General features: G+C 46.0%; 2 protein-coding genes across 2 annotated transcripts; one reads left to right on the top strand and one right to left on the bottom strand.

Moving 5' to 3' along the window:
• Positions 1-31,938: 31,938 nt before the first annotated feature.
• On the top strand, positions 31,939-45,961 carry LOC146194021 (uncharacterized). The gene is given in 3 exon segments (XM_084600673.1): positions 31,939-32,141; positions 32,186-32,670; positions 45,888-45,961. Coding segments are annotated over 3 exon segments (762 nt in total).
• Positions 45,962-46,280: 319 nt separating this feature from the next.
• On the bottom strand, positions 46,281-62,362 carry LOC146194020 (uncharacterized). The gene is made up of 4 exons (XM_084600672.1): positions 61,466-62,362; positions 56,464-56,821; positions 47,709-47,874; positions 46,281-46,297 (listed from the first exon to the last, which is right to left on the bottom strand). The coding sequence occupies exons 1-4, from the start codon at positions 62,302-62,304 to the stop codon at positions 46,281-46,283; spliced, it is 1,380 nt and encodes a 459-aa protein (XP_084456798.1). The 5' UTR covers positions 62,305-62,362.
• Between the last annotated feature and the right edge of the window lie 9,727 nt (positions 62,363-72,089).

Here is a 72,089-nt window from a genome sequence, read left to right as displayed (position 1 = left end):
CTCATTGCATTTGAATCTTATGCAAGGGATGCTTTTGTACATAAACAACACTTTGTCTGTCTTTTTCGACCTTGAAAAAGCATAAAATACGCCCAGGCGCTATGGTATCATCCGTGACCTCTTCTCTCTTGGCATCACAGGGAACATGTTGAATACAATACGAAGTTACTTGTCTGAACAGAGCTTCAAAGTTCGGGTTGGCAATGCATACTTAAAGCAGTACATACAGGAAAATGTCCCTCAAGGTGGTGCTCTCAGTTGCACAATTTTCATAGTTAAAATGAACTCTTAGAAAAGCGTGCTCCCAAAAACTATTTCTTGTTCTGTATATGTTGATGACGTCCAGATAAGCTTCAAATCTTGCAACTTGGCCATCTGTGAACGCCAGATTCAGCTGGGTTTTAACAAATTGTCTAGGTGGGATGATGACAATGGGTTAATATTTAACTGCGAAAAGAGTATTTGTGTACTTTTCTCAAAGCAGGCGAACCGATGGTCACTGCAATGACGAAGATAATTTACTTGTGTAACTTATGCTATGAAGGTACTATGCCGATTGGATCATCCATGTCACCGGCTCTTGCTTGACGAAACTAGCAGAGCACTTTTCTCAAAAATATCATCTTTAGCACCATCATATCCAATCAGAGTTGCCACGCATATTAAACACCTGGGCGTCCCGATTACCAGTATTCATAACACTTCCACAAAAAGACTTAATTCCTTATTGGGAAATCAGTTAAGTTCAGTCAAGTCGTTCAGTCGTGTCCGACTCTTCGTGACCCTATTGACCATATCACGCCACTCTTTCCGGTCTCTAACTATCTTAACATCGCATAACTTCCACTGCAGTGCCTCGAGGATGCCATCTAACCACCACGTTAGCTGCCTACCCCTTCTCCGGTGACCCTCAACCTTTCCCAACATCAAATATTTCTCCAGCGACTCCTCTCGTCTCATCACATGACAAAAGTAGCTGAGCTTCAATTTTAGAATTTGACCCTCCAATGAGCAGTAAGGGTTTATGGTCGACAATATAGACTGATTTGATCTTCTGGCAGTTCAAGGAACTCTCAAGAGTCTCCGCTAGCCCACACTTCAAACGCGTCAATTTTTCGGCGGTAAGCATTCTTCACAATCCAACTCTCGCATCCATACATCTCCACTGCAAAGACCATAGCACGAGTTATTTGGATCTTGGTTGGCAGTCTAATGTCTGTGCTCTTTACTAGGCCGTCAAGGCTAACCATGGCTCTCTTTCCCAGAAGCAGGCGTCTCCTAATTTTATGGCTGCAGTCTCGTTCCGGGGTAATCTTGGAGCCCAAGGAGAGAAACATCTGTGACGGGTTCCACGTCTTGTCCCTTGATGCTCCAGCACTTGATAGGGCAATACGTCATGATCTTTGTCTTTTTATTGTTCATTTTAAGCCCAAACTTCTCACTCTTTTCTTGTACGCGCATCAGAAGTCTTGCGTTCCACTTCACTTTCTGCTATTAAAGTGGTATCATCCGCATGTCTAAGGTTATTGATACGTTTTCCAGCAATCTTCTCTCCAGCTGAAGACTCGTCCAGACCAGCCTTTGTCATGATGCACTCAGCATATAGGATAAATTGGCAGGGCGACAGTGTGCAGCCTTGTCTCACTCCTTTCTCAATCGGAAACCAATCAGTAAGACCACGCCCAGTTCTGGCTGTGGCCTCTTGCCCTTCATAGAGGTTCCTGAGGAGACAGTTGAGAAGAATTGGAACTCCCATCTGCTGGAGACCTTGCCACAATCTGCTGTGATCTAAGCAGTCAAACACTTTCGCATAATCAATAAAACAGAAGTAGATGGGTTTCTGGAACTCTCTTGCGTTTTCCATGGTCCAGCGAAGGTTGGCAATCTGGTCTCTAGTTCCTCTGCCCTTGCGAAACCCAGCTTGCAGGTCCGGAAGCTCCCAATCCACATACTGCTGCAGCCTACCTTGGAGGATTTTCAACATCACCTTGCTAGGATGCGAAATAAGCGCTGATCGTGCGGTGGTTGGAACAATCTTTGGCACTGCCTTTATTTGGAATGGGGATGTAAACTGACTTCCTCCAATCCTGTGGCCACTGCAGGGTTGTCCAAATTTGCCGACATAATGTATACTGAACGTTAACAGTGTCATGGTTGAGGTTTTGAACAACTCAGTTGGAATGCCATTAATTCTGCTGGCTTTGTTCTCCTTGGGAAAGGCATGATGTTAATTGTGACCTGTCGTTTCTTGAAGTGGAAAAGCACGCATCCCCTATTGCCATACAGCAGCACTTCATGCCACTTCAGGCGAAGTCCACTTGTGATGAATATTACACTGATGCTTCGAAGTCTGCTCAGGTATGTTGTGCAGCACATGGACCGCAATTTTCACTTTCAAAAACACTGAACAGACATACAAGTATGTTTACCGCTGAATGCTATGGAATCCTGCTAGCTGTGAGACACATTATAGAAAATACAGACATCGATCATCTATACAGACTCCCTCAGTGTTTTAGCCTCTCTACCCTTTTGGAAGTGGCATAATAAGAACCCAGTCATGAATTATCTTTATACCAACCATATGTCTGCGCATAAACTAGAACTTAAAATTACGCTGTGTTGGGTGCCAGGTCACTGCTGTATACCAGATAACGAGGGCGCTGATAGGCTTGCTGCATCAGCTGCCCTTCAAAACACTACAGACATTGACAACGTATCATATCAGGACCTCAAGCCACACATCAAAAACATGATCCGACAACAATGGCAAGAGGAGTGGGACACAGCAACTGAGAATAAACTACGCACAATAAAACCAAGGATAGCAGGTACACTAGAGAAAAACGAAACAGATTCAAAGAAGTAGCTCTGTGCTGGTTGAGAATAGGTCACACATATACAACGCATTCATACATTTCAACAAACTCTCCTGCACCACATTGTTCGCGATACGGTACCCCGCCAACAGTGCTCCATGTTTTAATTGAATGTCCGAGACTTGAACAGCATGACGTCATTTTCCCCAATTATACATAAAGCAAATACCCACACATTTGACCATCTTTCTTAGCGATCATCCAATGTTCCCTTTAGAAAGAATTTTTAAATATTTTTTAAAAGTAGGCTTTTTATATGAAATTATTTATCCAGCCCGTTTATTTTATTTAAACGGCTCTCTTTTAAAGAAATTGTTGCTGAGGCAGCTAAGCCTTTTAACACGTACTTGTCGTTTTACTCAGATCACTATATACCGCAATTGAATGTTTTTAGGCACTATACACCACTGTTTTTAGACTATACATTCCGAAATAACTTTTAGGCCTTATACACCACCGTTTTAAGTACATCATTAAACACCATACCTCGGGCATTTTATTAACTTGACACTTCACCTTGTGTTTGGCGCTCTTTGGCCAAGGATGCCCTTGCGCCATAAAAGATCAGTATATGATCATCATCAGCGTGCCCTCAGCTTCTTCAGTGGCACAGATGACTAGGGCGTGGGCGATTGGCTCTCATGACACGGACGAGTAAGCGCTTACAACCAGTTTGACGATACCACACAGTTATACAACGTCGCCTTTAACCTGACTGATGCAGCCAATTTATAGTTTCGAAACCACGAACAAGATCTGCCCACCTTGTCGGCCTTCAAGAGGAACTTTTCATTGGTGTGTTCGGGCGCCGCACGATGCGGAAACTGCGTGCCGAACAACGCCTCCGCACCCGTGCTCAGCATCCTTGGGAAGCATTCACTATCTACATAGAGAACGTCATGGACCTCTGTAACCGCATTAATCTTTTCATACCGGAAACTGACAAAATTAGCAATATCAAGAAAGGCATATCCGACGATGCCTTTAAACATTGTGAGCCAGAAATCCACAAACTGTCGTCGAAGTCGTTCAGCTGTGTCAGACTTACGCCGTCCTCAAGGGGAAACGAGCTTTTACTCGACGTTCTGGAGTGCACAATGGGTTACTCCTGCCTCTGATAGTGTGCGGTCTCGCTTCTTAACCGCCTTTTCTTCTTTCCGAGATCGAGGCCTTTATACGGTAGGACTAATTGGCTCGTCAACTATCTTTCCTCCCTACTTCTGCCGAAGCCACACTATCGCTCGTTCCTACACTTCGACGCACTATCCAGGAGCAAGTTGAAGACGTGTTGGCGACAAGCTCTCGCCTTCCACGTGTAACTGCCCCGCTAACATACGCTGTTACGGCAGCCAGACCACCGTGCGCTCACACCTATGCTGTGGCGTTGCCACCGTCACCACCACTCCCTCCTCCCCGCCCTTATCTGCTTCCTTGACACCCCTTATGCTTCCATGGAGGACCCCCGAAAACCGGCCAATCTGCAATTCATGTGGTTTTCCTGGACACATCGTCTGGGTTTGCCGCCAGCGCGCGCAGTCGTACTAAGATGGTCTCCGTCTGTACAGCTCCAACTTTGTACATTCACCGCCACTTTTCTTCTTTCTCGTTAGGTGTGGGCGAATGATGCTCCAAAAGAGCTCGGTGAGTTGGTCAGACGTGACGCACTGCTGACAGTATTAACGATTCGCACCGGAAGCTAGTACCCTGTTCTTGAAGTGACGGACTTCCCGTCCCGACTCTGAGTGTAGGACACGGTACAGACGTCTGCGGTGTCCTGAGGAGGGCTTCAAGGGGCCGAAGGATGTTAAAAGGGCCGGAGAAACATACCCGAGGTTTAATGCCAGAACGGTTTCCTGGAATGATGACACAGACGGCGATGGGCGGTGCGAGCCCCGCAGGGTTGTTGAAGAGAAGGTTAAGACAGCAAAAGAACCTGTTGGAGAAGAAAGGTTGAACGCTCAGTTTGGCGAGTTGGTGGACATCATTGTTGGGAACATTTTGTGAATAAAGCCTTAGTCATGAGATCAGCACTGGTCCTCTGTGTCTTTCTTCGCCTTCGCCCTTTCTTGGTCCCTACTTTGTGGGCTCTATCCCAACTCAACCTTGTAATATGTTCATTCAGAACATACTTTGATATCTTCCTGAATAATATTAATTTTCTGCTTCCATTTGGTTTGTTCTACTCAAGGCAGAAGATCATGAACCACAGTTACATCGTGAAAGATAGGACAAGAAAGAAGGGCGCCTTGTGTTCTGTCCTTCTCTCGCGTCCCGTTGCTCGCGTTGTAACTCTTTAAGATCGACTACAACTCAACCAATAACTTGCTTTGGTGATAATTACGGCGGGCCCGTTAAAATGAACTCATTGGTTTCCGGTCGCACTATTAACACTCAGTGCTTTGGAGATCAAATTTTAAAAACAAAGTCTTTGCTTGGAGCCCTGTACACTGCTGTTTTATTTAATTTTATCTCTTCCTTTTTTTTTCCTTTTTTGTTCGGTATAGTTTGCATCTTATGATTGTTTTAGCGTAAGGGCCCTGCACACGCCTTTCATCTTTCACCTTTTTACTTCATCTTCATTCTGTTTGGTTGCTTTATTTATTTCACTCGGGTTAACTGTTGAGGTTTGTTATTTTATGAACAATCTTTACGATCAATGGCTTTTGAAAGTCGTTTGACAAATCTTATTTCCTTTTTGTGTATGGCCCTTTAGCACTGTGAATTTATTTTTATTTATTTTTTATGAGGTGTTATCTTATTGTGCCTTCTGCGCGCACACTCACCGGCTGATGGTGGCAACGGCTCCTTTATACCCGACGTGTGTAAAGTTAAAAGTTAGTGCCTCTCCCGCCTGCGCCGTCTTTATCTGTAATTGTGCTGTTTTAAAGAAATTGTTACCAACAAACCCAAACCACTCGTCTATTGCATCAATGACATATCCGTCTCTATCTTCAGCCTGCTGGCGATTTCCAGAGTTCAGCTTCCATCACACATCAGCCAGGTTACGCGGTCCCTTATTAAATTCTACCGATTATCGGTATTTAGCATATAATTCTAACATCCAGTCATGTAAAACAAAGATTTGGGGTATAAATTACGCTTTTGCGGTGCAGTATTCCCAGTTCGAGTTTATATCTATACAGATGTGGATGGGCCCCAACAAACCTGCGTGTCTCATGCAGGGAAGCTGAATCTAAAGAGCATTTCCTCCTCTCCTGACAGAAGAGGTCCCTCTCTCCAGGTTAGGCCTGCCGCTGTCTCTACCAGTGTTAGAAACGTTTGGTGCGAGCGCAAAATGATTCGCATTGAGTTCAGTAATTATATAATTGCAATTGCTAGATTGAATTGCTAAATATTAAATTTCTTCTACATCTTTTCCAACATAAATATTCTGTTTATTTTATTTTCAATGCTCTTGTGTCACTTTCCATCAAAATATTTGTTAAAATTCTTCAGTGGCGCTATTATTTGGTCGTCATCACCTGCGCAAACTTCCATGCATATAGCACAAAACCTTGGTCAATCCCCCAAGTGCGTATGTGCCATGCTTCAAAATGTCAAAAAGAAGAAGACTTCTACACGGCAAGTAGTAAACTAGTAAACAAGTAAACAACGCCACATATGCAGCTCCGCTATGCTCCTCCCTCACATCTGACTTTGTTCATGCAGGCAGATCAATTAAGGGGAAATGAGGGTGCTCGTTATAATACATGAAGGAAAGAAGCCAACAGTCGGCGAGGCCAAGGAAAGCGTAGGGGATGGTACTTTTATGTCTTTTTTTCTAATGTTTACTTGGATAATCACAGAAATTGGTAATGTAATCTGATTAGGGGAAAGATAATTAAACACAAAGTAGAAGAAAAAACAACGTGCCGATGGTGGGAACCGAACTCACGACCTCCGAATATCGCGTCCGGTGCTCTTCCAACTGAGCTACATCGGCCGCTGTCCCCTCTGCTACTTTCTCGGGTATTTATGTTGTCTGTACACGAACATTGTTCACCAGCGCCACCCTCAACCATAGCGGCGGACGTGGAACGTCCTTTGTTACCGCCAGCGTCACGTAGAACGTGATCAAGAGCGAGGGCGAAAGCTGTGCTAGAGCCCTCTTACGCTACCTATGGCCTCAAGACTGCCAGAACCGAGACCCTCGTAAGCTACAAGCAGATCAATTAAGGGGAAATGGGGGTGCTCGTTATAATACATGAAGGAAAGAAGCCAACAGTCAACGAGGCCAAGGAAAGCGTTGGTTCCTGCAGGACCGACAAAGCACAACAGGTATTTTCATCAATTGCGAATGCTACTGTAGATTCTCAGTTAACTTTGCGGTCTGCAGTAAACAATAAGCCGCAATCCCCTTGGTAGAATGATGCGTGTGAGAAAGCCTTCCGCCGTAGTAAAGCAGCATGAAGGAGCCTTTCTAATAACCAGAGCCCAGTAAATTGGATAAAATAAAAATTTTGTTCGGTGTAATTTAAAAGAGCCAAAGCGCAGGCAAAGGACGAATACAACCAAAATTTAAATACTTATTTGTCAAACCCTAGCACAGGAAGGCTTTGTATTGTTTCATGGAACGAAATAGGAACCCACACATTTCTCAGCCATTAGTAATTGAACGGCGGCGCAACACGGAAACGGACACAAAGAAGGGGACACCACATGCGCACCTTTCACCTTTTTACTTCATCTTCATTCTGTTTGGTTGCTTTATTTATTTCACTCGGGTTAACTGTTGAGGTTTGTTATTTTATGAACAATCTTTACGATCAATGGCTTTTGAAAGTCGTTTGACAAATCTTATTTCCTTTTTGTGTATGGCCCTTTAGCACTGTGAATTTATTTTTATTTATTTTTTATGAGGTGTTATCTTATTGTGCCTTCTGCGCGCACACTCACCGGCTGATGGTGGCAACGGCTCCTTTATACCCGACGTGTGTAAAGTTAAAAGTTAGTGCCTCTCCCGCCTGCGCCGTCTTTATCTGTAATTGTGCTGTTTTAAAGAAATTGTTACCAACAAACCCAAACCACTCGTCTATTGCATCAATGACATATCCGTCTCTATCTTCAGCCTGCTGGCGATTTCCAGAGTTCAGCTTCCATCACACATCAGCCAGGTTACGCGGTCCCTTATTAAATTCTACCGATTATCGGTATTTAGCATATAATTCTAACATCCAGTCATGTAAAACAAAGATTTGGGGTATAAATTACGCTTTTGCGGTGCAGTATTCCCAGTTCGAGTTTATATCTATACAGATGTGGATGGGCCCCAACAAACCTGCGTGTCTCATGCAGGGAAGCTGAATCTAAAGAGCATTTCCTCCTCTCCTGACAGAAGAGGTCCCTCTCTCCAGGTTAGGCCTGCCGCTGTCTCTACCAGTGTTAGAAACGTTTGGTGCGAGCGCAAAATGATTCGCATTGAGTTCAGTAATTATATAATTGCAATTGCTAGATTGAATTGCTAAATATTAAATTTCTTCTACATCTTTTCCAACATAAATATTCTGTTTATTTTATTTTCAATGCTCTTGTGTCACTTTCCATCAAAATATTTGTTAAAATTCTTCAGTGGCGCTATTATTTGGTCGTCATCACCTGCGCAAACTTCCATGCATATAGCACAAAACCTTGGTCAATCCCCCAAGTGCGTATGTGCCATGCTTCAAAATGTCAAAAAGAAGAAGACTTCTACACGGCAAGTAGTAAACTAGTAAACAAGTAAACAACGCCACATATGCAGCTCCGCTATGCTCCTCCCTCACATCTGACTTTGTTCATGCAGGCAGATCAATTAAGGGGAAATGAGGGTGCTCGTTATAATACATGAAGGAAAGAAGCCAACAGTCGGCGAGGCCAAGGAAAGCGTAGGGGATGGTACTTTTATGTCTTTTTTTCTAATGTTTACTTGGATAATCACAGAAATTGGTAATGTAATCTGATTAGGGGAAAGATAATTAAACACAAAGTAGAAGAAAAAACAACGTGCCGATGGTGGGAACCGAACTCACGACCTCCGAATATCGCGTCCGGTGCTCTTCCAACTGAGCTACATCGGCCGCTGTCCCCTCTGCTACTTTCTCGGGTATTTATGTTGTCTGTACACGAACATTGTTCACCAGCGCCACCCTCAACCATAGCGGCGGACGTGGAACGTCCTTTGTTACCGCCAGCGTCACGTAGAACGTGATCAAGAGCGAGGGCGAAAGCTGTGCTAGAGCCCTCTTACGCTACCTATGGCCTCAAGACTGCCAGAACCGAGACCCTCGTAAGCTACAAGCAGATCAATTAAGGGGAAATGGGGGTGCTCGTTATAATACATGAAGGAAAGAAGCCAACAGTCAACGAGGCCAAGGAAAGCGTTGGTTCCTGCAGGACCGACAAAGCACAACAGGTATTTTCATCAATTGCGAATGCTACTGTAGATTCTCAGTTAACTTTGCGGTCTGCAGTAAACAATAAGCCGCAATCCCCTTGGTAGAATGATGCGTGTGAGAAAGCCTTCCGCCGTAGTAAAGCAGCATGAAGGAGCCTTTCTAATAACCAGAGCCCAGTAAATTGGATAAAATAAAAATTTTGTTCGGTGTAATTTAAAAGAGCCAAAGCGCAGGCAAAGGACGAATACAACCAAAATTTAAATACTTATTTGTCAAACCCTAGCACAGGAAGGCTTTGTATTGTTTCATGGAACGAAATAGGAACCCACACATTTCTCAGCCATTAGTAATTGAACGGCGGCGCAACACGGAAACGGACACAAAGAAGGGGACACCACATGCGCACCTTTCACCTTTTTACTTCATCTTCATTCTGTTTGGTTGCTTTATTTATTTCACTCGGGTTAACTGTTGAGGTTTGTTATTTTATGAACAATCTTTACGATCAATGGCTTTTGAAAGTCGTTTGACAAATCTTATTTCCTTTTTGTGTATGGCCCTTTAGCACTGTGAATTTATTTTTATTTATTTTTTATGAGGTGTTATCTTATTGTGCCTTCTGCGCGCACACTCACCGGCTGATGGTGGCAACGGCTCCTTTATACCCGACGTGTGTAAAGTTAAAAGTTAGTGCCTCTCCCGCCTGCGCCGTCTTTATCTGTAATTGTGCTGTTTTAAAGAAATTGTTACCAACAAACCCAAACCACTCGTCTATTGCATCAATGACATATCCGTCTCTATCTTCAGCCTGCTGGCGATTTCCAGAGTTCAGCTTCCATCACACATCAGCCAGGTTACGCGGTCCCTTATTAAATTCTACCGATTATCGGTATTTAGCATATAATTCTAACATCCAGTCATGTAAAACAAAGATTTGGGGTATAAATTACGCTTTTGCGGTGCAGTATTCCCAGTTCGAGTTTATATCTATACAGATGTGGATGGGCCCCAACAAACCTGCGTGTCTCATGCAGGGAAGCTGAATCTAAAGAGCATTTCCTCCTCTCCTGACAGAAGAGGTCCCTCTCTCCAGGTTAGGCCTGCCGCTGTCTCTACCAGTGTTAGAAACGTTTGGTGCGAGCGCAAAATGATTCGCATTGAGTTCAGTAATTATATAATTGCAATTGCTAGATTGAATTGCTAAATATTAAATTTCTTCTACATCTTTTCCAACATAAATATTCTGTTTATTTTATTTTCAATGCTCTTGTGTCACTTTCCATCAAAATATTTGTTAAAATTCTTCAGTGGCGCTATTATTTGGTCGTCATCACCTGCGCAAACTTCCATGCATATAGCACAAAACCTTGGTCAATCCCCCAAGTGCGTATGTGCCATGCTTCAAAATGTCAAAAAGAAGAAGACTTCTACACGGCAAGTAGTAAACTAGTAAACAAGTAAACAACGCCACATATGCAGCTCCGCTATGCTCCTCCCTCACATCTGACTTTGTTCATGCAGGCAGATCAATTAAGGGGAAATGAGGGTGCTCGTTATAATACATGAAGGAAAGAAGCCAACAGTCGGCGAGGCCAAGGAAAGCGTAGGGGATGGTACTTTTATGTCTTTTTTTCTAATGTTTACTTGGATAATCACAGAAATTGGTAATGTAATCTGATTAGGGGAAAGATAATTAAACACAAAGTAGAAGAAAAAACAACGTGCCGATGGTGGGAACCGAACTCACGACCTCCGAATATGTCCGTTTGTGTCCGTTGTCTCCGAATATGTCCTTTGTGTCCGTTTCCGTGTTGCGCCGCCGTTCAATTCCATCATGCACCAACTCGCCCCCCAGGCAGTTATTCTCAGCCATTAGGTTCAGTTGTGGTGTCTCCACAGGAGGCTAAGAATGAGTTGGAACAAATTTCATAATTTCATAATTTCATTTCATAATTTCATTTACGTTTCCACGAGCAGTGCAGAGTTCCCTTGCACGCTCCCATTTCCTGCTCAGACTATGTTGAGGTTGAAAGGTCAGAACTCCTATCTGTGATTTCTTCCATGCAAACCTCGGCTCCAGGTTGGGACGGGGTTACGGTAGGTATGCTCAAAAATTTAGCAAATGAGTTCACTCAGGATTTCCGGGATCTGGTCAACGAATCATTAGAATCTGCATGGCTGCCACACGTCTGGAAAGTGCGAAAATTATATTGCTCTTGAAAGACCCTGTTAAAGGATTTCATCTTGAAAACATTCAGCCAGTAGCTTTGACTTCGAATCTAGTAAAATTAATAGAAAGAATTGTGCATGACCGCCTTCCAAAGCACATTTCCGAGGTTAATGCTTCGAGTTCTGCTCAGATTGGGTTCCGCAATGGATGCTCAATATGGTCTGCACATGTAGATTTAGAAAGCAGGATTCGCCATGCAATGTGCAACAAGCAAGTATCAGCGTTAGTGACGCTCGATATTGCTAAGGCCTATGACACCATTGAACATTTCGTTCTACTAAACAAGTTCTCATTGTTACGTCCTCCGTTCTACATTTATGCCTGGATCTGAAAATTTTTGACAGGACGCGAATTCTTTTGCACTGATGGCTCATTAATCTCAGATACCTATGCACAGACAAGAGGGGTGCCCCAGTGCTGTGTGCTCTCACCACTCCTTTTTAATATATTAATGTGTGATATTCCGGTTTATCCGGATGTCACTGTATATGTATATGCAGATGACATAGCATTCTTTGCTTCTGCAAAGGATATTCATGACCTCTATCGTTCACTGCAGGCTTACCTGAATGCCCTTGAGGTCTGGTTGGACCAAATTATATTGGTTTTAAATGTGTGAAAAGTAGTGTGCTATTTTTTAAAACCAAAACCCCCTTATATGTTTCGTTAAACTACCGCTCAGATGTCATACCTCAAGTGGATTTTGTGCGGTATTTAGGCATTACGTATGATGCTAGTATGGATTGGAGGCCTCAGATCAAGTCTAATATTCGGAAAAGTGAGCGTGCCCTTGGTAGGCTGATAAGGATAAGTAATAGGAAATTTGGTATGCGTCGAGATACTCTTCTACGTTTGTACAAAGCCTATATCAGACCGATTTTAGAATTTCCAACAATTTTCAGTGTCAGATAACAATTGACTCTCATGAGATGCAGGATTCCCCGCCTAAATCTCTATTTATATATATGCGAGATCAGCCCCACAAATGTTTGTGAGGCAGGCGGTGAGATTGAAAATATTGAACACTTCCTTCTCGCTTGCCGAACGTTTTCACATCAGAGGAGAGTGCATTTAGAAATTCCAATTGCACGCTTGGGATTTACGTTGTCGGCCCCACTTCTACTCTCCTTCGGCGCGAGTGCGAAAGGATTTGCGTTGCCTCAAATTTGTCAGTACTTACATAACTACATCACAGCTACGGACAGATTCCCTTGCTAATTATATTTCAAATTTACAAACTGCCAAAGTTTTTGCTTCGTAATTTTTCCTTTCAGCTAATTTTGTGATTTTAAATCATATATTTTTGTTTAGTTGACAGTTACTTTAATGCACTAATTGAGTATGTGTAAGACATTTGGTAGTTCACACTGAACCCTGGCCAATCCTCCTTGGTCGGTATGGGCCATTTATCAAGGCAGAAGAAGAAGAAGACGTAGAAGGAGGTCACAGACGCAATGGATGAGGACGAGCCACGAAGTGCGGAGCCAGGCGAGAGGCGGACGTTGGGCCAAAAATGGCACCCCGACTGGGCCCGCAGAAAGAGGATGTCACTTCTTCGCATGAGCTACGCGGAAAACCCCGACATTCCACCGTCGCCTCCACACTCGCAGGTCGTCCTGGTTGGCGAGCAAGTGCGAACGCTGCCCAGGCGGAGCGCAGCGAGCACCCCGCGTCTGCCTGGAGGCGAAGGTATAGTGAGCCTTGAACTAGCTGCAAATATTTACCAGATATTTATTGCTAATGCACCTTCTCTTCATAGCTTTCAACCACGAATTCAAGGATGACGCGCGCTGTCTGTGACGGAAAAATTTATTCATTTAGTTTCAAGACTATGGCATAGCAGAAAGTAGGGGGGTTAGAACAACAAATATTACAAGAACAATTGTGGCAGTAACAAGAGTCCTATAATGTATTACTAACAACGAGCACATTATACATTGTTATCAGTGGCCGTTTTGAAAACTTTGGCATCAGTAACAGTATCAACAGAGGCGGGGAGGTGGTTATATTCGAACAAGTCTTTGCGATGCAAGATTTGAAATGTAAACTAAACCGGCAAACGGATAGGGCTACATTGTACCTTGGGTGACTACCGTATGAAATATACGATGATGGTGGAAACATGAAAGTACTAAGAGTGAGTTGCCATTGTAAATTTTATAAAATAAGCAGAAGGGTGGTACTTTTCTGCGAATCAATAAACAGGCAGGTTGAGGTTACACATCATAGTTTAGACAGTGTCAGTATGGTGATAGCACAAGACCTGCTGAACGATTCTGTATGACTTCGGCTTTCACTATGAGTATACTGAAGTATGGGTTCCATTTGGATGACCAGTATTTATGTTTTGATCGGGCTAAGGTTGTATACATCATGGCGTTCAAATTAGTTGGGGCGAGAGAAAAGCGTTGGAGTAGGTAAACGAGCGTGCGTTTAGAATTGTTCTTTACGTAGTCAATGATGTGAGGCTTCAAAGAAAGGTCACCTGAGATGTACACACCAAGGATTCTTCTACTTTCATTATAAGGGTATTTTTATTCTGTAGCCACGGGATGTGTAGTTACCAGTGTTACGTGAAACTCGCATTACCATGCATTAAGTCTTGATTCGTTTCATTTAATTCTCATGTGTCGGAACAAAAAAAAAGTTATCTATGTCCGATTCAAGCCCAGGGTGATCTGCTTGATTAATGATTTCGCGGTACACAGTCTTTTAGATGAAGATATGTTTCCAGCTAAGTCATTCATGCAGATTAGACGAAAAATACAGAGCATGCAGGTGAGCTGTAATCGTTGGCTGTTACAAAATGAGCACGATTATACAGAAAGCACTAAATTCATTGAACAATTCTTCGATCAAACTTAAGTGCACAGTTTTAAGCACATATAATCGATGGCACACGGTGTCGAACGCCCTTACAGAAAGCACTAAATTCATTGAAAAATTCTTCGATGAAACTTAAGTGCACAGTCTTAAGCACATGTAATCGATGGCACACGGTGTCGAACGCCCTTGGTAAGTCGAAGGTATACAGTCTGTGGTGTATGACTGATCTGTGGCTGAAAATAAGTCTTTACTAAAGCAGAGCGGCTCAGTTTCACAAAAACGTTTTTTTTTTTATGTGTGAAGCCGTACTGGTAGGTATTTCAAAATGAATTGGAATCTAGGAAAACGATAAGGTGCGAATAAATGACTTGTTCAAAATTTTGAACGGGACACTGGCGGCGAAAACTCATCTATAGATTAGTTAAAAATGGCGGTTACATGATATGCGTAAGGGAGCCAAATTCCCCCATCTTGCAGTCGCCCGGGAGAACACATGATTACAAAGACTAACAAAAATTTGGCTAGCGGTACGGTAGACTATACATCGGAACGTATTTAAGATTTTGGATTTGTATTATCTTCACCGGGAGAAAAAACGCTGATATTTTGAAGGAATTTAAGAATACCAACCCAATCAATTACAATCGGCTCTATACCTGAATAATGCCTCGTTAATATGGACACTTCGGTTTCCGACCAAAACTGTCTATAAAGCGAGTCATCCATAATAACGAGTCATGAATAAAAAAAAAGATTTTATTGAGATGAAAGAATTGTAAATAATGACTGCTTTTGTAGATAACGGTGTGCACTGGACTCAAAATTTGACAGAACACCGGCAATTTTGAGTGCATTATCCTTTCATTGTTGTCTTCGAAAAATTGTAGTGCAGTCTGAAGCGACTCGCGTACCATGGCACGCGTGATGGTGGGCTTTGTGTTGGTCGAAATTTTGAGCACGAACTCCTCACTGGCCGATGAATCAGCGTCCGATTCTCACCGCCACTTCCAAAATGGACTCGTCACTGAGCAAAGCAGCCGCTAAGTAGCTGCTTGAGATTCTTCTGAGGCGAGGAAACAGCCGAGCTGTCGATACTAGTCCCTTACGGCTTGGATTGACTGACATGGCTTTTGCTGCTTGTATTCACAGATTGCTTGCTTTGCGCCTACGTTAAAATTGGCGTTTAACTTCCACCATGCCAAAATCTAGACTCCAGTTGAGGGTTACAGGCTCCTGATGCTTTGCACTTTTTTGCCTAGTTAACCTTTCTGCCTTTCCGTTCTTCAGGACTCGTTCAGGCATCCGGCCGTATCGGCTGTCGCATAGGTTCGAGGGCGCCACACCCTTTTTTAAGTTGCGTTCGGACTCCTCTGCTTTTTTTTTCAAGCACTGTCCATATTAGCGAGACAAAAATACATGGACCAAGTGAGCCGTGTGCATTCTTCCCCTGTCCATTGACCAGACAGCGAGTTTTCATATTAACGAGGCATAAATACATTGAAAAAGTTTCATCCCCATAAAAACTGTCCATAAGTCGGGTCGTCCATATTAATGCGGGTAATATTAACGGAGCACGACTGTATCTACAAACAGGTAGGCTTGGAAATTAAGAAGGTGCGCTTGACCAAAGCGATTCCGGGAAAACAAAACTCAATATAGCATAGCAACAGTCCCTTGGGATAGGCAAGATGAAGTCGATGGCTTTCTGTTCGTGTCCGTTAACAGCACACCAAAACGTGCGTAGAGTGCGTGTAATGAAACAAAAACTGTGTTTGAATCAAGGCGGAATGTTTGGCTATATATGAAGCATGGGCGTATTCAAGGGAAAAACGGTGATAAACGGCCCACCTATCTTGACTCATAGTTGTCCTTGCGCATCGTAATATGTGTTCTTGTTTTTTTTAAACTGTCTTTCAAGTGTCCGGAGTGTCTGGTGGCGTGGTTCTTTTCTTCAGACGTTGGAAAGGGTCACAACTTGCTTCGTAGCGCTTTGTTGGCGTGTGCAGCCTTGGTCAATAAAATCGTTGTCGGACTCTCGCGAGAGTGCGAGCAAAACCAAGATGACCTGAAGTCATGCTGTCATGCATCCCATGTAGGACGGCGCCACGGATAGAAGCCGGGACGACAAGTAGCACATCTTTTGCGTAGTTGTTTTCGAAGACTAGTCCATCCTAAATAACGAAGGATATTGTAGGTGCAGCTTTCCGCACCTCGTTAAACAACGGAATCAGAGCGCGGTCTTGACGCTCTAGCTAGACCTTTACTAGGTCAGGCAAGTCAGGCAATGTTTCAATCACAGGCGCCAGGCAGTCGCCTAGATCAGTTTCACCGACTGCCGTACCAGGAAGAGGAAATCGGGACAATCAGCGTAAGCATTGGGGCGACCACTCTTATAGGACAAAGAATAGTCGTAATCTTGTAGAAGGCCCGGTGAGCTAGTCTACCTGAAGGGTCGCGCAGGCCAGCAGGCCAACACAGGGAGTGATGGTCGGTAATTATGTTGAAGTGCCGGCCGTAGAGATAGGGTTGGAACTTAACAGCGAAGATGACGGCGAGACATTCCTCTTCCGTTACTGAGTAGTTGCTTTCGGATTTCCTTAAAGGGAGGCTTGAGTACGCGATAACATGTTGGGCGCCATTCAGGAGCTTGCCGACCACCGCACGGATGTCCACGCCACTCGCATACGTGTGAACCTTGATGGTGGCCGGGCTGAAATGGCGCAAAACAGGACCAGTGGTTAGCAGAAACTTGAGTTATCGAAATGACTCGCATTCTGGGGCGAAACAAACGGAGCGTCCTTTTGAAGGAGGCAAATCAGCAGATGAGCAATTTGGAAGCATGGTATCCACGAGCAGTCATGGCAGGGCTTGTCCCAGAGACAGACATCATGTATTCACTTCGTCCTCCTCTTTCGCATGTGCTTCGCTGCGTCGCGCAGCGTAATTGGAGTAACAATATAAATAAAATTTCATTCATTCAATTTTCTAGGTGGTACTTAAAGGCTTTGCGAAAATCAAACAACATATATGTATGATAAGATACATCAAGCACTAGCGAGAAACCATGAACAGTATACAGGACTTTGGGGACAGTCGACATTGTCCTTATAAATCCGTGCTGATGTTTCGTGAAAGGATTATTTCCACCTAAAAAATAATGCAAATAATTGGCTGCGGATTTCTCTAACAATTTCCGCAGGTACTGGTTATAGGCACTGGACGGGAATAAGTTAAAGGCGATACCCTTTCTTGAGGGCCACAACTATGCGTTCCTGGCTCTAATATTGTAGTATCTCTCCCTTTTGAATAGACAAATTTGGAATATGTGTCAGAAGGCTAGAAAATAGAGTCTTACGAACATGTTGGGTATGTCTACAGGTCCGGTAACCTCTTCAGTATTCAATTTTGTTAACATAATCAAAACCCTTCATGTGTTATTACTAACACGCCAGGGTAGACAATAGCTGCTACAAGAATCTGGGACTCATCAGGCGTAAAAAAATGCTTTGCAAATATACACTAAAGTGCTTAGCTATCTAACTTGGGTTTGTTATTTTTTCATCTTGGTCTGATATTTTCAAGACTTTTTTACTCTGACCGAGGTAGCGACAAATGTTGCCTTGATCCAACTAATGAAATTTATTGTTTTTATTAAAAACGCCTGTGCCAAGTTTTATTAACGTTTGATACAGTCTTTTGTTCTAGCTCCTAAAATTGATGCGTGCCAGATTTTCTCACTTTCCTTATCCTACTTATTTAGTTTGGCGTCTGTGATATCTCTGATTATCTCAGGGATATGAAGGCGTTTGCTTAATTTCATCATTGCTACGATATTCATGGTGCCGAAATAAAGCTGCCACGAGCCTTCGAAATCATGCACGTGCCAGAAAACTATTCACCCCAACAATCAATTATTGTGACACGATCAATTTTACTGTAGTCCTTCATGGTAACCTACGATGGTGTTTATGATGTTTTTTTTTTTTTGTGCTTCAATGATTTAATTTCACAAAAAAAAAAAAAAAGATATCGTTAGAACGGAATGGCGTCCGCGTGCTCTGCAGTGTGAGTTGCGTATTAAGGAACCCGAGGTGGTTGAAATTTCAGGAGACCTTCTCTGCGGAATCTCTCATAGCCTGAGTCGCTTTGCGATGTTCAACGTCACAAACCGAACAAAAGCAACGCTGAAGTAAGCACAGTTGCGTGGTGATATGGTTCTTTAGAAATGTTGTTATACAGCAACTCAGTTGTGAATCATTAAGGAGTCAATGGTATCCAAAACGAAGCTGTGGTGGCCATCATGTAAATTAGTACGAAGTAAACTAATGCATCAATAGGTATATAGGTAATGTTATGATCTCTTCGCCCTGGAGTCGGTAAAGCAATCATGCTATATTATGCAGTGCTTCAGAATTGTGTCACAGAACGAAAGCCGTCCAATTACATTTACCACTGCTCCCTGTAAGCTGTTGCTTTGGAGAGCACAGACTTGAATACAAAAAATAAATGTTGTCGATGAACCGTTTTTGTCGCACCGTTTACAAATACAGAGAACGAAGACACGCGCCCACAAATATTTACCATGAACGGCCTCCATCTAGTCCAGACTTCTATCCTATTGAAAAAGTACGGGATCATTTATTGCAGACACATTTATTTACCAAACGTTTGCACGGAATCGTAACATGTAGGTAATCATTTCTTTATTACTGTTATTTACTTATGAGTGTCCATGTCGCCGAATGCAAGTTTCCAAAAAATTGTTAGAAGTGAAAATATTTGCTTGCACATCAAGGAGTATTTGAATATTGAGCAATGGTTCTGCAAATAAACTGTCATGGGGGTACGCGTGCGCTGTTATAGAATTAAATAAATAAGCAACCGTTTATTTCTATGGCACTGCTTAACCAAACTTCCGATATTTTTCTTTTAAACAGAAGCGACCAGCTGGTAGGTACATTCGGTGGCTGGTCTCGTTCTCCTCTTCAGCTTTCCATATTGCCTTCAGGTCTCTTAATGTCAGTTCAAATAAAGACGATTTTCATTATTATTAGCTAAAAAAAGGTATCAAACTGCAAACTACTCGGTCAGGGAAATTGCGTGTACTGGACTGAGCCATCGAACAAAATTTTGTATTGTGAGGATGGCTATACTTCGAATTCCACGTCGTAAATGATCTCGCCACTTTCTTGCTACACTAATGGCGCCGTTACGGTAATGGCGTTTCCGTCAGTCTGCCTCAGGAAGTGACCATGATCAACCAGTCATTTTCTTTTTTTTCACGTTTAAGCTGCCGAATTTTCCTAATTCTCGAAAGCATGCGCAAGCGTAAGCGTTCAAGCACAAAGGAGAAAGCACGCGACTGCGCACACAGATCTACAGCAGCCCAACACGGGCAGAACTGACAGAACTGGGCAGAATGAGCTACTCGCGCAGCTATTCAATAGGAGAGGGAAATGGCTTGCCCTGACAATTATCGGGATGCGGCAGAAGAGGGCGCTTTTAACTGGCGCCCGCCTGCGAAGCTGCGGTCCCCTATTGGTGCTACCGCCGCCGTCGGGCTTCTCCAGAGTACACACGACAGCCAGGAGAGGCGCTCGCTTTTCCCAGCGCCGAAACAAGCTTGGATTCCCTATATGATGTCCAAGTGGAGCACTTTCTTTGTGGAACCAGCTTTCCTTCATCACACACACGTTGGGATAATGCAAGTTCAAAATGTTGGTCAATTTTATTTACCACACAATTTGTGCACTAATAAAAAGCAGACGTAGCTGTTTCTCTCACAGCGGTGACAGTAGAGAATACCACTGTCTCAGCTGTTCCGTTCAAGAGTCGATCTGAAGCTAATCATGCACAAGTAAAACATTATTGCCTCCATCTTTAGATTGTTTAGCACTCGCCCAGCGAAGTTTTTGTTTCGTAATGCGTCAGCTCGGTACTTATTTTACAAAAATATTCTTGAGGCGCTTAACAACTTTAAGGCGAAAGTACTTTCGGCTGATATATTGTAGTTTTATTGGTCAGCACCACATCTATCTTACAGTGCTCCTTCCGTGCCGGATTCGAGAATAGCCAATTGCACTCAGAGGCGATGACGCGCACTTGTTGCCGCGCTTTGTCTTCCTACCTAAGGGCAGATGGTACGCGCCACACTCTCCTGGAGACAGGCTCGAATTCATAGTTGTTGCGCCCTTGCGTTGTCATGGAGACGGCAGGAACGCTACATAAGGACAATTAAGGTATGCTTCTCCCATGCCGGATCTCATTTGTTTTGTCAAAATACAAGAAAGAATTTGAAAAAAAAAAACCCCGGCGTGGCGTAGTTGGCTAAGGCGTTCATTTGACAATCGGTGGGGTAGGAGTTTTATTCCCACCGGAGGGATGCTTTTTTAAGGTTAAGCACACCATGCTGATATTTATTTTATTTATTTAGAATACATCTCAAAGGACCTAGGTGTAGGGTATTACATGAGGGTTAGCGGCATAATATAAAAGTTATTCATCAGTAATTATGAATAAATTATTTTCTCTATGGTTTTTTTAAAATCTCCTGGACACATCTCGAGAATGCGTAAATTCTGCTAACACTGACGAATCTATAAAGGCTTTCGCCTGAATATATTCTCATTCTTCTAGCTTATTTGCATTGCGCAATATTTCTTGTTTTTTTAGTAGTCATGGAAGTACAAAAAATAATGGGGTGAGTTCTACACGAAGTTCCAACTTTTTAAATACAAGACAACGACGAGCACTGAACACCGAGCCTATCATCACATCTTTAACAACTTTACTGCGCAAGTCAAACTCTGATTCTGTTGACGCTTCAAGAACATAGAAACAATTAAATGAGATCTACGGATAATGTCTTCTAATTCAACGAGTTTGTCATAAAGCGCTTGTATTTTCCCTTACTATTCCTGACTCCCAAATTCAATGATTCATTAACTGCAGCCTGTGCTTGAAGCTGCTTGATGTTTCCTTCTAAATAACTTAACCTCATTTGGAATCTCCCTATCGCAGGTTTTGTAGACTCTGCCCTAGTGAATAATCTCGTATCGAGCCAAATCGGGTTTAGCTGGTCCTATATTATCCCGTATAAATTTGATACCGGTGTCACCAGTCCTGTATGAAGCTGAAACTGATTTATATCGGCCCGGAATGTCCGATATGAATCTCAATCCAGACGGACCGGTCCAGTATGGAGCTAATACCGTGCAGATCGTTTCAAGTATGTATCTCAAACAGAACATCCTAGTCCGGTATCGCTCTATTACCGGAGAGACCATTCCCAGTATGCATCTCTAGTAGGACATCCCAGTCCGTTATAGATATGAAACAGGGTGGACCAAACTTGTGTGGAGCTCATATAAAGAACAGGCCATCTCCGATTTCACTGAAACCGGACAAACCCGTCATGGATGGAAATTAGAGTATTTCCGCTTCTCAACACAAGACGGGCCAATCGATGAAGCCCAACCAGAATGGTCGTGCCGGAACATGCCGGTGCGCTAAATACGCATGAAACCATACATATTATGCGTTACAACTGTTTTGTATATGTGGAGTACACGTTGTTTTACAAATGCCTAAGATATGAAGCCATCGATGTGTGTGCTAGCAAGCACATATGCGCATGGCGTCGGTTTTGCGATTGCAGCAGACGCTGCAGCTGGTACAACATATCTGCAACTGAAGATCTGCCACCTACGATACAAAATTGCAAGCAAGAACGTAGTGTTTCGTTAGATAGGACAAAAATACGCTCGAAGATCAATGCAACAGATTGCTGGCCACAAAAATATATTCATATTAGTTGGACATCAGGCGTCGCTTCCTCAAGTGTTTACGCATGCAAAACACTTAGGCGGAAGTGAAGTCTTGACGTCGTGCTCCGCTGGCAGGAGGGGAATCTAAAACGATCAGTACTACAAGAGTTGATACAACGCATATCTCTGTATGCGCAAAAACGTACATGCGTTCGAAGACGAATACTAAACACATCAGCACTAGTAAATTGTGGCATTATGAAGTTTTCCTGCAAGAAAGCGATGCATTCGAAAGATGCGCGACATTAGTGACCCCTCTTGATAGCCGTGATAGGGCGATCAGGCAATTGCGGCCCCAAATTCTACTGCCGAGAAAGTTACACAACGTACGAAACAGCATAATTAGCTACATAAATGGAAATATAAACGCTATAACCACAATGTGCGGTTGAGTGTCATCTGTTAAGAATGTTTCCTTTCTCCCTTGTTTGACCTATGTGTGGCACTTCTCTGTCTCACTACCATTAACAGCGCAGCCATCCGTGGTTTCTTTCTGGCTCAATGTGAAGTTAAGATTTTAGCCTTCGCTGATGATGTCGTCATTTTCAATTCTGACATAAAGAGTGTACTTGAGGCTTTGCATTTGGCTAAACAGTTCTGTGAAGAGTGGTGAGGCGCGGCTCCTACTTTAGGTAAATCCAAGGGCCTTTGGTTTGGTCACAGGGCACTAGTCTAAGCCAATTTGGCGGATTATACTGGGTATGTAGTCACCTTCACTACCTAGAGGTTCCGCTGCACCACGTTCGCAACAGTGCAGCCTACGATTTACAAATTGTACCTATGCGGCGAGAAGCACAGGCTTGGATGGTAGGGAACTTTCATTGTTTGCTAATGCACCGGGTGTGTAACGTACTTTTGTTTGCAAACCTTGCGTATGCTCTTCAAGTCGTGCATTGTGCGAGGAGGGAGGTACAAGTAATACACAAAATATTTGCAACATTCGTGTGGCGCTCTCAATGGGAGCCCATGCGGCATGTGAACTTGTTCCTTCCCTTAGAGTCTGGTGGAGTGGACCTTCTTCACCTGTTCATGCATGAACTTGTTTCCTTTTGTTTTTCAAATCGGCAAACCACCGCAGGAAATCTCATTAGGATCATTAGGCGCCTTAGTCCTCATCTGCCTTACATATTCGCACCGACTGGGTAGGCTGGTGGAGGGGGGGACTTGATAGGGATTCCTTAAGGAGGTTGCTGATACTTTCAATTTACTCACTGTGCGCTTCTCTTTAGATTACTTGTACAGCCTCTCAAAAAAGCAGATGACCAAGGTTCTCATTGAGTCTTTGTTCCCTAGACCGTTGTATCGGCAACCTTATCTATGGTAATTGGGCACGAGGGTTCTAAAGCGTGTTAGGCGAATGAGCATTCAGGCAGCCGCAAAAACGTTTTTTTTTTCAAACTACACACATCGACGCTGCCTGTGAAGACATTTCTTTATGATAAGGAGATCTTTGTTCCCTGAACAGTGAACTGTCGGTTGTGTAGCGTGCCCGAGACAATTGATCATTGCTTTATTCTGTGTGTAGGTGCTATGTTCTTTTGGGACATAACACAATGAACTCCTAAGAAGGACATTGATTTACACCATATATACTATTAGATTTTGCCTGTTGAGAAAAACTGTGTTGTGCCGTATGATATAGTGTTGATGTGACGATTCAGTATTTGGCAAAGCCGTATGACGGATAGACATGCCAAGCCTCCAAGATCGGCCAAATCCGCGTTTCGTGAGCAGTGTGCTTTGGTGAGAGGTGTATAAGCTGCGCGCAAATAGCCTCCAAACCGACTGCCGCACCTAGGTGTATGTGTGTGCCTCCCGGAATTTTGATGTTTTCATGGGGCTGAATTGTTGGGGTGGAATATGACGGGCTCGTATTAAGTAGCCCAGTAACTTGAGATATAAGCAAGAGTGAGTATTTGAAGCGTTTATTTTTTTCGCGAAAGTTCTTCCATTCAATAAAGAAAAAAAAACTGCATTGGAGTAGTTAAAGCGCCGGTCCGTAGGGAGAAATCGCGACTTATCGGCGCAAGGTTTATTCTTTCATATATTCTTTTTATTTTGAAAGGTAGTTGTGGTATTTTATAGCTGTGCATGCTTTTTCCAGCTTAGCTTCGCGTTTTGTGTTCAGAAACGAGGGCCACCAAACATACGGAAAATACCGGTATCAGAGCTCCCGGCAATTCCTTACGAGCTTTCCTATGCAGTACAGACATTTCCTGTATTACACCTCAATCGTGTATCCAAGCGCCTGTACAATAAACCTGTATACGATTTCCTGTATGAATATTATACACGATATTTCACTAGGGTAGATGCTATTTAACCCTGTATGCCTTTGACGCAAACATCATCACGTCCTATTAAGAGGGCTGAAAACATTTCCGCGACAGTAGGCCCGGAATTAAGCTTCACATCGCCACAAAGTAATGCTTTACAAGCAAGATAGCATTCATATGCAATAAGCAAACGCATTTGTAGGCAGCGCACAGCGACCAACGTCCTTTCATCTAGAGTTAAAACTTTAAAACCAAATTAACTCGCCTGCCGACAAAAACTGTTCACCGGCATCCGTCTAGCCGCCTCGCAGTGCCCACTCTCGATGAAGCCTTGCAGCGGTTCTTTTAGGGGTCTATATACGACGGCATCACGCACGTGCGCAGCTCGTGATGCGTATCCTGTGTCAAATCATAGAACAATGTTGACAAAGGACAAATGATGTAGTCAGATACGTCGGCAAGCAGTACACTACATACACTGTTGTCCAATGGTCCACCGGCCAAAAAGACCGACATTTATCGAACAAAACAAAATTCTTTGGTGAGTACGTGGCATTCTTTCAGCCGTCACACTGGGCGCACTCCATGCCCCAACCATGTCCAGATGAAGTCTTCAGAGCGCCAACTTAATCGCACTCCACCTTTTTCGTTTAATACCCGATGCAAATATGAAAGCGAAAAAGATCACGCCAACATGCACGGCTCGCTTAACCTTGCTTACGCTCGAACAAGGCTCCTGCAGTTGGCCGTTGTTGCACACATACCATGCAATCAAAGCCCTTTGGAAGACCGACATAGCGAAGCTACTTTTCCAAACGTAGCTTCGTTACAACAACATTATAAAAAGTTTTTAACATCGTGTGCAGAGTTGCTTCCAACTTGATCGAAAACAACGAGCCTCGCCGTTAGGGTACTCGACTACTGTGCCTAAAGACGCGGGATCGAATCCCGGCCTTGGTGGCCGCTTTTCGATGGAGGCAAAAAGCTAGGCACCCGCGTGCTTCAGTGCGCGTTAAAAATCCACATGTGGTCGAAATTTCCGGAGTCCTCCACTACGGCATCCCTCATAGCCTTTGTCTTGTTGGAACGTTAGGCTCCAAAAGCAAACCAAACCAAAACAACGCGCTCAAGCGTCGTCCGATTACAGCTCTGCATGTAGCGCCGGTTTGAGCGAGAGCATGATTTTCTAGCTGCTACAATCTACCGCTTGGCCCCTATTCTTTTTACAGAAGCAAGTTCTGTGACGTTCGACAAACCCCTCAACACAAAGAAAAGCTATGAAGGCACCGCTGAAGTTCTCAAACGACTGGGGGTTAGCTATAAACTTTAGGTGTGCTCGCCGGCTTAGCCTGTCTTCTATGCTAGCTCCTCTGCAAACCCGTCACCGAATGACCTTATCTTTCTTTCGTTGCAGGACAGTGGTTAGACGTTTTCTTTTTGATTTGGCAAACGAATTATTATAGGGCTGCTCAATACCAAAGCGCCGTTCCTATGGCTACGAAACGAAACTTTTGAGCCCTATAGCGACGACTAAGGATTAGCAAGGGGCCAGGGTGTAGTCGACAGCCGTCGTCCAACGAGCTCGGATGTTTTGATATAGAAAATTTCCCTTTGTGAACTCGTATACTTTCGTTGTGTAACGGGGTCAGGACATTTTTCATTATTGTCCACGAAACACGCCGCTTTAAAGACTCGCCCGGAAAGTGGCGAGGCAGCAGTAGTGGTATTCGAAAGCAGAGTACGCCACTCGAGACACAGCTTAAGATGTTTGGTGCTCTTTAAACGGTGGAAAAAGGGTACTTTGTTAATGTGAGCTAGCTCATGGGCTTCAATCGTGCACCAGTGCGCTCCCTCTGACCTGAGATTCTCCAGGTCTACTACCCTAAAATATGCCGTCATTTTGGCCTACTCCGGTCCGCGGATCTGGCGCAGACCTTGCAGACCGGAAGTGAGACCTCGCTTGACGGTTTGTACGCGGGTCAACACAGGTCACTTGTCGGTCGTCTGGATATATCTTCAAGAGTATGACGCGAGAACTTGTGCTACCACCTGACGCCCCATTTTAAGGCAGCCGTATGAACGTGCCTGCTTAGCTCATAGCTGTAGAACGTGGCTGACTCGGCATCCAAGAGCACTAGAAGGATGGTTTTCATGCCGCTTTCCTAATACATATGAACAACCCGAGTAGGCAGCCTCTCCTAAGTTCCATGTAGATATCATGTCGTCTCGTTCCGTCACACAAACCATCGAATAATTAATTCCCGGCCATGGCAGCTACCACCACGTGTAATATTACTCTCACAAGGCCGATGCCTGATTGAGGAACGGCCCTTTAATGCTGTCGCGATAAAAATTGGAAGACACGTATCAACAGCCTTAAGGCTTTGACGAGATTGCTTTAGTGGCTCCAATTTACCGACTCCCCTTCCAGATCTACTTCAGCGTTCATTCCCTTCGCTACTTAATCAATCTCTAATATTTTACTTTTGCATCTATTAACCCACAAACACTCACTGGCACTCTATCGTAGTACACCCCATTATATAAAAGGCCACTCGACACAGTGATAAAACCACATTTTTACCAAGCTCTACGAACGTGCCTGCGTGACATAAGGGAAACTTGATTCACTGAATACCCGGGGTCCTTTAAGGCTTGAATTTACTTTCGACCTACTATACGAAAGGGGAAGTTTGATTTAAGAGCACCATGCAGATGCGCTGTTAGGATATGCTATTATGACTTAACCTGATAACCAATCAGTGCATGAACATGGAACCTGTGAACTATCACCTCCCAGAGCTATGCCCAGAATTTTTTCTCTAAACTATGCAGAAAAAATGTACAAATAAAACAAAATTAGCAGGGCATCAAGTAATATTATTTCAGCTGGTTGGTTTCCCCTGATGATCCCTCAGAGACAGTTGTGATAGGCTCCTCTGTATGCAGTGGGGGACGAACACAATTAATACGGATATGCGGAGGCCAGTTATATGTAGGCATGCAGTAGATGTCGTACACGAATATACTGCTGCCACCTACGGGCCCACAAAGTTGGCTCGCGAGTGCAGCATGACGATATACTAGCAAGAACCGGTGGTTGAATACACAGTATGTTCTAGGGCTTAACCCATCATGGTGTCACTGACCGGAACCTTTCCGCAATGTTTTACAGAATTCTAGTCTTTCAGTGAAAATACAACTCTACGGATATATGGAGTTTCTTGTGTTACTCCAACAGAGACTTTATTTATTACACTTTATGACAGCTTGCTCTTTCACTTTTCAGATGTACCACGGCACGTGTAAGTAAACGCAGTTTTTTAACGCAATAACGTTGAGGTTTCTACTGTAGAGAAAAGAGCGCCGCTCTTGTCCATCGCCGAAGAGCCACATTAGATGAAAGGAGCCGTACCATATTCAGGGCATTGCACATAGGGACGTCACTTACAAGAATAATTGTGTGTTCAAGCGGCAAAAGATAAACGTAGAGAGTGCGACACGACAGCGTCAATGGACCCATGTAAAGACAGGCAGTGCGTCGTCTCTCACAAAAATTATGTGAAATGCAGGCAAAAGCAGCGGCAAAATAAGCCAGAGCCCACGACACGCGCAACGATCACATAAAGTTGCATCGCCGCGCTGCCCGACGTTGCACTTCTGGTGTCCAGACATACCAGTGCACATACGCATCCTTTTATTCTCGTATACGCGTCTTTTTACTCGCTTGCAGTGTGCGAGGTAATTACATGCAGCACGTGGCGTCATCGGTCACTTTCCCTACGCAACGCTGGACACTTGCATGTCGTATGTTTCAGTCACTTTGTACATCCGCGCCGCTCCACTTGTGATGCTGCAACTCTCCAATGAATCTGGATGTTTGGCTCACAACACCCCTAACATGAACAATGATGTCGGGATTTCATGTGAACGGGAGTATTTATTCTGCGCGTTGAATGGATGGATGGATAGAGTATAGGAGCGTCCCCTTTGAAACGGGGTTGTAGCAGTAGCTATCATGCTCATTTTTCTCCCTATATCTTAATTATTGATTTAGAGTGGTTAACTAAACCATCATTCTGTTTATTAAATTTTGTTCCTACATTACTAACATTATGTCACTTATCTGCTTTTAAGCCACCAATCTTCCAGTCGTTTTTTGCTAGTTTCCGCCGCCGGTTTATTCACCCGGCCACTGTTATCTCTAAACCCCAGAACTTCAGGAACAGTGATTGCGCCTGCACCAACTTCCGGATGGATACCATTACATTCGAGTATAATATGGTAAATTGTTTCACTGGAGTTTCCACATACAGCACATGCGTCATCTCCATTGTTAAATTTCTTTTTGTAGTTGCGTGTTCTAAGGCACCCTGATCTAGCTTCAAAAAGAAGGGCACTGCCTCTTGAGTTATCAAAGAAATCTTCCTTCCTGATCTGCATTTTCCACTTTCGGTACAATTCCCCACTCTGTTTCTTTTCCATCGAATTTATCCAATTTTTACCTTCTGTGTTTTTCACCTGTTGCTTAATGCTCTTTATTTCTCCGTCCTTGTTAATAGCATACTTACTAGTTTGTTTCCTAGTTCTTTTCCTCCATTGTGAGTCAACGCTTTTTAGGTACAGGTATTTAAATACTTTAGCTGCCCATCTGTTACTGTCCAATTTCCTCAGGCGTTCCTCATATAATATTTTACTCTGAGCTTCCCGTACTTCAAAAGACGCCCAGCCCATATCTCCCTGTACCGCCTCATTTGTAGTTTTGCCGTGGGAACCTACTGCTAATCGTCCAACGGATCTCTGATTTGTTTCTAATCTCGACTGTACCTCTGATTTTAGGCACGAAACCGCATTTCCGAAAGTAGTGTCCGGGTTCCATAATTCCTTTCCAAATACCCCTCAAAACCTCATACCTACTGTATCCCCACAATGCCTTATGCTTCATTATCCCGGCATTCCTTCGCCCTTTGGCCTTAAGTGATTGCTCATGCCTTCCAATGTATGCCAATCCTTCGTTTACTTATACCCCCAGATATTTATATTCTGCTACTCTAGGTATTTCATGGCCTTGTATTTTAAGACCCTGATCAGTTGAGCCGTTGAAAATCATCAGACCCGACTTAACTGCGCTGAAACTGAAGCCTAGAGCGTCCCCTTTGTCTCCGCAATACTTAACTAGAGTTTGCAATTCTTCCAGACTCTCAGCTAGCAGCACAATATCGTCTGCATACATCAAACCGGGCAGGCGCTGCTCTACCGCCTTTCCACCTAATCTATATGACAGCTTAAAACCTAGGTTACTGTCTTGTATCTTCCGTTCCAGGTTTATCATATAAAGCATGAACAGCACCGGTGATAGAGGACAGCCTTGTCTTAATCCTTTGCATACTTTGACATCCTCCGTATTTCTTATCCCTTCCCACGTAATATCTACTTTGTTATCCCGGTATATTTCCTGTAGGAACTCTATTATCTCATAACCGATACCTTCTTCTTTTAATATGTTCCACAGGAGTTCTCTGCTTACGTTGTCGTACGCCCCGTTTATGTCCAGGAAGGCCAAATACAAAGGTCTATTTTCCACTCTAGATATTTTGATGCAGTGGGTAAGCACGAACAGGCTATCATCTAAGCGCCTGCCATTTCTAAAACCGTTCTGAAGTTCTCCGAGTATCTTGTTACTTTCTACCCATGCTTGCACCTTTAATTTCACCGCCTGCATGGCTAACCTGTACATAACAGACGTTATGGTAATCGGCCTGGAGGATTTTATGTGCATCCTGTCTCCTTTCCCTTTATAAATCAAATTCGTTTTACTCTGCCGCCAGCTGTCCGGAATTTGCTTATTCGTTATGACTATTTCCAGAGCTTTTACCAACGTTTCCTTACTTTTTGGACCGAGTTCATTAATCAGCTTGATCGGAATTCCATCCATTCCTGTATATGTGTTTTTAAGAATATTTTTTTCTGCCTCTTTCCAGTTTAGATTGGTCAGTTCTAAGCTGCTTTGTATTCTGCTACCTTGTGTTGCTTCCTGATTTGCGGAGATTTCCCTATCGTCGCTTTTAAATGACTCGGCTATAACTGATGTAATGTAGTTCACTGCGTTATCTCCCTTTAAACAATTTCCCTCGCTATCTTGAATCCGATCCTGCTTTCTTTGATTCTTCTTCCCTAGCCAGCTTATATGGTTCCAGAATTTTCTTGCTCCGCTTCTAGAGGCATCGTGTATATCAGCCATCAAGCGATCGGTGGACTGTCTTATTTTACTTTGGATGAGGGCCTGCACTTGAAGTTTCTTTTGTCGATATGATTCCCATTTTTGGTCGATTTCCTCCTGAGATACCTGTGCTTTCTTTGCCATTCGGTGTTCCCTTGAAACAGCCCGTCGTTGTTCAATAGCTTCCCTGATTTCCTTATTTCAGCAGCTCTGTGGCTTCCTCTATCCATTCCAGCGGTTTGCTACTTTAACCTGCTGAATTTTCCTCCTTATGAGTAGTTCTACCTGTTCATAATCCCAGTCTTCCACGTGGCTTTTCTCTATTGCTTCCTCTATGTCTGCTGCTATCTGCGCCATAACTAGATCGTGTCGCTCACAGAAATCTAGCATTAGCTTGCCGTTACAATCCGTGTATCCATCCAGATCGTCGATGTGGCCGTTCATGTCCCCCAGTAGAATAATATTGGTCCCGTTTCCCAACTGGCTTATATCGTCACTGAGACATTCAACAAGTTCCCTGTTTTCTTGCCTGCATTGATGTCCTGTTCCTAAATAAACTACCCCTAGCCATGTCATTATGCCGGCAATTGTTCCTGAAACCCAGATATGTTCTTTACAAGATGATTTAATTCTTTGCCAATTTGTTCCCTGGTGTATCAACATACCTACCCCTCCATTCTTTTTTTCCGTTCTCGTTCTGTTGCACCCTTCCCAGACGTAGCCTTCTATAAACGGCGGATCTTCTAGATCCCTGAGACGAGTCTCGCAAAGAGCGTACACATCTATTTTGTCATCCTTCAACTGCTGTTCTATCTCTAGCCATTTCGCTCTTTTTCTACCTCCTTGCATGTTTATGTAGCTGATCCTAGTGTTAAATTTCTTTTTTGTACTTTTCTTTCTTGACCTACTCTTTGCCATTTTTGGGGGCTCAGCCTCCTCCATTATTACACTTTATTCTGCTTCACTTCTAACTACCTCTGTGCACGGAGTCCTCGCGGACCCCCTAAAAAAGCTACCACCCTGCCTGCCAGGCGCCAGCCGATATGGACCGTTCTTTCATCAGTGGGCGAGGTAGCAGCAGTGCGAGCACCATGCTTACTCGCTGCCTGTTTCTTACGCAGGTATGTTATCTTCATAATGCCCCTTGTATTCGCTGTGATGATCGATTTCTACTGCTGCTTCCTTGCCCACACCACTCTCGCAAGTGCTTTGCTTATGTTTCACTGTACTCGCAAATTGCGGCTTGTATTAGTAGACTTCTGAGTAGTGGGGATGTTGAAAGTAATCCTGCTCCTCCACCGTCAGCGATGGTTACTCGCTCTCAAAGTAATGTGAGCCCTTCAAATTCGGAAGCCGCCACCAGTCAACCGTCGGTGCCCGATATGTTTGCTGAGCTTTTGAACGGACAGTGAAAATTAGCTTAGGATATTGCTGAAATTAACTTTTTTCATGAATCTATTAACGCACGTTTTGAGACAATTGAGTCGCGCGTGGCTGCTCTGGAGTCTTCGTTACAAAAGCCCGCCGCCGACAGTGGCAGTCTCAACAGTGAAGTTGCACGTCTAGTTCCGAACTTCACAGTCTTTCAAATAAAAACGATGAGTTGGAAAACCGTGCACGTAGGAACAACTTAATATTGCATGGTCTGCCCAAATCCTCTGATGGAAATGATGAACGTCTCTCCTCTGACATCGCAAAATGGTTTGAGGAAGAACTCAATATGAGCTGCCCTCAAATAGAGAGGTGCCATCGTCTTGGAAGGCCTTCACATGACCGTCCCCGTCCCGTGATCATGAATCTTCTGGACTTTCGGGAGAAAGCTTCAGTGTTAAAAAATGGCCACAAGCTTAAGGAATCCGATTACCGTATATCGGAGGATTTTTCAATACGTGTCCGCAATATCCGGAAGAAGCTTTGGGAAGCGACTGGAAGTTTCAGAAGCAATGGCTGCACGGTCCGAATATGGTTTGATCATGTATTTATTGATAAAGTTCGGTATAACTGGAACAGTTCTACTAATTCACTGGAAAAAGCATCCTGTAATGCGTCACTAAGTAATGCTACTAATGCAGTAGCCACTTCGCCTTGACTACCTCATCACAGGAATAACCTCCGCGTGTTAAATTTAAACGCTAAAAGCCTGCTTAATAAATTTACCGACCTTAACTCCCTGGTAACTGCTCATTCCCCTCACATTATTGGTGTTACTGAAACTTGGTTACATGGTAACATATACGACTCTGAAGTTGCGTTAAGTGGATTCACGTTGCTGAGAGCTAATAGACCGAATGGTAGAGGCGGTGGTATCGCCCTCTATATACAGTCACATTTGAAGTTTTCTGTCCTTGAATCTCCATGTGAAATTGAGTTGCTTTTGTGTAAGGTTTATTTGAAAAACACATTCACATTAATTGGAGTGTTTTATCGGCCACCTGGCTCTGATGGTAATCAATTATTTCTTCTAAGTAAACTTTTGCATGATTTGAATCCGGCAAATATAATACTTATGGGAGATTTTAATGTGCCAGGTATTCACTGGCCTTCTCTTAGCAATACCGGCCATGATGTCTCTTTGTCAAGAAAATTGTTACACCTTTCCTTATCACTTGGCCTCAAACAAATTGTTCACGCGAACACCAGGCAAGCGGCAGTCCTAGATCTAGTTTTTCTCAGCTCTAATCTATTCGAGAATGGTTTCCAGTGCTGTGTTACTGACGGAATATCGGACCATAAGGTTGTATTATTCTCAATCAGCTGCACTGTTCCCAGAGTCCGGTTCGAGTACAACAGTTTTCGTGACTTCAACCAGACCAATGATGTTGCTATAATTGACACATTAAGTGAATCCTTTGAAATGTTTGAAGAATTATCTCTAACCAGAGATGTTGATGCTGTTGTGGGGTTTTTTGAACATATTGTTAAAACATGTATTAAACACTTTGTTCCGCTGAAAACAAAAAAGAAAAATAGAGATTTGCCATGGATAACAAGAAACCTACTGCATTTATCACGTCGTGTTGCAAGATTGCGTAAGTCGAAAAGAAATCCTGTCAAAATTGCAGAGTTCAATGATGCCAAGGAGGAGCTACGCGTCAGGTTAAAGTCTACCAAGGATTTTTACGATTCCGTTACATTGCCAAAATTAATGAAAACGAACCCTCGCAAATTCTGGAAATCGATACTACCCAGTAACAGTACTTGCAACAGTTTTATAGTTAACGGCGTTCCTGTTTCAGATTCACTGACAATTGCTTCTGCTTTCAATTCCTATTTTCATTCTGTATTCACACTGGATAACTCTATCGGTCCTTCTTTTAGCTGTGACTCTTACCCTCCCATCGAAGATGTCGTCGTCTCTGGTACAGGTGTTCTCAATATAATCCTCCAATTAGGTACTAAAAAGAGCTGTGGCCCAGATGACATACCTAACTCCTTCCTTGTGCGCTACTCACTTTGGACAAGCCGATATCTTACCACAATCTTCCGTAAATCATTATCCACCAGCACTGTTCCCCACTCCTGGAAGCTTTCCAAGGTCATTCCATTGCTCAAATCCGGTAGTACTCAACTACTGCAGAACTACAGACCTATCTCCTTAACAGCCCATTCATGCAAGTTACTCGAACATGTTATTTTCAAACATATCATTGAATTTCTTGAAACCCACAACATCCTAAACATTTACCAGCATGGTTTCCGTCAAGGCCTGAGCACCACTACCCAACTAATTGAATTTTCGCACAACATTTCTCAGTCATTAGATCTAGGTAGACAGGTCGACAGCATTTTTGTTGATTTATCCAAAGCTTTCGACACTGTCCCACACCCTAAACTCCTACACAAACTTAACTCTGTTCTGAAAAGTTGTTTGGATATCCAGTTTCTTAAATCAGCGTTAGCACTCTGTTTACTTTAATTCATCTATTTCCACTCCTATTAGTGTTTCATCCGGCGTTCCGCAAGGTTCCGTTTTAGGCCCGCTTCTTTTCTTATTATATATTAACGACATGCCATGTTGTGTATCTGTAAAAATTCATCTTTACGCTGATGACTGCGTCTTATATCACGAGATTAATACACCACTTCACCATGAAATACTTAACGACTCATTTTCTAATTTTTGTAAATGGTGCAAGGAATGGCAAATGAATATTAATTTCTCTAAAACTGTTTCCCTGTCCTTTTCTAGACGCACATCTCCTTCACATTTCACCTAGTTTTCACGGTCAGGATTTAGAACGAGTCACCGAGTATAAATACCTCGCCTTCATTTCTCTCATGACATCTCATGGTCTGAACACATTGACATCATATGTAACAAAGCTTTTAAACGTCTCGGATACCTCCGTCGTACACTGCGTAAAGCCCCAAAGGATACCAAACTGCTCACATATAAAACACTTATCCGCCCCATTTTTTGATTATGCCTGTATCGTATGGAACCCTTATAAAAGTCCGATATCAAAAAATTAGAATCAATTGAAAAGAAATCAGTACGCTTCATCTTTCACAACTACGGCCGCGATTTTTCCCCTTCTTCCCATAATACAGATTTAGGTCTCAGAGCCCTATCATCTCGCCGTCAAATAGAATGTTTGAAGTTTTTGCACATACTCGTTCACTCTCAGCGCCTTCCATCACTAAATAATTATTTGAACATTAGCAAGCCTTCCATAACTAGAAGTTCCCATAGCCTAAATCTCATCCCTTTCTTTTCCCGCACTGAGACATTCAAACATAGCTTCTTTCCTCTGACCATTGAGCTCTGGAATTCGCTGCCTGGACACGTCCGCTCGCTACCATTTGAAGAATTTTTGACAGCCATTGCTTCCTAATGCCTTTTTATGTATGTGTATGTATGTATATATATATATATATATATATATATATATATATATATATATATATATATATATATATATATATATATATATATATGTTTGTATTTGCTTGGTACAGTTTGATTTGTTAGCCCACTCCTGCCATAGTCTCATCGAGGCTGCAGTATGTATAAATAAATAAATAAATAAATAAATAAATAAATAAATAAATAAATAAATAAATAAATAAATAAAAAGAAAACCTAGCTACGAAAAACCAGGCCGCTAGGATCAAGAGCTAAAATTTATTCATTAGGCTGCACCTATAACCTAACTAGCTGAAAACGAAATAAAGTTAATAAAAGAAAGAACTCATCTATTTGACGCTTCGGAAGCTCCCGCTGTCGCCAGTCCGTCCGTTTCCGGTAGCCACGTGCAATCGGAGGAGCGATGGAACACGCGTCCGCACAACACGGCTGTCAACTGTCAACTGCATGCAGCGCCCTGTAGGGTCGAGTGCATGGAACCACAGCATGAAACACGAACGGAACGATGCCCTCAAAAGAGGGATTTTATTCCATTGCGATACTGGGAATTTGCGACATTTCGAATGCAACGATAATGTGAAAATGTGGCCAAGACACATGATTGTGAATTTCTGCACATAAAATTACTTTGATGCTTGCTGGCTACCATAAAGAGTCGAAACGCATCCACTGTGTACGTACATAAAAACCGGCTATCAATTAGATTTGTAAGGTCAAGAAGAAAAATTCACGTTGCTGAGGAAGTACAAACTACAGAATGTAACAAGGTTAAATGTAGTTTTGGAATTGATTAATTGTGCTAGCATTTTTGTTTCTTTTGCATCGAGTGACTTAGGTTTGTAATAATTACAGACGGCTGCAGTCTCGGGGCATATGCTGTATAAACGTCCAGCGGGTTTTGAGAACAAGCCCCTTTCATCGTGCTTGTTAACTCCACTCTCGTATTACTTCGACTGCAAGTACTAAGAGTGTTCACCGAAAACAGACATTTATTGATAGCCACTATTCTAACCCGTCGCATTTTTCTTTCAATAAAAGTTTGGAGTTTGAAGGACCCCTGAAGCGCTACTTGCGGTAATATTCTATTGCAAGAAATTTTAAGAGGTCGTATTTGTGCGAATTTCAGTAAATGCTACTAGAATTACATTTTGTTTTATAAAAGAGACCCTGTCCACGGAACATTGCAAAATCTGTTGGACGTTTATATATTGTCTAGGTAGTGCATGCTAGATATCTATATCACAGCCAGCAAGATCATCATCATCAGCCTGACTATACCCACTGCAGGGCGAAGGCCGCTCCCATATTTCTCCACTTAACCCGGTTCTGTGCTAACTACATCCACTTGACCCCCGCGAACTTCTTAACCTCGTCCGCCCACCTAACTTTCTGGCGCCCCATGCAAGGCTTTCCATCTCTTGGAATCCAGTTTGTTACCCTAAGCGACCATCGGTTATCCTCTCTTAGCGCTACATGTCCTGCCCATGCCCATTTCTTCTTAATTTCCACCAGTATGTCGGTAACTTGAGTTATTTCTCTGACCCACTCTGCACGCTTTCTATCTCTTAATGTTACCCTTACCATTTTTTGTTCCATAGCCCTTTGGGTTGTCCTCAACTTGAGTAGAACTCTCTTGGTTAGCCTCCACGTTTCAGCCCTCAGGTGAGTACAGGTAAGATGTAACTGTTGTATACTTTCCTCTTGAGCGATACCGGTAAGCTGCTAGTCATAATCTGCGAGTGCTTGCCAAATGCGCTCCATCGCAATCGTGTTCTTCTTGTTATTTCTTTTTCATGGTCCGGATCTGCGGTTACTACCTGTCCTAAGCAGACATAATCGCCTACTACTTCCAGTACTTCGCTACCTAATGTAAACTGCTGTTCCTTCCCGAGGCTGTTGAACATTATCTTAGTCTTCTGCATATTGAATTTCAAGCCCACTTTTTTACTTTTCCTGTCTAGGTCATCAATCATTATTTGCAGTTCATCCCCGGAGTTGCTTAGCAAGGCAATATCATCATCATCGCCATCATCAGCCTGACTATACCCACTGCAGGGCGAATGCCTCTCCCATATTTCTCCACTCAACCCGGCTCTGTGCAGGCCGCATCCTTTTGACCCCCGCGAACTTCTTAACCTCATCCACCCACCTAACTTTCTGCCGCCCCCTGCTACTCTTTCCTTCTCTTGGAATCTCTAACCCCCTAATGTCATCAGCAAATCGCAGAGTACTGGGGTATTCTCCATCTACCCTTATCTCTAACTGCTCCCATTCCAAGTCTCTGAATACTTCCTCTAAGCAAGCTGTGAATAGTGCTGGGGAGATTATGTCTCCTTGCCTAACACCTTTCTTTATGGGGATTTTGTTACTTTCTTTATGCAGAACTATGGTTTCTGTGCAGCCACTATATATATCTACCAGAACTTTCACGTACGGCTCGTCTACCCCCTGATTTCTCAATGCCTGCATCACCGCCGATGTTTCAACTGAGTCAAATGCTTTTTCGTAATCAATGAATGCTATGTATAAGGGCTGGTTATATTCCGAGCATTTTTCTATCACCTGATTAATGGTATGGATATGATCGATGGTAGAGTACCGTTTCCGAACATCTGCTTGATCCTTTGCTTGATTGCAGTCTAAGGTTGTCCTGATTCTATTAGCGATTACCTTAGTAAATACCTTATACGTAACAGACAGTACCCCTTCATGGATCACTGCCTTGTCGTGGCGGAGGGCTTGCGAAACTCGACGAAGTCGTGATCTCTGCTGTGTAGGGCCACCCAAGATAGACAGGCCACGGCAGAGAGTTCTGACAAAATGTGATTCACTGGAGAAGGTAATGGCAACCCACTCCAGTATTTTCTGCCAAGAAGACCCTATGACCAGTCACGATACCATTAACGATATGGCGCAGGAAGATGAGCCCCCCAGGTTGGAAGGCGTCCCACGTGTTACTGGGGATGAAAACAGGGCGATTACTAGTAGCTCCAGGACAAATCAAGCGACTGGGCTAAAGCCAGAAGGACGCTCAGTTGTGGAAGTGTCGGGAAGCGACCGGAAAGTCCGATGTTGCAAGGAGATATATCACATAGCAACATGGGATGTAAGATTTATGACGCAAGGTAAACTGGATGTCCTCAAGCGAGAAATGGACAGATTGAACATTGATATCTTGGGTATCAGCGAGTTGAAGTGGAAAGGAATAGGAGAATTTAACTCCGGCGACCATTAAGTCTTTTATTGTGGGCACGAATCCAAGAGAAGGAATGGGGTCGCTCTCATAGTAAACAGAAGAATGGGCAAAGGAGTGCTAGGGTACAACCCCCAAAACGACCGAATGAGTTCACTTCGGATCCAAGGTCACCCTTTCAACATAACAGTTATCCAAGTCTATGCACCGACCACTACTGCTGAAGAAGCTGACGTTGAGAGATTTTATATGGACCTACAATGCCTTTTAGACCACACCCCACCATCAGACGTCGTTTTTCCCATAGGAGACTGGAATTCTGAGGTCGGGAGTGAAGAAATATCCGGAATTAGAGGCAAGTTCGGCCTTGGCAAGCCAAATGAAGCTGGGCAGATGCTAGTAGAGTTTTGTCAAGAAAACAACTTGCCCATTGCGAATACTCATTTTCAACAGCACAAGAGGCGCCTGTACACATGGACTTCACCGGACTGTCTGTACAGGAATCAGATCGATTATATTCTTCGCCGGCAGAGATAGAGAAGCGCTCTACAAGCAGTAAAAACAAGGCCTGGGGCCGATTTGGCACCGATCATCAGCTTCTTGTTGCCCAAATTAAGCTTCGATTGAGGTACACGCAGAAATGTAGAAGGCCTTTCAGGTATGATCTGGATCAAATTCCATTAGAATATGCTGTGGAAGTGAGGAATCGATTTCAAGAATTAGATCTAGAAGACAGAGAGCCCGAAGAGATGTGGACGGATGTTAGTGATATAATACAAGAAGTTGCTACTAAGGTAGTTCCAAAGCAAAAGAAATGCAAGAAAGCAAACGTTATCTGAAGAGGCTTTGCAAATAGCTGAGGAAAGGAGGATGGCAAACGTTATAAGGGAAAGAGAAAGATACAAGGTTCTCAATGCGCATTTTCAGAAAATAGCAAGGAGAGATAAGAATGCCTTCCTGAACATACAGTGCCAAGCAGTTGAGGACAACAGCCAATTAAGGAACACAAGAGCTCTGTATAAGACAATCAAAGATATCAAAGGAAGCTTCTGTGCTAAGCTGGGCGCGATAAAGGAAAAACGAGGCAAGGACCTCACTGAAGCCTAAGAGATAAGAAAGGTGGCAGGAATACACAGACGAACTGTACATGAAGGACCCAAATGTGCAAACCCAACATAGGACGGTTGTGATTACTGATCTCGAGCCGGGAATACTGAAGAGTGAAATTGAATGGGCCTTAGCCAGCCTTGCTAAGAACAAAGCTAGCGCAACTGATGGCATTCCAGCTGTGTTGCTTCAAAACCTCAACCGTGACGACGCTGTTAACATTCTGCATACATTATGTCAGAAGATTTGGACAACCCTGCAGTGGCCACAGGATTGGAGGAGGTCAGTTTACATCCCCATTCCAAAGAAAGGCAGTGCCAAAGATTGTTCCAACCACCGCACGATCGCTCTTATTTCGCATGCTAGCAAGGTGATGTTGAAAATCCTCCAAGGTAGGCTGCAGCAGTATGTGGATCGGGAGCGTCCGGACGTGCAAGCTGGGTTTCGCAAGGGCAGAGGAACAACAGACCAAATTGCCAACCTTCGCTGGATCATGGAAAAAGCAAGAGAGTTCCAGAAACCCATCTATTTCTGCTTTATTGATTATGCGAAAGCGTTTGACTGCGTAGATCACAGCAGACTGTAGCAAGCTCTCCAAGAGATGGCAGTTCCAATTCACCTCATCTCTCTCCTCAGGAACCTGTATGTAGGGCAAGAGGCCACAGTCAGAACTGGGCATGGTCTTACTGATTGGTTTTCGATCGAGAAAGGATTGAGGCAAGGCTGCATACTGTCGCCCTGCCTATTTAACCTATATGCAGAGTGCATCATGAGGAAGGCCTGTCTGGACGAGTCTTCAGCTGGAGTTAAGATTGCTGGAAAACGTATCAACAACCTTAGATATGCGGATGATACCACTTTAATAGCAGAGAGTGAAGTGGAACTCAAGAGACTTCTGATGCGCGTACAAGAAGAGAGTGAGAAGTTTTTGCCTAAACTGAACATTAAAAAGACAAATATCATAGCGTCTTGCCCTATCAAGTCCGGGAGCACCAATGGACAAGAAGTGGAAGCTGTGACAGATTTTCTGTTCTTGGGCTCCAAGATTACCTCTGAAGGAGACTGCAGCCATGAAATTAGGAGACGCCTGCTTCTGGGAAAGAGAGCAATGGTTAGCCTTGACCGCCTAGTAAAGAGCAGAAACATTAGTCTGCCAACCAGGATCCGTTTAACTCGTGCTATGGTCTTTCCAGTTGTGATGTATGGATGCGAGAGTTGGACTGTGAAATAGGCTGACCGCAAAGAATTGACTCATTTGAACTATGGTGCTGGCGAAGACTCTTGAGTTCCTTGGACTGCCAGAAGATCAATTCAGTCGTTATTGTCGACCATAAACCCTGACTGCTCATTGGAGGGTCAAATTCTAAAGTTAAAGCTCAGTTACTTCGGTCATCTGATGAGAAGAGAGGAGTCGCTGGAGAAAGATTTGATGTTGGGAAAGGTTGAGGGTCGCCGGAGGAGGGGTAGGCAGCGAACGCGATGGTTAGATGGCATCCTCGACGCACTGCAGATGATGTTATTAGATGTTAGGAAGATAGTGAGAGACCGGAAAGCGTGGCGTGACATTGTCCATAGGGTCACGAAGAGTCGGACACGACTGAATGACTGAACTGAACAGACAGTAAGCTGATTGGTCTAATTTTTAAGGTCCTTAGAGTCCCCTTTCTTATGAAAGAGGAAGATGTTTGCATTCTTCCATGGTTCCGGTAGCATCGATGACACCAGGCACTGCGCATACAGGGTGGCCAGTTTTTCTAGCACGATATCCCCCCGTCTTTTAGCAAATCTTTAGTTACCTGATCCTCTCCAGCTGATTTCCCCCTTTTCATAGTTTCTAATGCTTTCTTGACCACGTCCTTCGTCACTGGTGGAACGTCTGCCTGTTTGTCCCTGCCGCCAATATCATTACGGTCCTGACTACTTTGGCTGCTGTAGAGATCTGTATAGAACTCCTCGGCTACTTTGACTATCTTGTCCATATTCGTGATGACATTGCCCACCTTGTCCCTTATCGCACACATCTGTTTTTTGCCTATGCCCAATTTCTTCTTTACCGCTTTAAGGCTTCCCCCATTCTTTACAGCATGCTACATTTTCTCCATTTTATACTTCCTTATAGCAGCCACCTTGCGCTTATTGATCAGCTTTGATATCTCGGCCAATTCGATCTGATCTGTTGGATTGGAAGCTTTCACACTCTGGCGTTTCTTAATCAAATGTTTCGTCTCCTTAGACAGCTTACCGGTATCCTCTCTTACTATCCTACCGCCTACTTACTACCGCACACTCAGTAATAATATCTCTGAAATTATTGTTCCTTGCCTCTAGGGTAATGTCGCCATCCTCAGTTTGAGCTGAATACCTATTCTGTAGCGAAATCCTGAACTCTTCTGCCCTCCCCCTCACCGCTAATTCGTTGATGGGTTTCTTTCTTACTAATCTATTGCGTTCCTTCTTCAGATTTAGGCTAATTCGGGACCTCACCATCCTTTGCTCACTGCATCGCACTTTCCCGATTACCTCTACATCTTGCACAATGGCGGGGGTTGAACACATTATGAAGTCAATTTCATTTTTAGTCTCCCTGTTAGGACATTTCCATGTCCATTTCCGATTCTTCCGTTTGCTGAAGAAGGTGTTCATGATTCTTAAGTTATTGCGCTCTGCAAACTCAACTAATAACTCCCCCCTGCTATTCCTAGAACCAATGCCATAGTCACCTACTGCCTGGTCTCCTGCCTGCTTTTTCCCTACCTTGGCATTGAAGTCGCCCATTAGTACAGTATACTGCATCTTTACTTTTCGCATTGCCGATTCTACATCTTCGTAGAAGCTTTCAACTGCCTGGTCATCATAACTACATGTAGGTGCATAGGCCTGTACAACCTTCAGTTTATACCACTTATTAAGCCTAATTATAGTGACTGCCACCCTCTCATTAATACTATAGAATTCATCTATATTACCCGCTATATACTTATTGACAAGGAAACCTGCTCCTAGTTGTCGCCTCTCTGGTAAGCCTCGATAACACAGTACATGCCCATCCTTCAGTACAGTATATGCCTCATTCGGTCTCCTAACCTCACTAAGGCCATTACATCCCATTTAATACCTTCTAGTTCCTCTAACAGCACCGCTAAACTAGCTTCACTAGCTAGGGTTCTAACGTTAAACGTTGCCAGGGTAAGTTTCCAATGGCGGCCTGTCCAGCGGTGCCAGAAGTTCTTAGCACGACATGCTGCGTCACAGGTCTGACCGCCGCCGTGGTCAGTTGTGTCGCAGCTGCTGGTGACTGAGGGCCGGGGCTTTATGGAGCTTATCATGAGAGGTTGTGGGCAATTACTGCACCAGGGTGGCCAACTCCTGTTCTGGTGAGGGAGTGCGTTGCCGGAGGTGTTCACCGGCATCGGGTCGCACCCCAAACCTGTTTATGCAATTCCATCGACACGCGGATTTTTTTTTCATCCGCTGGAAAATAGCGCAGCACCGGGATTTGAACTCCGGTCCTTATGCATGCGAGGTGGATGTTCTACCCCGACGCCACCGCTGCCAGCAAGATATGTTAACACAATTGAAATTCTATGAAAAGTGTTTGCAACATATTCAAGATAGTAGCAGTAAAAGACTATTAAGGCTCAACACTTAGGCGTCTAATGCATCGATGGCCTGCTAGACGAGCAGGCGCTGTTCTTCTTCACCCTCAGCATCAAGCCAGTCCACCCAGGTCCAGATAGTATGGGAGCAGGGGGAAAAGAATCCCGATTGCAATTCAACCGGACATGAAAATAGGCGGTGTTAAAGGTTGGCATAAAGGGAAGAGCAGTTGGGGCATGATGGATCACGACGGAATTTGTAGAGATATAATCGTGCAGGGATTGTGAGTGTATTCAACTGTATTTGCCGCAGGATATGAGCCTCCCGAAAGGAAAGATAAGGATGAGGGTCGGGGTAGAGCTTGAGGTCTAAGCGAGCAGCATTGTATTATTCGCTGATGGTGGCGCGAAGAAACAGTCTCGACCAGCCCTACAAGGATCTTGGCCAAGGGATGAACGGTGTCCGGTTACGCGTTTGACTGGCGAGCTGGTTCGCCAGCTCATTGCCGTCAATACCCGAGTGTCCAGGAATCCATCAGAGGAAGACGGGGCAGGGCTGCAGCGCCACAAGTCCAACTTCGAGCTCCGTGGACAGATGATGTGTTAGACTTTTAGATTGAATGGCATGGATAGCAGCCTGGGAGTCGGTGTATATAATATAATGAGGCACAGATGGGAGAGAATGAAAACTTTGAATTGCATGAATGATGGAGAGGACCTCAAGCGAGATAATATCCGGAGGGTGGATAAAGGGACCGCTAGTGTGTGTGACAGGGGTAGATAGACGAGGATGAAAGAGGACCTGGCTTCCGGTCCCGCGAAGAGCCACATAAGAGGCATCCGTGTAAGCGACTCCATGGGTATTGAATGGCGGACTATAGTAAGAGGCAGCAGCATGTCGGCGGCCAGCATGCAGGACCGGCGACATATTGGCTGCAAGAGGAAGTTTACGGAGGTTTGTGGCCTCCGGAGGGGAAGGAGTTGGCAGAGGGAGTGATTGGATGAGGGAAATGTTAGCTTGGTTTAGAAGCAAGCGTCCATGAACTATACCGGAGAGGCGAGCTATCTGTCGGTCACGGTGAAGGGAAAGGAGACTGCTAAGAGGATGAGAAAGCCCAGTAGCATAAAGCTTATTGGTGAAAGTGGTTATGCGAAGACAAAGAGCAGCTTTATAAAGGCTGTGAAGAGCTGTTTCAAGTGTGTCTAGCTGGCCCTGGGTACTACAGTATACCCATCACACTGTAGTACGTGAGTACTACAGTTTTATACTCGGAAACGTGCCTCGCGATTTGAAAGAAAAGCTCGAATGTAGTTATGCATGCGGGAGCCGCAGCCGGTGCTGGAAAGGCAGGTAAGAATATGATCATGTGAGACGCAGTCGAATGCCTTGCGGACATCGACTGTGACCAGGGCGTGAAGCTGAGAGCTACCACAGGTGAAGAAAGTATGCAGAAGTACGAGGAAAAGGTCCCGTGCAGATAAGTGGGAACGAAAACCAATTAGGGTTTGAAACCTCCAAATGCCTATCAAGCCTAGTGAGCACCATTCGTTCTATCGTCTTGCTGACACAGGAGGTCACAGAATGGGCCGAAGATTTCAAACGGCTGGAGGCTTACCAGGTTTAGGAATGAGAGAAATAAGTGAGGAAGTCCAGGACGATGGCAGAGAGCCTTCTTCCCAGGCGGTGTTATAGAGGTTTAGAAGGTGCTCTTTTGCGTTAATGGGAAGATTGCGAAGAGCGGAGTGATTGCATCTTCACCAGGAGCCGACCGAGTGGCGCTAGCAAGAAGTGCAGCTTCAAGTTCGCGCAGTGTAAAAGGGGCATCTAGGTCATTGCTTCCACAATCTGTGTGCTCAGGATAACAAGGGGACAAAGGGGATGGGAGATAAAGATCTGCAAGGGTTTCGAAAACCTTATCGGGATACTTTGTGGCTAGGCCTTTATCAAGAGTCGGGGTAGGGGCAGGGGTGGCACCAAAGAGGGTTTGAAAAAGAGTCCAGGTCGATTTTTTATGAAGCGCCTTGTCAAGATTGTTACATAGGGTATTCCAACGAGAATACTCAAGCGTAGCACAATAAGTCACGATATTGTCTCGCAACTTTGAAAGCGTGGTCTGCATTTGCATGTTGCGGGGTTGCAGTGTGGCTGTTCGGAGAAGCTTTTTGCGACGCCTCCATAGCCTGATGAGATGGGGTCGGGGTCAGAAGTTGGATATGCAGCGGTCTCCGTGCGAATAGAGGATGAAGCTGCTTGGAGAAGGGCATTAGTTCAGTCCTCATAGGACGTAATGGAGGCTGAGGAGAGGAGACAGCGAAAAGCCTGCCAGTCAGTATGTCGAATGCGCTGCTTGCTTGCGGGTGGGTATCCGAAGAGGGACGGAGATGAAAATAATATAGTGATCACTAAGAAGGGTATCGGCAGTGGCTGACCACTGAGGTGATATAGGACCAGAACAGTAAGTGAGGTCAGGGGTTGTGTGGCGTTGGGAGAAGGTGCCCGCCCCAGTGGGTACTCCGGGGGTGTTGAGGAGAGTGAGGTGAGCGTGCTGGGCCATGGAGTGGAGTAGGCGGCCGGCACGAAAGTCTGCGGATAACCCCATAGTGTGCGGGGCATTAAAATCGCCGCAGAGAAGTATAGCCGTATAAGAGGGCAATGTGTTAAGAAATTTACCTAGGGCCGTGAAATGTGCAGCATGAGTGGGGGGGGGGGGGTGTAGAAGGACAACAGTGCCAGGTTGAGGTTTGCCTGAGGAAGATATTAGAGGGTGCCCAATAGGTAGGATTGGAGAGATGAAGGAATTTCAAGGGCTGCTACCGAGAGGTCACGGCGAACGTAGATAGAAGTGGCTATAGTGGCTATAGTGAAATGCCCGGTAGCCAGGGACGTTAGCGCAGCGAGTTTCCTGAAGGAGAAGGAAGTGGGGCCGAGAGGGGAGAGTAAGGAGATACTGGTGTAATGGAGTGTGGTTAGTATTGAGATTGCGACAATTCTACTGAATTATATGGAGGTCCTCCATGTTCACATCTAACTAACTTGATTGCTCTGTGGCGTGCCATCACGCTTCTTTGCGGTAGGTGGAAGCGAATCCGTAATGGTCTGCAGTGACGTCTGAAAGGTGGAGATCATATTAAGGATGCGTTCGAACTGAACGTTGACGTGAGTATTGAGGCTTTTGAATTTGGCATCAATTTCAGTGATAGCCTCCTCATGCTGTTGGAGGCGGCGCTCAAGGTCAGACATGGTAATTGAGACCGTCAGCGACGACATTTTCTATGTTTGAGAATTTGGAATCTATCTTAGTGAGTAGCTAATCCATGCGAGCCTCAGGAGCACCTAGGCGGCGATCGATGCTGTTGAGATCTTGTTTGAGGGAGCGAATGGCCACTTCCAAACTAGCCACACGGAGTTCGAGGGCATGAAAGCGTTCTTCAATGAAGGACGGAGGAGGGGGCGAGTGGGAAACGAGTGACTGTGGAGATGATTGGAGAGAGTAACGAAGCTTGGGAATCGGACACGTCTGAGATTGACGAGATGGAGAGTACCCGAGCTGAAGTTGGGAAGGTGCCTGTGTTACTGCTGTGTAGGAACCGGGACGATAATGAACGCATGCTCTGCAAGAGGAGGATAGCCATCGTTTATAGGGGGCTTCGGAGGAGCCGGATGAGTGGCATGGCGAAGTTTGACACGATGTTGGTAGGCGTTATTGGTGCACGCCTTGTTTTTCTCTTTATAGTAGTGGCAATAACACGGAAAGTTGGGCTAGTTGGTACATATTTTTAAGGAATAACAGCGCGGAGACGAAGGACAAGGAAGAAGCAGCGCAGGTGTTGTCTTCTTCCTTGTCCTTCGTCTCCGCGCTGTTATTCCTTAAAAATAGTAGGGGCAAATAGATACGAAAGTAGCATGCTCAATTGTCTGGCAGTGCCGGCAACAGGGCTGCTTGCACTCTTGGACAGAGGGCGGCGGGTAGATGGGTGAAGTGCACTTGGGGTAGTTAACAGTGGCACTGGAGCACTGTTGTGCGCGGTAGCCAATCTCGAGACAGCGCGTATATGCAGGGACGCGGGGTTTGTAAGGGCGGCATCAAAATGCTGCTCGACGAAAGTAAACAGTGCGGGGAATGACAGTACCACCAAATGCAATTAGTACTGTTTCGGTGGACCCCATCATACGCGCGGGTATGATATCGGCTGTGTATGTCTCTAAGTCTTTCATGAGATCGGCGGTCGAATGGCCGCGATCGACACCATGAACGACACCGAGGCAGGAAAGAGGAGGTTAGACAGGGTAGGGACGGACTTTCACGAGCTTACCGGAGAGGTTGATGTGGGTGATATGCAATAGAAGGCTGGCAGTGAGGTCAGAATGCGTTTTCAGAAAGACGAGGTTCAGCACTGGCTTGGACTCGAGGGTGAGGTCGTTACTGTAGCGTTCAGAGAGGTTGGCAGCATCGATTATAGCTTTAAGCAGTTCGTAGGTCTGGGTGCGAGGGAAAGGGTGCAGGCAGGAGCTGGAGCCCGACAAATATTTTTTATTATTTATTTTATTTAGTCACACTGTAAGCCTTGCTAGGTTCTTACAGGAATGGGTGAACTAATGGGAGAAACAAAAAATGGAAAAGCAAAAAAACAATGGAAAACATACGCACTGCAACACTATAACGGACATTCAATTTGTCGCATATGAAACACAGAAAAGAACCGGGAAGCGACACAATAAACGAACAGGTTAGGCAATAGGTACTAATAAGATAAAAACCTAAACTGAATACTCGCAGTGAATAACGAAAGACATTTTAGGAACGATTTTTGGTTGCACCATTTGCTTCTCAAAATATGACCCGACGTTTTTAAGAAAAATATCAAAGCAGATATCGTGGCAGCCTATTCCATTCTTCCATGGCTGAAGGAAAAAATGAAAATTTGTATGCGTTGCATCGAGCTGGGATGGGTCTGATGCACTTCCCATGATTTAACCTCTTCGAACGATGATATTGTCACGTAGTGGTGACGAGGTCGACGACACAATTGAAGGGTCGATGATTGCACTGAAGAAACTGTTTATTTGGGCTGACTTGCGCCCGCAAAAGAATTAAGCAACTCGGCGGCGGCGATAGAAACAAACGTGCTCGTCGATCGTCGAACAAAGAATGCTCGTCACACTCGTCAACGCTCAATTTAAAGGCTGCACAGAACAATCTAGATAACGTCGCAAACAGCTACCAGCACGGGCTGGAACATTGTGAAAAGACACCCGAGTGTCCGGAACCTTCGAGACAGATCTCGGTGCATCTTGTGCTACAACAAAACTGATAAAGGTGTGACTCGCGACATCGAGCATTGACAAACAAAGATTACGGAACTGATACGCGGTCCAGAATCAGAGTGATAAGCCTGTATGCCGGCGGCTGTTAAAAACAACAAATACTGTTTTGAATGTTTCGCGGCATTACTCCCCCCTTAAAAAGACATCGCCTCGATGTTCCAAAACAAAGAAACTTAAACATAAACACTGTAAAATTTAAACACCACAGATTCTTTAACGCGCGTAATATGGCTTCAGTCGTACAACATGTACAATTTCTGGGCGTGCGCGGCGCCGTTGTGATGCTGACTTTCCGTCGAGAATGACTTCATAGTCCAGTGGTCCGACGCGGCGAAGGATTTTGTATGGCCCAAAGTATCGACGCAACAACTTTTCACTTAATCCGCGACGGCGAATTGGTGTCCAAACCCACACTTGGTCTCCTGGATTGTACTCTGCGTGGCGTCGTCGTAAATTGTATCGTCGGCTGTCGGTGCGCTGTTGGTCTTTAATACGCAGCCGTGCGAGTCGTCGAGCTTCCTCTGCACGCTGCAAGTAGGCGGCGACGTCAAGGTTGTCCTCGTTGGTTACGTGCGGCAGCATTGCATCGAGCGTCGTCGTGGGCTCCCTACCGTACACAAGCTTGAACGGGGTCGCTCTGGTCGTCTCCTGGACTGCCGTGTTATACGCGAAGATCACGTACGGCAAGATGGTGTCCCAGGTCTTGTGTTCAGCGTCGACGTACATAGCGATTATGTCCGCGATCGTTTTGTTCAGGCGCTCCGTAAGGCCATTGGTCTGGGGATGGTACGCAGTTGTTCGTCGATGGCTTGTGTGACTGTATTCCAGGATGGCTTGCGTCAACTCTGCCGTAAACACCGTTCCCCTGTCCGTGATGAGCACTTCTGGGGCGCCGTGTCGCAAGAGAATTTGTTCGACAAAAAATTTGGCGACTTCTGCCGCGGTACCATTTGGTAGTGCTCTTGCTTCGGCGTAACGGGTAAGGTAGTCAGTGGCCACGATGATCCACTTGTTACCCATAGACGAAGATGGAAAGGGGCCGAGGAGATCCATCCCAATTTGTTGAAAGGGCAGGATTGGGGGCGGAATGGGGTTTAGTGGTCCCGCTGGTTTGATCGGCGGCGTCTTGCGTCGTTGGCACTCACGACACGTCTTCACGTAGTGGGAAACTTCGGCAGGCAGTCGCGGCCAGTAATACTTCTCCTTGCGGCGCTTCCCATTTAAAAGGTACGTCAGCCTTTGTAAGCTGCGTCAACGGTTCGGCGATCCGCGAAAAGTTTCTGACAAATCGTCGATAATAAGCGCACAGCCCAAGGAATCGGCGCACAGCTTTCTTGTCGGCAGGCGGTGGGAATTGTGCGATTGCAGCTGTTTTCTCCGGGTCTGGGCGAATACCGTCCTTGCTAACGATGTGACCTAGGAATCGGAGTTATTCGTAGGCGAAGCGACACTTCTCTGCCTTTAGCGTTAGCCCCGATGACTTGATGGCTTCCAGCACTGTCTGTAGTCGTTTTAGGTGGTCTTCAAAGTTTGACGAGAAGACAACAACGTCGTCCAAATATACCGAACAAATTTGCCACTTCAGGCCTGCCAGGACTGTGTCCATTACTCATTGAAACGTGGCTGGTGCGGAGCAGAGGCCAAATGGCATCCCCTTGAACTCATAAAGGCCGTCCGGTGTGATGAATGCGGTCTTCTCGCGATCTCTTTCGTCGACCTCAATTTGCCAATATCCGCTCTTCAGGTCCATCGATGAGAAGTACCTTGCATTGCAGAGCCGGTCGAGAGTGTCGTCGATGCGGGGAAGCGGGTAGACATCCTTCTTTGTTATGCTATTCAAGCAGCGGTAATCAACGCAGAAGCGAAGTGTGCTGTCTTTCTTCTTGACCAAAACGACTGGTGCCGTCCAGGGGCTGTTTGATGGCTGGATTACGTCATCACGCAGCATTTCCTGAACTTGATCGCGAATGGCCTGGCGTTCTCACGGCGATACACGATAAGGGCTTCGGCGCAGAGGTCGGGTGTGTTCGTCCGTTATTATGCGGTGCTTGGCCAGTGGTGTCTGTCGTACCTTCGATGACGATGAGAAGCACTCCCCGTAGCTTCGAAGCAGACTGAGAATCTGGTCTTTTCTGTTGTGGGTCAATGCCGGGTTGATGTCAAATGTGGGCTGACGGAATAGGTCCGGTGCGTCTTCCAGCGTTTGGTCGAGGAGGGCGAATACACCTTTGAGGTCTGCTGATTCGTCGAGAAAAGCGATCGTCGTGCCCTTGTTGAGATGCCGGTATTCTTCGGTGAAGTTTGTTACCAGCACCTGAGCTTGACCTCTCCGGAATTTCGCGATGCCTTTTGCGATGCCGACACCTCGTTCTAAGAGCAATTGGATATTTCCTTCGACGATGCCTTCAGCGGTTTCGATGTTTGCGCTACCTACGCAGACTGCGATGCTTGATCGGAGCGGGACGTTCAATTCTTCGTCGAGGACGTTTAGAGGGATGTGTTGCATCGACGTCGTCGTAGCAGGAATGGCTTTGCCTGCAGAGAGCTTGATGAGCTTGGATCGCAGGTCGATGATAGCCCTATGTTCATTTAGGAAGTCCATGCCTAAAATCACGTCGCGGGAGCACTGCTGCAAGACCACAAAGCTGGTGGGGTAAGTACGCCCATTTACGGTTATTCTTGCAGTGCATCGTCCCGATGTAGTAATCAGGTTGCCACCTGCTGTGCGAATCAGCGAGCCATCATAAGCGGTGGTAACTTTTCTTAGCTGAGAGGCTAACGGTCCACTAATGACTGAATAGTCAGCTCCGGTGTCTACTAGGGCAGTGACTCTGCGACCGTCGACATCAACTTCAAGGTCACTTGTTCGCGTCCTCGCATTGCACGTGGGCCTTGGTGTCCGATCTCGGCTCCGTCGTTTCTTCAGGTCATGGCCGGGGCATACCATTGTTACTTCGCTGGGCGGCGGTGTCTGCTTGCACTCTGGTCGTGTTGTCGTCGATGTCGTCGTGTGGAGCGGCGATGAAATGGTTGCGTCGTCGTTAGTGGTCGTCGGCGGCGGAGGATCTTCTTCTTTTCGCCGTTGAGCAACCTTACCTCCAAAGGTTGCTGCCTTAGTTTCCCCTACGGGGGCTTGGGGACCTTCCGCGCACACTATCATCATAGTTACGTCTTGGCGACGCAAAGCGGGCCCTGTACGGCGATGGAGACCTGAATCGACGGCTTGGTGGCGCAATCTCACCGCTACGCAGATAGTTGTCGATTTCTTGCGGTCGTTCACCTGGGCGTGGTCGTGGAGCGTCGACCGCAAATCCGCGGAGACCGATTCGTCGGTACGGGCAGTGCCGCAGAATGTGGCCGGCCTCACCGCAGTGGAAGCATAATGGGCGGTTGTTCGCTGTCCTCCATGCGTCGCACTTCCTGGGGCTTGTTGGTCGTTGGTAGGCTTGGCGGGCGGGAGCCAAGGGGCGGTTTTCAGGAACAGGCCGGTAGCGGCGAGGGCTCGGAAAGTCATCACGTCGGGGCGGAGGGCGACGTATTGCACCAGCGTAGTTCATCGCTGTTGCCTCTTGTGCTGGAACAGTCGCAGCCGTCGCTTCAGGAACGCCCAGCGCCTGCTGGACTTCTTCACGGGCGACGTCCGCGAGCGTCGCCACCTGGGGTTGTTGCGATGATGGCTGCATTCTGCGGAGCTCTTCTCGCACGATCTCCCGGATGAGGTCACGAAGGTTCTCTCCACTTGCAGATGCGCAGGGGTAGTGGCTTGAGTAGTCTGGCTGAAGTGGCCGCTCGTAGTGGCGCATCCGGGTGTACAACGTCTTCTCGATGGCAGGCGGTTCCGTTTCAAATTCCGCCACTGTTTTTGGCGGATTTCGGACAAGATTTGCAAAAAGCGATTCTTTGACGCCTCGCATTAAAAGTTTGACTCTCTCACCTTCAGTCATGTTAGGGTCGGCGCGGCGAAAGAGGCGCTTCATCTCCTCAACGTACGCCAGGACAGATTCGTTAGGAAGTTGCAGTCTTGACTGAAGGAGGGCCTGGGCTCTTTCCTTTCGGACGATGCTTGAAAAGGCAGCCAGAAACACTTCCTTGAAAGTCTCCCAATCCTTCATAGTTGCCTCATGATTTTCGAACCAAACTCGGGCATGTCCTTGAAGAACAAAGTAGACTTGCCTAAGTTTCGCGGCGTCATTCCAGCCGTTGAAATCTGCCACACGGTCGAAAAGGTCCATCCAATCTCTCGCATCTTCATCCGGTAGTCCATGGAAGCAGGGGGGCTCCCGGGGTTGAAAGAAAATAACCGGTGCTGTAGGCTGGGCCATTGTCAGCGTCGATGCCTTCCGAGATCGAATGGGGTCAAGCAGCAGACCGTGTTCGGGTTGTAGGCCTTGAAGTCGGCAGCTGGCTCGGTGGCCTGTAGGCTGGTTTTCCAGGGCGACAGGAACACGGCTTTGGTCCTCGTTTGAAGGATCAAAGGCAGCACCTCCACCAGATGTCACGTAGTGGTGACAAGGTCGACGACACAATTGAAGGGTCGATGATTGCACTAAAGAAACTGTTTATTTGGGCTGACTTGCGCCCGCAAAAGAACTAAGCAACTCGGCGGCGGCGATAGAAACAAACGTGCTCGTCGATCGTCGAACAAAGAATGCTCGTCACACTCGTCAACGCTCAATTTAAAGGCTGCACAGAACGATCTAGATAACGTCGCAAACAGCTACCAGCACGGGCTGGAACATTGTGGAAAGACACCCGAGTGGCCGGAACCTTCGAGACAGATCTCGGTGCATCTTGTGCTACAACAAAACTGATAAAGGTGTGACTCGCGACATAGAGCATTAACAAACAAAGATTACGGAACTGATACGCGGTCCAGAATCAGAGTGATAAGCCTGTATGCCGGCGGCTGTTAAAAACAACAAATACTGTTTTGAAGGTTTCGCGGCAATATGATGCCTTGATGTACAGATCTGTATCAATTTTGACTCCATGGTTATAAAGAAGGTATAGAAATTTCATGGAAGCTACTCGTCGTCGACAAGAAAGGGTAGGAATACCCGCTTTAGTTCGCATGGATGATACACTATGGTGGCGTGAGTAGCTGGACAAAATAAAACGAAGGGCCTTATTTTGAATTTTTTCTAATGAGGTGTGATTGATGATGGCACCAGATAATGCTACCGTACTCAAGGATGGGCCTTATGAGGGTATTATAGGCTTTTAGCTTTGCATGACAAGGTGCTCCTGACATTTTTCTACGAATAAATCCGAGTTGTTTGAATGCTTTTGCACACGTATTATTTATATGAGTGCCCCAGCTTAGTTTATGGGTAAATGAGATGCCTAAATATTTTACCGTATCAGCCCTCGTTATGTTACATCCTGATAGACTGTAAGAATATACAAGAGGCGCTTTTTCACGTGTAATTGTGATGGAAGAAGTTTTGTCGATATTAACTTCCATTCCTCATGATTTACACCATTTGGCTATACTATTTACAGAAGAATTTAAATTTAATTGGTCATCCCGTGTACATACCGCAGTGTAGAAAACGCAGTCGTCAGCGAAGAGCATTATTGTCACCCCAGGTTCGGCGCAGCCATGAATATCATTAATACAGATCAAGAATAGGATCGGTCCCAAGACGGATCCTTGTGGGACCCTGGAAAAAACACTCGTTCTGATTGTGCATTGTTTACTTCCACGTACTGCATAGGACCTGTGAGGTAAGAGCCTATCCAGGTTATTACTTTTGGGTTAATGCCAATGGCACGAAGCTTCTCGGTTAATTTAGAGTTTAGGACACGATCAAATGCTTTCCTGAAGTCAATCAGTATAGCAACTACTTGAAGCTGAGAATCAATCACTTGTGCAAAATCATGTGTTATTTCCAGCAGCTGGGTAACCGTTGACAGTCCTTTTCTAAAACCGTGTTGTCTGGTGTAAATTAGGTTATTTTCTTCGAAAACTTTGTGACGGATTTATTGATGATATGCTCCATTAGCTCGCAGCAGCAGCTAGTTAGTGAGATGGGCCTATACATGTCTACAGACAGGCTGCTGCCACTTTTATGAACCGGAATAACCTTTGCACATAGCCAGTCGGAAGGAAGAGCACCTGTTTCAAGGGAAAGTGCAAAACGTTTGTGGAAAACGGAGCCAACTGCTCCGCGTATCGCTTCAGAAATGTATTTCAGATGTTATCGGGTCCAGGGGTCTTTTTAACGCCTATCTTCAAAAGCAAGTTACAAATACTAGTGTCGCAAATCTCAATAACTGTCATCAGTGATTGTGGCTCGCTTGTGATAGCGCTCGTGGCAAGCTCGCGTGCAAAAACAGATTGAAAATATAGATTGAAAGAATTTGCGATGACGAAAGGGGTCTGTGACTACCGCACCATCTCTTTCCATTTGTGGTAAACGGGGTTCAGGGTTCGATAAATATCGCCAGAACTTTCCTGGATCGCTAGTAATAAAATTAGATTAAGTTGTCGAAAAGAATGCATCCCGCGCGGTTTTTCCAATTTTAGTTTGCTCGCCAGTTCGCATATCTGAGCGCGATTTCCCTTCCTTCTACGCATTCGCTGCAATCTTTGCTTCAGATGAATGGCGGTGCGTGTAATCCACGTGGTTTTTCTTTTTGTTCGTTTTATTCTTGTAGGTACAAAATTTTTGCCGCATTGTGTTATCGCGCTTTTTACCTGTAGCCACAGGTTGTTTATACTGCAGGAATCTGTGCAAGCAAAACTATCGAGAATTGTTTCTAGGTAATCTTTGATGCCTACATAATCTGCGCTGCAGTAGTCTTTGATAATGATTGAAGAATTGCTCTCATTACGGTCAGCGTTGTGGCGCAGATGAGGAAAAGTAGGAAAAAGCAATTTAGGGTCAGAAATTCCGCCTTCCACGCTAACTTCCGGACAGCGAAAACTAGATACAAACGCTAGATCTAGTACAGAAATAGCTTGTCCTTGGAGGCGCGTTGGCTCATTCACTACCCGAGAAAGCGAAAAACTAAGCATTATATCCCGCAGCTTTTCACAGTTTGAAATTTCATTCCTTCCAATTGCTAAGTTTGTCCATTTGATACCTGGTAAATTTAAATCGCCTGTTGGCATGAGTTTTGTGCGAGCGTTAACTTTGCTATGAAGGAAGTCGTGTATCTCAAGAAGATAATCAAGGGGCGCATTCGGTGGTCTATATATACCGCCCACTAGTCAAGTTGCCCTGAACGTTAATAGTGCACCACACACTTTAATAATTTGCTATACCACATTCTTTTTGGAAAGAAAAGTCTTGTTTTATTGCCATCGCTACACCACCTCCTCGCCCATCACGATCTCTGCGGATCAAGGCGTAAGAGCTTGGAACTATTTCTGAGTCATGGATATCCGAATGCAGCCAGGTTTCAGTTATTACAACAAAATCTGGTGAGTACAGCAACAGCAATTCTTCAAATATTTCGGTTTTGTTTAGAATACTTCTAGCATTGAAACATAACAATGTAAATGGAACTGGAGCCTTTTGTCAGTCACTGCCTCCCGCAGCACTCATAGCCCGCCAGCTGCGTCGTCTGCTTCAGACTCGCCTCCTCTCCATGAAGTGACGGCAGGCGCCTCTTCTGACCCGCTGGATCTTACAGCTGCTGCATTCTACCCGACCATAAACTTCACTCTATCCCCGGACGACGGATTACGTCCAGGAGAGATTTGGCAGCTTTCGCGTCATTGCGAGTGGCACCGACCGTTTCCCAGCCGTCGTCCGGGGATGGAGTGAAGTCCATGGTCGGGTAGAGTGCAGCAGCTGTAAGATCCAGCTGGTCAGAAGAGGCGCCTGCCGTCACTTCATGGAGAGGAGGCGAGTCTGAAGCAGACGACGCAGCTGGCGGGCCATGAGGCAGCGGCGGAGGCACTTGAGACGCGGGCTCGGGGGTGCGCGTCTGAGATGTATGGAAAAGGGTTGGCGGTGATGGCGCGGGTGCAGCAGCCCCTTGCGGCTTGTGCGGGGTACGGTCAGGCATGCCTTGAGATGCCGGCTCGGAGCCACGCTTCTCGGACGCATAGTTGTGGTTCGGCGGTGATGAGGAGGGTGCAGCAGAACCCCTGCGACTGATGGAGGGTGCGGTCAGGCATGCCTGCAGTCTACGTTCCTGTAGGCTTAGTGCGGCGTGGCGCCACTTCAGTCCTCTTAGACGTCCTGGCTAGATGGTCGAGGGCCTGACCTTTTTAAAGCAGGTATCACCAAGTCCCTTGGAACGTTAGGGATCGCTTGATGCCGCTTCCAGCAGGGAGGGCAGAAAGCCAGGAGCTGTAAGTCGGTTCACCTGCTCGGAAAAGGTTTCGAGCATAACGTGCGGGCAGCTCTTTATAAGAGCATTTGTAAAGCAAAGGTTTGCAATGCTGCGCTTTACCAATTTTGAATGGGCGTATTCGTAGAATAAAGCTGCCTTTTGAAACCTAGGAGCATACTTCCAACACATGTGCCCATCACACGAAAACATCAGTTCTAAATCAAGAAGCCTAAAGGTCCTGACAGATGGTAAATCATTTGTGAATCCACGTTCTTGGAACAGGTGCTAAAAACATTTAAAATCTGGTCCGCCACATGGGTGAGCTCGTCATTTGATGATAGTGTAATAGGGCGTTTATTGACGCTCAGATGGAGAGCTGTGAGGACCGGACCTTGCAACGGCGAGCCCAGCGTACTTCGTCTTCGTCGCACAACGCACAGGTGCATGTCGATGGCTGAAGTGCTGACTATCACAGTACATTTTCCCCCCGGGTAAAAAAAAAGGAGCCATCCTGGCGACTTATGGCGCGGAAAGCACAGCGGGGTCATAGAATGGCTTCAATCGGTTCACGTGAACTGTTTCACGACCACGGCGACGCAAGTCCGCAGAGGGCGTGACGGGCTCAACTACGTAGTTGACTGCAGATGTTTGCTGGAGGACCCTATACGGCCCGTGGTAGCGAGCAAGAAACTTCTTTGAAAGGCCAGGGGTTGTGGAAGGCACCCAGAGCCACACCAGTGTGTTCGGGAGATATGACGAAGCTTCGCCGGTATCACGGAGGTATTTTTGTTGCCACTGATTTTCTGTTGTGAGAGAGCGGGCGAGCTGACGGCATTCTTCTGCGTACGTGACGGCATCGGATAGCGGGGAAGATTCGGAAACGTCAGGGCGGTAGGGAAAAAGTGTGTCCGTAGTACAGGGTGGCTCGCGCCCGTAAAGGAGAAAGAATGGAGAGAATCCAGTAGTGGCCTGTGTCGCGGTGTTATATGCGTAAGTAACAAACGGTAGAACTTGGTCCCAATTGGAATGGTCGGTGTTCACGTACATAGCCAGCATGTCACCGAGAGTGCGGTTGAAACATTCTGTAAGTCCATTCGTCTGAGGGTGGTACGAGGTAGCGGTGCGGTGTATGATGCGGCATTCTTTCAGGAGAGCCTCAAGAGCGTCTGATAAGAAAACGCGTCCGCGGTCACTGAGCAGTTCGCGAGGGGCACCATGGCGAAGAACCAGGTTTTTCAGAATAAAGGCAGCCACGTCGCGTGCGGAAGCAGAGGGCAATGATGATGTCTCAGTGTAGCGGGTTAGATGATCCACTGCCACGATAATCCAGCGGTTGCCAGCTGAAGTTGTAGGAAGTGGACCGTATAGATCTATGCCGACACGATCAAACGGACGGGCAGGACAGGGCAACGGCTGCAACGAAGCAGGGGACTTGAGAGGAGTTTTTCGGCGTTGGCAAGACTGGCAAGAGCGGACAAAATGGCGGACAAAGCGGTACATTCCACGCCAGAAGAAGCGTAGACGCAAGCGCGTGTAGGTTTTCAACACTCCGCCGTGGGCGCACTGGGGATCAGTATGGAAAGCAGCACAAATTTCGGCGCGGAGATGATGGGGGATGACTAAAAGCCACTTCCTTCCGTCGTGAAGATAATTGCGGCGATAGAGCAGCCCTTCACGAATTGAAAAATGGTGAGCTTGGCGGGCAAGCGCCCGAGACAAACGACCTGGAGAGTGACTTGAAAGAAAGTCCAGAAGTGTAGATATCCAAGGGTCGCGCCGCTGTTCCGTGGCCATGTCGATAGTGGCAAGCGAAGACAAATCGTAGGCGCAGATCTCATCAGACAACGAAGAGGGAGGCAGCGGTGAGCGCGAAAGAGCGTCCGCGTCAGTATGCTTGAGGTCTGAGCGATATATGACACGAATGTCATACTCTTGGAGGCGAAGAGCCCAGCGAGCAAGGCGGCCGGACGGGTCCTTGAGGGACGCCAGCCAGCACAGAGCGTGATGATCAGTGACCACATAAAATGGTCGGCCATAGACATACGGACGGAATTCGCCGATGGCCCAAATAATGGCCAAGCATTCTCTTTCCGTAACAGAATAATTGGACTCTGCCTTGGTCAAGGTGCGGCTTGCGTACGCCACCACATAGTCTCGGATACCAGGTTTGCGTTGGGTGAGAACGGCGCCTATCCCAATACCGCTAGCGTCAGTGTGAATCTCAGTTGGCGCATTCGGGTCGAAGTGGCGGAGGATGGGAGGCGAAACTAAAAGACGGCCTAAAGTGTTGAAGGCGTCATCACAAGCAGGTGTCCATGCGCAGAGGTCGGAGCTGCCGGAGAGGAGCTGAATGAGAGGAGCAATAATAGAGGCGAAATTTAAGATGAAGCGGCGAAAGTAGGAGCACAGGCCGATGAAACTTCGTAGCTGCTTCAGTGATTTTGGGCGTGGGAATTCGGCAACTGCACGAAGTTTGGTGGGATCGGGAAGAATGCCATCCTTAGAAACGACATGACCTAGAAATGTTAGTCGGCGAGCAGCAAAGCGGCACTTCTTCAGATTCAGTTGGAGGCCGGCGGTAGCGAGACAAGTGAGAACGTCCTTCAGTCGGAGCAGGTGGGATTGAAAATCGGTAGAAAAGACTACGATATCATCGAGATAGCAAAGACAGGTTCGCCACTTGAATCCACGAAGCACAGTGTCCATGAGGCGTTCAAATGTGGCCGAGGCATTGCAAAGCCCAAAGGGCATGACGTTGAATTCATATAATCCATCTGGTGTGATGAAGGCAGTTTTAGAGCGGTCAGCGTCAGCCATTGGCACCTGCCAGTAGCCAGATCGTAAATCCAACGAGGAGAAAAACTCGGCGCCCTGCAAGCAGTCTAGTGCGTCATCGATGCGTGGCAGAGGATAGACGTCCTTGCGCGTGATCTTGTTGAGCCGGCGGTAGTCGACACAAAACCGGAAGGAGCCATCTTTCTTAGGTACCAACACAACTGGAGACGCCCAGGGACTGTGGGATGGCCGAATGACACCACGACGGAGCATGTCGTCCACATGATCAGCAATTACTTGGCGCTCCGAAGCCGACACGCGATAGGGGCGCTGGCGCAAAGGTGCAGGTTTACCGGTGTCGATGGTGTGCTCTACGACAGACGTGCGGCCCAAGTCAGTTTGAGGGAAGTCGAATGAAGAAGCGAAGTTCTGCAAGAGGGCGACAAGTTGATCACGTTGCGCAAGTGGAAGATCAGCATCAATAGCATGTTGGAAAACGTCGGAGGGCGTCGAAGCGGTCGCAACATCGCAAGAGCACAGACTAACGTCGAAGGAGGGGGTTGAGTCAGCAAGAGTGGTGATATGACTGGGATCAAGCTCTTCAAGACGTCCAATGCATTCGCCACGGAGCAGGACTGCTGGGCAAGAAAATGGGTTCGAGGCGTAAAGTGCACTCTTGCCGTCTTGAATTTCGAGAACTGCGAACGGAAAAGGGAGGCAGGGATGACGGGAGGTGGCTTCGGAAGGTGTAAAAATCACAGTCAAAGGAGTTACCCACTCACAAGACAGTGGTACGAGGGCCGCAGAGAACGGAGGAATGTCGGTGTCATGGGCGACGAGAAGTTTTGCAGTGCGGGGAGGGGTATCACAGAAGGGGGCATCACAGAGGGGGGCGAAGGCAATTTGCGCACGAGCACAGTCAATAACGGCTTGATGAGTCGATAGAAAATCGTATCCGAGGATGATATCATGCGAGCAGTTCGGCAGAACAATAAACTCGATGGGGTAGAAGACGTCTTGAATGAGCACACGGGCTGTGCAAGATGCGGAGGGGTGAATGTGCTGTGATGAGGCGGTGCGGAGCGAAAAGTCGGAAATTGCGAATTCGACGGCAGAGCGCTTCACTGATGACGGAGACGGCTGCACCGGTATCGACGAGAGCGAGAACTGTGGCGCCTTCTACAGAAACTTTGATAACATTAGCGGGACGACATGGAGGACTTGAGGAATTCGAAACAAGCGCAGTTCTTGCCCCCGGAACTGCGACTGTTAGTTTCCCTCAACGGTGCTGGTAGAACGTCGCAGCATTGGAGAAAGCGATCGGCGCCGAGGAGAATGTGATCGACGAGTGGTATAGGTTTGGCGATCTTGTGGGACAAATTGAGAACCGGGCGGAATCATTTGCGAGCGTGAGTCGGTATCGTACGGGTAAAGTCGAATGTCAGGCTGTGAAGGTTGGAGGCGCTGGCGACAAAGGCGCGCAACATGGCCCGGCCGACCGCAGGCATAGCAAATCGGAAGGTTTTCCGTAGTACGCCAAGGTTTCATAGGATGTGGGCGGAACCTTGAGGGTGGGGCTTGAAATGAAGGCTCAGCATGCGGCGGTGAACGGTAGGCAGGGACCTGCAGATAGGAGCCAGACGTGGGCGAAGGTGGTGGCCTAGCCGTCACTTGGGCATACGTGAGAGGTGCCGTCACAGGCGGCACCACGGGGTTGGACGGCAAGACATCAGCGACGTGTTCTTGCACGACACGGCGTATAGCAGGGGCCAAAGATGGAGCCAGTTCAGGAACGAGGCGGCCCGAGTCTTGAAAATGGGGAAGGAGTGAGATCTGACGTGCGACCTCTTCACGAATAAAATCTTTGATCTTTTGATTCAGCGGGCTCCCTTCAGAAGTTGGCGAACCACCCAGGGCTAATGCGGATACGCCTTCGTCGCACACACTGGAGCGGCGCCTAGAAGCGCGCCGCTTGCGGAGCTCGTCGTAGCTCTGGCAAAGCTTCACGAGTTCACTAACGCTGGTGGGATCTTTCGCTACCAGCATCTGGAAGGCGTCCTCAGAAACGCCCTCGAGGATATAGCGGATTTTGTGTGCTTCCGGCATGGCAGGGTCGACTCGTTTGCAGAGATCAACGACGTCTTCTATGTAGCTGGTAAAGGTCTCATCAGCGCGCTGAACACGATCGTGTAAACGTTGTTCGGCACGAAGCTTACGCACTGCCGGGCGGCCGAACACTTCCGCGAAATTCTTTTTAAATGTCGACCAAGATGACAGGTCAGCCTCATGGTTGCGAAACCAGAGGTTCGCCAGGTCCGTCAAATAGAATATGACGTTACTGAGCTTGCATGAGTCATCCCACTTGTTGTAGCTGCTTACTCTTTCATACGATGACAACCAGTCGTCGACATCTTGATCGGCCGTGCCGCTGAACAGGCAAGGGTCACGCTGGCGCACGACGCCAGCACACATGATCGTGGGTGGAACGGCCGGCAGCGTCGAAGTGGACTCGTCTTGCATGGCGGTCGTAGAGGGTAGTGTACGGCTTCGCAGTTCCAGTTTGGGTGGGATCGTTTCCGGCACCTCCGCCAATTGTAATAGGGCGTTTATTGACGCTCAGATGAAGAGCTGTGAGGACAGGACCTTGCAACGGCGAGCCCAGCGTACTTCGTCTTCGTCGCACAACGCACAGGTGCATGTCGATGGCTGAAGTGCTGACTATTACAGTACAATAGTTTCAAATGATCACCAAATCGGCAACATATCTCAATATTCTTGTAACACGTGTGTCATGAAGTACGTCCCGAAGCACGGAATCAAGCTAAAAACACATTACATTAGAAATGCGCAACATCCGAACCAATACAAATGTCTTGTCTTTATACAACATGGTTGTCGCCGTGCTTTTACCGTCGATTCAAGATAAACTCTCATAAGTACTAGGAAGCATTCAGGAGCAGCTCCGCACCCGTTCTGGAAGGCAATAGTCCCATGATTTTCAATTAATTCACACACTGCTTCTAAGAGTTCATCCTTGGGTATATTCCCTCTGGATCACAATAAACAGCTCCAAGTTGACACTTCTTGCATTTCTACCTATACAAGCTGCACAGTCCGTCAGAAGTAGCCTCGATTAACTTTGACAGAATCCTGCTGTAGCAGACTGGGCTGTGGGTTCCCCTATCCAGCATTCTGAAGAACCTGAAAATCAGCACAGATTATGCAATACATGTTTTTGACAAGAAACCTATCCTGCAGCATTACTAGTGTGGATGCCCACAATACACCTGTATTTACTTTCCATACCCATGACCACATCCTTCTTATTTCCTGCCATACTAATTATTACTTAAGTGCTCTCACTGAACTATATGTATACACACGGTGAGCAAGCTTGTGTATACTGCTGTATGCCTTGGATCCTTCCTTGAAGCCTGCCATATACCAGAACAGGTAAAATGCCAAGTCGCGAAAAGCAATTTCCTTCATGTTGATTATATTGATATCTAAAAGATACAAAAAAAGCTGCACTAAATATCAGCTTGTATTTTACACTCAAGTGTACCCTTAAAACACCTGTAAACTGCAATCAAGCTTTGCGATAGAATAACAGCAGCAATGCCTCGAAACATTTTCCAGACCAGAGTATAGGGAAAACAATACTTAAGAGACAAAGCTGCATTTACTGAACATTAATATACATTGTTTTGCCCGAAATGAACCACTTCAAAACACTTGCTAAGAGAAACATATCCCAGTTGTGCATTGAATTCCACTACTCAGAAGCTTTTTCTTAATTTCCTGGATGTCCTCCTCTGTTTTCAATCGTAGAACGACTGAGGTTTCCCCGCTATCACTGCACAGTCCTTTTTATGCCAACAGCACGTTTAATAATGATGTCTTAGCAAAGCAAACTTCTGTCAGTAGCAAAGGTTGTGAAGAGGCACCACAGCCCACTGCTAAGAGTCCTTGGTCCGAAAATCGTGCGTGCATTAGTTGCAAGTCAGCTCATAACCCATTGGACAGACTTGTTCAAGCAAACTTCCCGGTTTCGGTTTTTGTCCCGGAAGCGAAAACACTTCGGAAGAAGATGAAGGCTGGTACTAGCAGGAATGAACTGCCAGAAAGAGAGAGGCCTGTTGTGGTTCCTTATATCCACAAAATCATTGACAGCATGAAAATAGGGCAAACCGGTTTAATACACCCACGCTATTCTCTGAACTTTGTAAGCTTGCTCAGCTAAGAAATTGCATAACATGCGAAAGTCAACAGGTCGGCTGTGAGAAAAGAAGAGGCATGGCCAGTGTTTCTCAAAGTGCGCCACCAACATTGTCTATGAGATTCTATTGCCCTTCAGAAAATTCAATATTGCAAATATGGGACGCTGTGGGAATTATGAGCATAGGGAACATGAAAAGGATATTGCAAACAATCAGGGTGAGCAACACGTCCTGCACTGTAGGGCTTCCACCATAGTACATCATGGTTTAGTTACATGAAGACTGTAGGTAGAGGCAGACAACAGATGACTCGTGTAACTTTGGAAGCCTTATTATCCAATAAGCATGTCCGAGTTGTATCAGCGACACATCCGTTGTTCTTTACGAAGGTTAACAAAGACTTTTCATGCCTACTTTGATAAGATTGGTGCTGTCTTCCTGTTGCCTCGTATGCAGCTGAGAAGGCGACATATGTCGACTGCTTTGCCCTAAACAAACAGCTGTAGTAAGTGTCCATGGCTTCCTTTTTCTTGAATATGTCTGTGGTGTGCTAAATTCATTGTTATGTATGAATAGAAGGCACTGTAAAGAGTCATCAGGTAAAGGTTGTGCATTTAAATTATTCTTCACAACTACTAGAAAGCACAATAAACTTTAAAAACGACTGTTAATGGTTGCTGTTTTATTACACCCACCGCAGTCAGTTACAAGAATGGAGGGGCCAATGTCCCTCAGAAGGAGGTTTTCTTACCATTCAGGTCATTCTCAACACTGGTCTCATTGCAGTGTTTGTCCATGCCTCCCTAGGATGAGCTGCTTCTTTGTGCGCACTGAACACCAGCTCCCAATACTGTGCTCTATCATTTACTGCTATGAGAGGGGAAATTATTTTGTGTCCCAATTGATGTTAAGATGCTCTGTCAATGGTTGTAGGCCTACCTTTGACGAATTACGCCGCTGCGTTCGAGTTGTAACTGAGCGTAAAAGGCGTCCTGATCTCAGTTGCTTGCTTCCATTGCACTGTTCATGGTGTCTGCGAAGTGCCTTTAGGTGCGGACATTGTTTTGGTCACAAAGCAAACACAAATCAACCTTTTGTGATGTGGGCAAAACAAAGTTCTGCAAGTGTTGAAAACTTTGGACGTCACACCTGCCAAAATCAAATCCAAAAGCAAGATTTAGATATTTTGAAAGAAGGCAACGTCGAGACAGCAAGGTCGTGACGGGAAGGCCAGCGATGCCTTGTCTAGCGTTTTAATCCTATCAAGAAACCAGGCGCGTGCCGGAGTCGGCGCCGCGGGTTGATGACGATGGTATGTACAAATGAAAGAAGATCATGGCATGCACAAGAGAAAGAAGAAGATCATGGAAGGCTCACACAATCTGCCCGGGGGTCGGAACCGGCCAGCCTGGCCGCTCCTAACTAACCGCGATGCACAAACGGTTTCAAGCGAGAAATATGAACAATTTCAGTTCCACGGTGGCGTCGATCGGCCGGGAGATCAACAGGCGTGACTTTGTAGTTAACTGGGGAAGTTTGGCTGATGACCTCGAAAGGACCAAGGTAGCGGTGGTGGAATTTGTCACTTAGGCCAGAGGTGCGCAGTGATGAATAAAGCAGTACTTTGTCACGAGGACGAAAAGAGACCAGGAGATGCTTAGAATCGTAGAGACTCTTGCGGTCTTCCTGGCACGCTGCTGTGGTGAGGCGGGCAAGATGACGGCATCTGGCCACACGACATAAGAACTGGGTAGGTACTGATGTGGAGTAGTCGGGCGTAGAGAAAAAGGAAGTGTCGAGAATTACTGTGAGAGGACGGCCATAAAAGAGGAAAAATGGAGAGTAACTGGTAGCCCGCTGTACTGCTGTATTACAGGCGAATGTGACGAATGGTAGAATAGTGTCCCAATTTCGATGATCTGGTGTGATGTACATGGATATCATGTCCGATAAGGTGCGATGAAATCGCTCAGTCAGACCATTAGTCTGGGGATGGTAGCTTGAGGTTGTCTTATGAAGGGTGGATGACGCGTGAAGAACTTCGGCAACGACTGTCGATAAGAAGGCCGTGCCGCAATCACTTAGAAGCGCCCGAGGAGCGCCATAATACAATACAATTGATCGCAAAAAGCAATTCGCTACTTCTTGAGCGGTACCAATCGGTATAGGTGCTGTCTCATCATAGCGTGTAAGGTGGTCTGCACCTGTTATAGTCCAATGGTTACCCCCATTGAAGAGAGGTAGGGGATCTTGTAAAATCGATGCCGACTACTTCGAATGGCGTGACAGGGCAGAGAAGAGGTTGGAGAAGGCCAGCGGGTGAAGAAGTCGGCCGCTTGGGACATTGGCACAGAGGGTAGGATGCGACGTATTTGGCAACGCTGGATGATAGGCCAGGCAAAAAGAATTGTTTTTTTTCCATGCGGTCGTAGAATTTGTCAGAACCAAGATGACCTGCAGTAGCGTCATTGTGGAGAGCCGCCAGTATACGTAGGCAAAGTACACGCGACACGACTGGGATCCAGCGAGTTTCATCAGGGCAATACACGTAGCGGCGTAGGATGCCATCTTCGAGCTTGAAATTGCAAAGCTGTCAGCGAAGCCGAGCATTGGGTAGGTCCGAAGCGCCGATAAGGCGGTCGATGATGGACGGCAGTAGGCATCGTCTAATTGCTGTGAGCGGAGAGCGTGTTTGTTCTCAGCGCCGTCAAAAGAAACTGTTGTGATATACGTCGGGGAAAGAGATAGTTGGCTGTGATAAGACGTTGAAATGCATTGGAAAGAAAACAGCAAGCTGATTCCGAAAGTGGACAGCGAGAAAGAGCGTCGGCGTCTTGGTGTTGGCGACCCGATTTATAATTGACGTCGAAATGGTATTCTTGCAGACGTAGAATCCAACGCCGAAGTCGGCCTGTCAAGTTTTTGAGCGAGGACAACCAGCAAAGTGCATGGTGATCGGTAACAGCTTTGAAGGGCCGACCGTATAGATAAAGGCGAAATTTTTGGATAGCCCAGACAACGGCAAGACACTCCTGCTCGGTAATAGTGTAGTTTTTCTCAGCTGAAGTCATAGTCCGACTGGCGAAGGCAATCACTTTCTCACGCGAAGTTGCATCGCGCTGCAGAAGTACAGCGCCGAGATCGTGATCACTGACATCAGTGTGAGGGTGGTTGGAGCGGTGTCACTGAAATGGCCAAGAACAGGATCTGATTTGAGGGCGTGCTTCAGGTCGTTAAAAGCAGTTTCGCACTGTTCTGTCCACTCGAGAGGGTTTCGTGCTATACGTAGTGCATGAAGTGGAGCAACAATAGTTGCAAAATGCCTTATAAAACGCCGGAAATAAGACGCTAGGCCGAGGAAACTACGAAAATCTGCAATCCGTTGTGGACGAGCAAAGTTGAAGACCGCGATGATTTTTTCAGTGTCTGGACGAATGCCATCATGGCTGACCGGATGTCTCAATATTATAATTTATTTCTGTGCAAAGTGGCACTTCTTTGTGCTGAGCTGAAGGCCCGCTTAAGCGATGATACGTGAGGACTCCATTCAGGCGCCTGAGATAGTCGTTAAAAGTTGACAAAAAGATAACGGTGTCGTTCAAGTAACATAAACAGGTTCTCCATTTTAGGCCACGAAGTACCGTATCGATCATTCTTTCAAATGTCGCTGTTGCGTTACAAAGTCCGAAAGGCATAACATTAAATTCGTAAAGGCCTTCGGGAGTTGCGAAAGCGGTATTTTCTTTGTCATCCTCGTGCATAGGTATTTGCCAATAAGCTGAGCGGTGGTCTAAAGTGGAGAAATATACGGCACCTTGGAGAGAGTCAAGGGCGTCATCAATTCGTGGCATCGGGTATACATCTTTGCGGGTAAGTTTGTTAAGTCGACGGTGATCAACACAAAAGCGTAACGAGCCGTCTTTTTTTTACCTAGGACTACTGGGGAGGACTCTGGGCTTGTTGAGGGACGAATAGTATTGCTACGGAGCATGTTATTTATATTTTCTTCAAATACGTTTTGCTCAGAGAGGGAAACCCGGTAAGGCCGTCGGCGAACGATAGAGTTATCTTCAGTAATGATGCGATGGTGCGCTACACTAGTTTATCCCAGTGTTGGGAAGCGGCATCAAAAACGGCTTCGTGGTGTCGAAGCAATGTCAGCAGTTGTTGGCGTTGGTTTGGCGTGTGGCTTAGATTAATAGTCTTTTTGAGAACAGAAAGATAGACGTCTGGCGAAACACGGTGCTGAGGCAGAGGGGGGGTGAGCACCATCAGGGACAAAGGTTAAACATCCAACGTGCAAGGGAGAGGAGTTCCTTCTGAGAGCCCAAGGGATTCACGTGAAGCGTTAGTGGCCGCTATTGTCGCTGAGCCGTTGCGGAACCGAACAAGACTAGACGGGAAGGCGATGCCGCGTGCAATATGATAAGGTGGTGCGATGAGTACGTTCCCGTCAGTTACGTTGTCAGAAACAACAGTAAGTAGTTTTTCGCACTGAGGAGGCAAAACGGTATCAGCGGCGGCAACGGTGGGATGATGTCGTTCAGAAAATTCAGATGAAAAATCTCTGTCTGTCATATGGATAACACTGTCGCCACAAGAAATTACCGCCGAAGCGATTGACAAAAAATGCCATCCAAAAATCCTCAGATTCGCACAAGGTGAGAGAACAGCAAACTGCACATGATGGCGGACGCTGTCGAAAACAATTCTTAGGGTATACTTCGCTGAAGGGCGCAAAGGGACGTCATTAGCACCATGGAGTTCAGGCCCATCATATGGTGTCGTCACTTTTCGCAAACGGTATAGCACAAATTAGGGTGAATGACAGAAATTTCAGCCCCTGTATAAATTAAACCTTTGACCGGTAATCCTTCAGCGAAAACAGAAGTCACATTATGCGTGAGATCAGGGGGACTTTTAGTAAGTTCGCAGAGTGCAGCTTGACCTCCGGAAACTGCAACGCTTAGTTTTCCGGATGGCGTACAGGGAGAGTAGTTGCGGGTTGGAGAGGGGAAACTGAGCGGCGGTATGGGGATGGGGACCGGCGTCGGGATACATGGGTCTTACGAGGCTCATACGAGGACTCTAGAGGTGGGGAGGATCATCGAGGTGGGCTTGGAATAAACCGGCGTCGATAATATGAAGTTGACGGCATGTCACTTTCGAAGGTGTCGTAACCACGGCACTCGTTCTGAAGGCGGCGACGACAGAAGCGGGATATATGTCCTTTAATGCCACAGTAATAGCAAACTGGTCGGAAGGGGCGCCAAGGTGCGTAATAGAGTGGTGCAGGTTGAGCCGTCGCCATTGCATTGATGTGATTGTAGGTTGGTGCCGGTCGGGACAGGGGAATAAAAGCAGAGGGAATGCAGCGACATGCGCGTAGGTCGGCGCTTGGGCGGGTTGCGGGAGGTCGGATGTCATAGGGTGGGTGATGGTTGTTAACTCTTCTGTAATGATCTTGTGGAGAACGGGGACATTAGAAGGTGCGGAAGAATGATCGCACCCGTGTCGACAGACAGGCTGGAGGGCTTAGAGGTCCTCGTGGATGATGGCTCGAATTAGTGCCGCAGATCGAGGCCAGCAGAGGACGGGCCAGTAGCGATGCCAGGCTGCAATCGGGAGGACTGCAGCTGGTCGAGGCGTTGGCAGGTCGTAATAATGAAGCCCACAGTTGAAGGATTCTGGGCAACTAGGGTGTTATGAGGCATAGATTTGATTCCTTTCAAGACGTGGTGCACTCGTTCAGGTTCCGGCATGGTGGGACTAATACGCCGGCAAAGTGCAAGTATGGCCTCTATGTACGACGCATATGACTCATCGGGACCTTGAAGGCGGGAAGCAAGCTTGTTCTTCGCGATCTCAGTCCGAACTGCCGGGTCGGTGAAGTATTGGCAGAACTGCTGTTTGAATGTGGTCCAGTTAGTGGTGTGCGGTTCGCGATTAATAAACCAGATCCTGGCGACCTCGATGAGGTAGAAAGAAACATTGAGAAATTTGAGTATCGTCCCCCCGGTTGTAGGCACTGCAGTGTTCATAGGTGTCGAGCCAGTCATGGACGTCTTCATCGCGCGACTAGCGAACAGAGGCGGGTCGCGTTGTCGTGTGGTCACTGTCGGAGGGGATGGTGCAGCCGAGGAAGAGGGTTCGTTCGGTTCGTGGGTACTCTCGATAGACATAAGGATGGTGGCAGTTGCCAAGCGGCGTTCGGAACGTAGCTTCAGAGTGAGGCAAGGCCCAAGGCAGCAAGGGGATCGAATTTCACCTCCACCACTCGTGAAAGACGGCTAGGTCGAGACGGCAAGGTCATGACGGCAAGGCCATGCGATGCCTTATTAGCATTTCACTCCGATCACGAACCCAGGCGCGTGCCAGAGCCGGCACCGCGGGACGATTACGATGGTATGCATTAATGAAAGAAGATCATGACATGTACAAATGAAAGAAGACGATCATGGAAGGCAAATAATATACAGGTCCTCAAGCAGTACAAAATGTTCCATTCTGTTAGTTTTTAGAACAATCAAACTGTGCCTGTGTATTCAGTCAGCAGCCCACAACAACCTAGTGGGATGTCCATCGCCTTAGCGTTGTCAATCGATTGTGGTTGCAACAGACAGAAAATTGATATATGCTGGCAGCGTCAGGGGGGTGGCAACCTGCAAGGTATTAAAAGTACTTTAATGATTGCTTGTGAAACTTACGAACCAAAATTTGGCTACTTAAACTATTGCCGTATATTCAAATTTTAGGATAACTATTTTACTTTGAAATTAGTAATTTTTCATTTGGAGCAGTTAGTACACAAAAGAAATATGTTTAACAGACATGCACTAGCAGCACGGAATAATGTGTTGAGTATATTATGCACATCAAAACCTCCTTGATGACCTCGAAGGCTAAAAAACTTGTCTGCTTTCTACACCAGCTCACACATCTGAAAATAACCGCCTCCTTCTATTCTACAGATTCTATTTGTTTACTGACACTTCTATGTTGGACAAGATATCTGCCGCTGAGTTTGTAAAGCTTAATCAAGCGCTGTTTTCAACATTTTTTTTTTCTGTCTACATATGTACACCGAAAAAAAAAACATCCAGGTTGGTGTATGCAGCACCAGGTTTTCCGTGATCCAATAAAAGCATTGCTTTAAACATTGTGCATTCACACAGAGCAAACAAATGTACCCCATAGCTTACTGCTTGAGTTGCTGGGTAACTGTTTTGTTTAGATTACAAGTCGCACAAGAAAGAAAATAAGAACACCAGTCCTGGCCACGACAGCACAGTGTGGAAAGAAAGCTTTAAGTTCAATGGAGCCTCGCCTCTGCTTTCAAACACTTTAACATCTTGAATAGTCCATATCCCATCAGTAGGTTTGTGTGCAGGCATAGCGTTGTTGTTTAAGATGGCCAGAAGGCATACACTGAAGCGTCCAATAATAAGGGCATGTTCTATATGTCTCAAAGGACAGTTAAGGCTCAGTACACTCACTTTTCCCATCCCAGTTGTGGACACGAAGAGTCCATTGGCCCTGTAGCAAGTAAATAAATTTATATATTTTGTGTATTTGTACTAGCCTTATTGTTACAGGATGTCCTCTTGAGAGCTTTGTTTTGGGACCTCCTTCGGTATGAATTCAACTCACACTTAATTTTAATTATAGATTTTTGTCAATAAAAAACAACCAAGGCAAATATAGCTTCAGAACATAATGTAGTAAAAGTCAATCTCAAAGGCCTAAACAGCCTCGGGAAGGAACAGCAGTTTGATTAGGTAGCGAAGTACTGGAAGTAGTAGGCGAATACGTCTACTTAGGTAGAAACCGCACATCCGGACCATGAAAAGGAAATAACAAGAATAAGATTGGGATGGTGCGCATTTGGCAAGCACTCGCAGATTATGACTAGCAGCTTACCGGTATCGCTCAAGAGGAAAGTATACAACGGTTGCATCGTACTCACCTATGGGGCTGAAATGTGGAGGCTAACCAAAAGAGTTCTACTTAGGTTGAGGACAACCCAGAGGGCTAGGGAACGAAAAATGGTAGGGGTAACATTAAGAGATAGGAAGTGTGCAGAGT

This window comes from Amblyomma maculatum, chromosome 4 (genome assembly GCF_055883805.1).
Source record: "Amblyomma maculatum isolate TAMU_Amacu chromosome 4, ASM5588380v1, whole genome shotgun sequence".
NCBI lineage: Eukaryota > Metazoa > Arthropoda > Arachnida > Ixodida > Ixodidae > Amblyomma > Amblyomma maculatum.
Note: the sequence above shows the minus strand (reverse complement) of the source record. Positions and strands in the feature narration are given on the sequence as shown.

Bases quoted from the DNA above. Each gene is read 5' to 3' on its own strand.
- LOC146194020 (XM_084600672.1), bottom strand. From the start codon at position 62,304: ATGCAAGACGAGTCCACTTCGACGCTGCCGGCCGTTCCACCCACGATC. The intron at 56,822-61,465 runs GTATGCCCAAGT...CATCAGTCGCAG, and splicing joins CCTGTGACGGCACCTCTCAC to GGGTTCTGCTGCACCCTCCT. The intron at 47,875-56,463 runs GTCGGTGCCACT...CCTCGCACCCAG, and splicing joins CGGACGACGGCTGGGAAACG to ACCTACGAACTGCTTAAAGC.